General features: G+C 32.3%; 1 protein-coding gene and 1 pseudogene across 4 annotated transcripts; one reads left to right on the forward strand and one right to left on the reverse strand.

Annotated features, from left to right (window-relative positions):
- The first annotated feature begins 748 nt into the window (after positions 1 to 748).
- LOC145276809 (telomere repeats-binding bouquet formation protein 2-like) lies at positions 749 to 51,548 on the forward strand. 4 transcript variants are annotated; one of them, XM_080128133.1, is made up of 7 exons: positions 749 to 828; positions 27,071 to 27,175; positions 31,198 to 31,279; positions 38,997 to 39,136; positions 42,728 to 42,846; positions 47,448 to 47,505; positions 51,232 to 51,548. In XM_080128133.1, the coding sequence occupies exons 2-7, from the start codon at positions 27,082 to 27,084 to the stop codon at positions 51,321 to 51,323; spliced, it is 585 nt and encodes a 194-aa protein (XP_079984259.1). In that variant the 5' UTR covers positions 749 to 828; positions 27,071 to 27,081; the 3' UTR covers positions 51,324 to 51,548. The 4 variants fall into 4 exon arrangements, with proteins under 4 accessions (XP_079984259.1, XP_079984258.1, XP_079984256.1 ...); XM_080128132.1 differs by lacking the exon at positions 749 to 828 and adding an exon at positions 5,987 to 6,111; XM_080128130.1 differs by lacking the exon at positions 749 to 828 and adding an exon at positions 10,168 to 10,263.
- Positions 51,549 to 65,929: 14,381 nt separating this feature from the next.
- Positions 65,930 to 66,047, reverse strand: LOC145277359 (5S ribosomal RNA; annotated as a pseudogene).
- Between the last annotated feature and the right edge of the window lie 6,042 nt (positions 66,048 to 72,089).

Raw genomic sequence — 72,089 nt, forward strand, 5'->3', positions numbered from 1 at the left:
TGTGTAACTCTGCCCAATTGAGGAGGCAAATAAATAGGAACAAAAGATGCATCTCCATAAGACAAGCTCTTATAAAACTCTGGTAAAATGGGTCGAGAATGATGACCAAAATTCTTTGTCAATTAGTGTTAGATATTTGAGTTATGTGTGCAGAGAAGTTATTGCTTTTGCACCTGCATTATCAAATGTACCATAAGTATGCACCTAACCGTGCGTACCAAAGATTGTTTTGACATAAGCTTACATCTGTAGAATGATAATTATTAAATGTACCAAAAAGGTTATTTGAATAAAAATTATACACTTGACAGGCACCTGCGTATAAAAGAAACAAACTTGGAATTGTAAGAAAGAAAAGTTAAAAGCATGATGTTTAAATGCTTATTTTTGGCAAAAGGTTATGCAGGTGTAATTGAAGTCAGTTAGTCCAGTGAATCATAAGGGTCAAATAGAATGCCCTTGGAGTTTGGTTATAGGGCAATACCATCCCAAAAGGGGCGTTTCAGGTAGTCACGAATGTTTATATAATAACAACCAAAAAGGATATTGTTGTTGGTTGATCATTGGGCTGAGAAGAATCAACCAATTGAATTTCTATATGCGCATATCCTTCCTAACACCAACCTCCATGACCGTTATCGAGAATAAAGACATATTGTTATATTTTTATATATCAGTGTGTTGCTTGTTTTGTTTTCTTTTTACTCTTTTTTTTTTTTTTTTTTTTTTTCAAACACAGCAGAAATATAACATTACTGTTTAGACACCCTACAGGCCGGACCTATTTTGGAATATGTCTTCTAACAGAAAAGACATTATGAGAAAAATGTAAGTTTTGCCATGTGCCTAGCACATATATTCTTTATTTTCGGATGAGTAATTCATGTATTTTATTGTATGAGAACAGTGTATCTTTAATCTATGTAAACATGTGATTGCTACTGTCTTTAAAGTTTTTGTTGTAAACTAGTGTAAAATATGGATCAATCATGTTGACACCAGTTCTCACCAGATCACTGAAGTTAAGCAATGCTGAGCCTGGCCAGTTTCAGATAGGATTTGGGAAGGTGAGACGCTGTATGTACTGCAAGGTAAAATACCAGGTTGAGAAACTGACATGGTCTATCCTTCTCTTGAGGGTAGATGAGACTCTCTTAAGCCGTGGTAGGTACTCCATATAGTGGTGTCACGATAAAAAATACCCCTGATAGCCCTGGCAAAGCATCAAGTATTCAGCAACCGACAAGATTCGAATTACACTACAAACTCATGTAGTGAGTTCAATGTTATATTTCCTCTCTTTTGAAAATAGTGTACGATTATGAATATCTTCAGTATCAAATAATCCTTATACACAGTGAAATTTACTTTATGTATGGAAGCGAAAGAGGTGTGGGGGGGGAATAAAATATGGGAAATATTTGGAATCAAGTCTCCCCTTGCTGTTTTGGGGAAATATCAGATATTTCATAAAATGCAAAACTATGAAAACAAATGACTATGATTAAAATAGTGGTAAAGGTGCAGTATCTTTTCACCCACAAAAAATCCTTTAAAATTACCACTATTGCAGGTTTTCAAGGGTGCTGAAAACTAAAATAACAGTTAAAATCACAAAAAACGAGTAGTTTCCAAGATATGAAGAAATTATAGTTTTAAAAAGTGGGGGATCACTTTTCTATATTAATTTAACATAAAATGAACATCTAATTTATAGCCAAATTTTTTTTTTGGGGGGGGGCGTCTGCTATTTTTTTTAGAAGTCATGTTTAATAGGTAATTGTGGCCTAACAGATCAACACAAAACCAACCTTAAAAACTTGTTTTCTGTAGGTTTTTGGGTATGCTGAAAACGAATATAGTATTTAAAATTTTCCACAAATAAGTATTTTTCCAGGTATTAAGCAATGTAATTCTTTATTTTTTAAGTAGTGGCCATTGTTGTTTGCGCAAGTGTGCACATATTTTTGCTTAATACCTGGAAAAATACTTATTTGCAGAAAATTTAAATGCAATAATCGTTTTCAGCACACCCAAAACCCTATTGAAAACAAGTTTTTTAAGGTAAGTTTGTGTTGGTCTACCAGGCCACAATAAACACCACTTCTAAAAAAAAAAAACACACCCACCAAAAGATGGCCATACAGTGGCTGCTCATTTTACATTAAATTAATGTAGAAAAGTGATCCCCCACTTTTTGAAATAATGGTGTGCGGCCTTAAGGGCAAATGTCACATAGCCCACTACACAATTCAGGTCATTAGTTTTCCAACGAGCCTCTATTTGTTAAATTCTGATCAATAATTGCCAAGATTTTGACCTCATAAATTTGCCCAAAAAGGTGGTATATCTATACTCATAGCTAAATTTAATATTGAAATGCTCATATCTTTGGTCATATGGGGCGAAACAACATGAAAATTAGCAGACTTTCTGAAGATTATAATACTATTCTATGGTTAAAATTGTATGACAATTGGTAAAAAAGAACTTATATTTTCAAACCAATAAAATATGCCCAAATTTGTATATATATATAGTGTTTGGCTGGCAACTTTGATTTTACTGCTTCGATTGTCTCCCCTACATTTGTCAGTTTTGCTGCTTCGGTTGTCTCTCCTGTGGCTTTGCCAGGCCACTAATATATTAGTTTTATATATATATATATATATATATATATATATATATATATATATATATATATATATATAACATTTCCTCTAAAAACAAAAAAGCTATCTCCTAGCAACATATATAGCAAAAAAAAAAAAAAAATGGCTGTTATGTGATATGCTTTTAATTATGTTCACCACACTTCGATGATTAAAGTTCCCTTTCCCATGCTAAACCACCAGAACTGATAAAATGTAAATTATGCTCCGAATTCTGTAATGAAAAATAGTTGAAAAAAATCTGTATACAATTTCCACCTCATTTGAGGCTTTGGAGACTTGGGAGGTGTAGGGGACTAGGATATACAAATCTTAATCCCATTATAAAAGAAAATAATGAAACGAATGGAATGAAGGAAACAAAAACTCAAATGCTGGATAAGATAAACGTGTCGTTTATTTACTGTTGAAGGAATGAATGTTTTAGATATAACACATGTTCATGTCCGCGTGGGTGTAACCATCGTTTGTTGCGGGACTGGTAGTATAGAAAGAAAAGGGAAATGTATATTCATCTCACGTTTGGGTCATTATCGTTTGTTCGCACGTGGGAAGAGAAGTGAGTAATGTAGTGGAAATGGGAATGATAGTCCAGTGTGTAGACAAAGACATGTTAGCAGTCAGCTACACAGAGGTGTTCTCCGGCACAAGTTGTAGATAGAGAGAGAGAAAGAGTGAGAATGTCAATCCAGTTCATGGAGAGAGAAAGCATATAAAGTGTACGTACTGTTTGTTAGCTTTTTGCCCCATATAATAGCAAGTGGGGTGAGGTGCACGGGCGCGCGCCTCCCAAAGGGGAGGCGGCTAGTTCATCGAACCTCTCAGCTCGAGAGCTGGTCCGAAAAAGGAAGATGCTGCTTATCGCTCTTGCTTTTATAATTGTTTCCGGTGGTCTTTTGCATATGTGTGGATTTCCTTTGAAAGGGGAAGTGACGTTGCCCATGTGTGCGTACGTATGCGCGGGTGAGTACATGTGTCTACGTTAGCGTGTGTGTGTATACACGTGAATGTGAGTGTATATACGCGAACGTGAATATATGTGCATGTGTGGACGTGCGCGCGTATGTTTGTTTGCGCGTATGTATATGACAATTAATATAGCTTGAGATGTGAACCGTGTTTTTGTGTGAAACTAGAAAATTCATTTTCCATTCACAAGCATGCTTATGCAACTTTACAAAAATGTTCCAAAGTAGCCAACGGGCGCCATATCAATTCTGAACTTACACACACACACACACACACACACACACACACAGATGTAAGGTTATGCACTATAACACAAGACAGCACACACACACACGCACATAAACGTCTGCACTACTGCGCACAAACACTTAAACTACAGGCATAAAAACACATATCATTACTTTTCTAACTAAATATTTCAAACTAGCAAAGTTCCGACCTTAACCTTTGATCTTGCCCTTAAGAAATGATGTTCATCATGTCAGGTTTGGTTACAATCAGTCCAGTGGTGTTAGGCTGTAGGACAGTATATATATATATATATATATATATATATAGTCATCCACATACAGTACTGTTTCGCTGTTTCACAGCTCATCAGTGCGGCTAGACAGGCAACTACCTCAAGCCAGGATTGAAACCCGACTGTTTGTACGGCAGTCAAGGCTCCTAACCATTACGCTATTGGCGGCTGCTTGAACGAGTAGTGAGTTTAACGATGTTTTGACATCGTCCGAAATGCCTACGCTCGATTTGTTTACACAAAGAGCGTCGCTTATATGCTAATGGTAATTCGTGTTTCACTTCTCGATATGCTCAACTCAAGGTGAGGAGCATTATAGTCATCCACATACAGTACTGTTTCGCTGTTTCACAGCTCATATATATATATATATATATATATATATATATATGCTATGACCTTGACCTTGGCCTTTGACCTTTACCTTGAATAATGGTGTGCACCATCTCTAGATGTGGGAACCATCATCATGTCAGATTTGGTCATGATCGGTCTAATGGCATGGCTGTAGGAACGTTGTACAAATAGACACACAAACACAAACACATAAACGATACTACTTTATATATATAGATGAAAATTTCTCGCATTGTAATTTTGTATATATATAATTTTAGTTTTTTACATATAAATATTTTGTGTGGTTTATATCATGTCATATTTCAAAAATCATATAAATTGATCAAGTATTTTTTTTTTAACTAAAAAAATCAAATTTTATGATAAGTGAGACAAGAACCAGGAGCCACCATGTTGTTTTAGAATGTGCTGAAATTCAAAAGCAACAACTCAATTTGTCTGCCGAAATTTTGTATTGAAAATAATTAAAACGTTTTTTATTGTGAGAAATACCATATACAATCACCATCTTTCTTGGTTTGTTTGGCCGCCCACACAGTTTAATGGTTGGCCATCATTGGTTAATTTTTAATGTGTCAGGTGATTTGCTTGGCGCGCTTTTTGTACCATGCTTTTACTTTCAGTCCGCACAGGAACTTGGCAAGCGGATGGACTCAAAACCAAGCGGCTCCTACACTGGAGGGAGCCACGACAATTCCTTCATGTTGTATCACCAAACAGTTGGTGAACAAGGAACCACATCTCTACAAGCAGAGACAACTTTATATTGCTGAATCTATCCAAATTAAGAATGACATTAAAGAACAGGTCTTCATGTTTGTTTACCAAATATTGGATCTTATCTCAATTCATCTAGAGTCCCAAGTGACTCACATTGTGCCTAATTATAGGCACCAATATTCCGGCCGAGTCCACCATGAACATTCCTGGATCCTTTTGAGGAACAAAAAACTAACATTCCGACAATAAGAATCATACTACTTGCTCCATGCATATGGAGGTAAAACAGGCCACAGTTTTGCAAATGGACAATACCAGAACCAATAGACTTTCATTACTATTACATTTGAATAAATTTTGAGTCTGAAAGGTATAGCTTTTGTATTTGTGGATTCTTTTGCCTCTGCAGAGAGTAAATTGGATGTGAAAAATAATTTCTTACAGCATATATAAAAGTCATTTTTTTTCTTAAAAAAAAATACTTAATCAATTTATGGAATACGACACCTTAATTCCATGACGAGTATGTATATCATAAAAAAATTTCTGTATTTTTTTTTTAGTCGGGTCGAATTCTAAATAATAACCAGGGTTAGTTTTATTGCTTATCGCCTGAGGCACCCCGAATGTCGACAAGGCTCCCCGGATATATTTTTGCAAGCCAAAGTATTCTTTTTCTGGGGTGTTGCGTGCGTCTTCAAATTCCATTTTCCAACTCTTGTGTTGTTGCAGGGAGATAAATGACAATATTCAAATAACAATCATCGTGGAGGGGTCACATATAGTTTCTTTGTTTTTCACGTTTTATTTTTAATGACTAGTTTGCTGAAGAGTTATCTGCCCCTGGATGCTGACTTGACATCGAAGGTAAATTCGAACCTTGTTTATATTTTCGTTTCATGTTAAACTTTTTTTTTTTTTTTTTGACTAAGTTGACAATCAACGTCTGCTTTTATTTTTTAAAAATATTCGTTTAGAGGTTTTATTTTTCAGGTTTTTAAAAATCGCCATCCATCCATTAAACTGTTTTGATAAATTTTTTTTACACAAATTGTCCACCAGATTGTTAATTTTTTTAAGACGAGAAAAGAAAGTAATTTCCTATTTACGTTTTATTTAAAGGATTAAAATATATATATATATATAAATTAAATAATTTAAAGATATAAAAAACGTTTTCATTCAATTATTTTAGTCACGATTTAGTATAAATCCGACAAAAATCTCAAAATAATGCCATGTTTTTCTTATTTAAATCATTTACATTGTCTTTGTTCCTAGTTTCACGTTTTGTTTTGTTGGGGAGAAAGAAACGATTGTTTAAAACTTTCATATTATTATTATTATTTATTAAGAATACGAACCGTGCTATTTTACATTTTTTTTTTTTTTTTTATATAGGATTTTCAATTTAAATTCGATTTTACGGTATCTTTTGTTCATACAATTGTTAGGTGAAAGTACAGAAGTTTTTTTTTTTTTTCGAGTTACATTGACTCCATTAACACAGACTTTAAAGGCTTCTTTCATAATGTTACTGAAATATTAACAAAACAAAGCAAAAAGAAAGAAAAAAAAAACAGAATTTCGGATGCTTTATGCATCTATGTTACTGCTCTATTTTTTTTTAAATAGTATTTTCGAGTTTAATTCAATTTTTACGATAGTTTTGTTTATTAAATTATGAGATGAAAGTACAGAAAAAGTTACGGTATTTTTTTTACGACCTGCCTCAGCGTATAAACACCTCTCAACCTCCCCATGTTAAGAACGGCTTTCGAGGTGTTAATTCCGAAAGCCGTTCTTAACATGAGGTTGGAGTGTGTTTATGCTACGTTAGGGCAGGTCGTAAAAATACCAAAGTTACAATGTTACATGTTAAGAATGGCTTTAACAACGTTATTATTTCAGCGCGGTAACATATATGCATATTGCATAGGTACCGAAATGTGTTAACATCTACAATCCTTTATTTTGATTTAAAAAAAAAAAAAAGGCAAAAATGAATTCATGCGTTTTTTCTTAGTACTTTAGTCAAGGTATTTTTTTTTGTTTACATAAAATAATAATTCTATCTAAGATTTTTTAAATAATATATATATATATATATATATATATATATATATATATATATATATATATATATATATATATATATACTAGCATGGGTGCCCAGCGTTGCCCGCAATGCCCGGGTCTTTAGAGGTGTGTGTTGAGCAAAAAGAAAAAGTGGTAGTAGGAAGGCAGGCTCAAACCCGTACCACGAAGGAGGAAAAGAACGTGAAAAAAAAAACGTGACGTCTTTGCTGTTACGACCACCACCAAACTGGAAGTGACGTAGGTTTAAATTAAGGCTAGACAATCGAAAAGGGGAGGGGATGACTTTCGAAAATATCGGCGAAAAAAAGCCCATCCCCCCCGTAGAAAAGTGCCCAGTTGAGGGTGAAAAGATTAATGTTTTTAACCAATTTTTCGGTATTTGTCGTCTGAAGGGTCGAGCTTCAAAACGACAGTGATCTTGTGAAAATCCGTTGCCTCTGTCGAAAGTTTTAAGCAGACATGCAAACATACATACATACATTTATATATTGGTAGCTCAAATTTTCGACCTAAACCAATTAAAAAGCTTGCCCTATCTCTGAATACCCTTTATGTAAAATTTCAAATGTTTAGACCAGAAATTTTCTGAGTAATTTGGTAGAAACCACAGAGGTCAATTTTTTTTTTAACTTTGAACCCTATTATGACCCCTTAACATTTATTGTTTTGGGCTCAAATCAAGTTATTACGTTAGATTCATGTCCAAGGAACCTCTATCTAAATTTTCAAGTGTTTAGACCCAAAATTGGTGGGGAAGTTTGGTATAGTTCTCAAAGGTCAAATCGTTGAACTTTGACCCCTTAACCACCAAATTTCTATCCGAAAACTGCTTACAAAGATTTTCCCAAATCTCAGTATTCTGTATATCAAATTTCGAGTCTGAAAATTGACAGAGTTATTGTTTAGGAAAATAATGACGTAATTATTTCAGCACTATCTGTATTCTCCATAAATATTATTTATTATTTATTATTATTGAAAATAAAAAATGCCATACCACTAAAACGAACTTTTAAAAAATTCTAAAATTTTTATTAGAAAAAAAAAAGAAAAAATCGTAAATTCATTTTATCAGAATACATTTCAGTTTCTATCGTAAACAAGTCAGCCATATCAATATTTTGTTAATTGTTGGAAAAAAAAAAACTATTTACTTATATTAATTTTATGGAGAAACTTCATCACATTCACGACACTTAGTTTTATAAAAATTTAGTTCAATTAATAATTTAATGATACCGTAATAAATCAGCCTTATGTTCAGTACAGTTAAGTTAACTGTATTGAACATGAGGCTGATTTTTTACATCGATATTTCAAATTGAGTCGTCTCCCCTTATTTATTTCACCGGATTTCATGATGGTCGACAAAACACTACAATCTGCTTCTGTAATTTTTTGTTTTTTTTAATAAAAACAAGATATTTGATCGATATTTACGTAATTTTTGGAATATGACATCTCCGTTCTGTAACGATTACGTACATCATGCAGACTTTTCTGTACTTTCTTTACTTTTAAGTTCAGTTAATAATTTAATAACTGAACGATACCGGAATAAGTTAATTTTTAACTTTTAATATCCCATTTTTTTATGTATATTTTTTTTTTGATAAAAAAAAAATGTGTGAAACAAAATTAAAATAAAAACTGCTGGTATCTAGATTGAAGTAAATAAAAACACTAAAAAATAAAAAAAAAATAAAACTAAAAAGATATATTTGGAAAATTGAATGTGCATAATTTGTGAATAAATTGAGATTAAATTTCATTTTTATGATTGAAAAAGTGAAAAAAAAAACATGTTTAGTAAATAAATCATTTTTAAAATTTCATCGTACATATGAAAGGAAAATTGAAGTTTAAAAATATAGTCGCCATCTTTATAAAAAAAAAATTGAGAAAAGGGTTAGCTAAGGAAGAACGATAACACAAGTTTTATAATTTTCAACCCAAAGGACAGGATTATGAACTTGGGTAAACTGGAAGATGAACATCTGCTGCTGATCTCCCTCCCACTACTATTAAAAAAATATTCTTTTATTTTAAGTAATTTACCTGTGAACACTTTGAAAAAAAATGGCAGAAGAAGAAAAAACTATTTTAGAATTTGGAGAGGGGGTCAATTTCGTATCTAAATCTAAAGTAAAATTATCCCGTTTTTCAGGATGGTTAACCAATTTTTCTTACTACAAACCATAAGTACAACTAATAACGTCGTAATTCCCCCCTCCTGCCCCCCCCCCCCAAAACGTACAGAATTTAACTCCCATGGTAAATTCTACTTGTTTTTTCTGTCTGCAAAGATTTATGGGAAGTTCACACAAAATCTCAAAAAAAGTAGAAATTCATTTGGGGGTGGGTTGTAGGTTGGATTCCTGACTTGGTATGAGTACTAGTCTAACCACACTGAACAACTGTGATACAGCGAAACTGCCAGTTAGCGGATGACATTTCCTTTTTACACACTTTCTTTTCATTTTTACTTAGCACGGATCATGGTACATAAAAAAACTAATGTGTATCACAATTTATGTTACAATTTTATTCAAAGGTAAATCACATGTCAGAACGTTTTTTTATTTACTTTTATTAACTGTGTAATTCCTTCCTGTAGATTTGAACCTGAATGTTAAGTATTAAAATATAATAATAGTTTAGGTTTGAACTTCAGAATTATTTGTAGGGGGTGTAATTAAATGAACTGGTCCAATTTTGAATTTAAATTGTTTCAAGATATATATATATATATATATATATATATATATATATATATATATATATATATATATATATATATATATATATATAAAAAAATAAAAAAAAAAAACACACACACACACACACACACACACTGATGAAAGTCAGTAAAGTAAATGGATTATACTTACACATGTGAGAAATTATTCTGGTTTTATGGTAAATATTTTTGCTTGTACTTTTGTTTTTGTTCAATTTTTTAAAAATTAATCCATGTTTGGTTAGATTATTTAATATTAAAAAAAAAAACCATTGAATCAAAAAAAAATATATATATTTACACCAATAGGAAGAATCATTTTTACTTTATTATAGATAACTTTGTCCCCCCCCCCAAATAGTTTCTACATTTTTAGGTGACTATGTGTGAAAACCCCAAGGGAAGACACTAAATATTTAGAATTTAGTGTGTGATCAGTTTCATTTATAAATTTAATGGAAAATGATCATCTATTTCTGAACCATTGATTTAAGACCATATAATCCTTTTTGTGGTTGGTGCAAAAAGAAACTGGTGCAATGCAGAGAGTGATCCGCGCTCGTATTTTTACGTTTAATTAAAGTTTTATGTTTGTTTTTTGTTTATTCAGTTGTAAGGTTAAAGTACAAAATAGGTACAAAATACCCTCCCCATGTTAAGAATGGCTTTTCAAATAATAATGTTATTTCAGCACGGATCACTCTCTGCATGAGTATCAAGAAACCATGAACAAATGCTCCAACCCTTAAAAAAAGACTGTTCGAACATTAACTGGTGGAAAAGTGGGTAATAGGTTTCCAACCCATGTTCTTTTATCTTAAAAATTTTATTTTCAGCACTCGGTTATATTTTTAACCCAACACATTTCGGGTGTAAACATTATTAAATACTTGCGTGTCATGGTGAAATTCGTATAAACTCCCAAAATTATGAAAAATAATCCAGTAAAAATAGAATTTATTGAATTATCAAGTTTTATGTTTTAATGTGGAAGTGGGAAGAGTTGTGCAACCAATTCAGAACGAAAAACAAAGATTACCCTTGACTTAGATTAAGGGTCCACCATCTTTAAAATCGACATGTAGGAACATAATTGTGGATAATTTTTTTTTATTTAAAATTCTTCTACTGGATCATTTTTTTTCATAATTTTTTAAATTTATACTAATTTCATCAGGATACGTAAGTACGTAATGTTTTCACCTGAAATGTGTTGGTTTAAAAGATCACCAATCTAAACAAGCACCCAATTTTTGTTTTGTTTTATGATATTTAATTTCGTTTATGTCGATGCTTTTTTTATTGTTTACGAAGTCAGGACAAGATTACCTCCCTTATTTAATTAATTGGAATTCTTATTAAGATGAGTAATTTGTATTATTTATCCATTTTATTTATTGCAGACTATTATCCTCGTCTTCTCGTTGTTGTTTCACAATATTTCGGCCATTTATTCCTCTGGCCTTTGTCAAGTGGTTAACTGCGACTGGATAGGAACGCTGAATCTCCTAAATGCATTCTCAGCAATTACAAGATCACCCTTTGGGACCCGTGGTGCAGTGGATAGACATTAAAACTCTACAGTTCACGGTGAGCATTGTCTGAAGATAGCGGTTTCAATCCTACCCAATGCTGGCCAGAGGCTTAGTTGGCCAAAACGTGGTGAGACAACAACTATGGAAGGCAGTAATTGCTGAGAATGCAGTTAGGAGATCAGCGTTCCTATCCCATCGCAGTTAACCATCTGACGAAGTTCAGAGGAAATGTTGGCCGAAACGTCCTGAAGCAAAAACTAGAAAATGAGGATAATACTTCGCAATAAATAAATGGATAAATAAAATTACCTCCCTTATTTTTTTCGGGTTTGTATTACTGTACACAGATTCGAAAAAGGTGTCAAAAAAACATATATAACAAATAAATGTTATCAAAGGCAAGATAAGTTACTTTTGTGCCAAACTGGATATATTTTTTGTTTTTATTCAATGTAACATTTATTCAGCTCGAAAAACACAGTGTTTACTGATGTATTCGAAAATTCAAGATGGCGTCTCACACCCTCTTTAACACCGTAAGTATGGAAAAAGGTGTTATAAATAAAAAAAACTATACAAAATACTATTAAAAACCTGCCGAATATATGTCAACCTATGTCACGGTAACATATATTGAGCGAGTTTTTAACAGTATTTTATCCGGTTTTTTATTTATAACATCTTTTCCCACACTTACCGTGTTAAAGAGAGAATAAGACGCCATCTTGAATCTTCCAATACATCGCTAAACATTGTATGGTTTTCGAGCTGAATAAACATGTTACATTTAGTAAAAACACGAAAAATATATCCAGTTTGGTAGAAAAGTAACTTATCTTGCCTTTGATAACATTTATTTGTTATATATTTGTTTTTTTGACAACTTTTTCAAATCTGTGTACAGTAATACAAACCCTTTTTTTCTTAAAAATATGTCTTAAAACTACAAGTCTACTTTTTTTTTTTTTTTTTTTAGTACTTATAAATATTGTTATTTCTTTACCTATTTTGAAATTGGTTTTCCTTTCACTGCAAAATTTGATAAGAATAATTTGATATTGGCGCTTGTGCAATGTTTTGTTTGTAGCGACTGCTATATATGGCCGGAACAGAAACATTTCATAGCAATCATCATTTTCAATCGATGTGTATGAAGTATGTGCAAGCTTACTTCATAATTTGCCCATCCGCACACATACGATAAAGGAACTATGTTACGTTTCATGCGCAGTGACACAAAAAGTAGTTTGGAATGTTCTAGAACACAGGTATATAAGCTTTTAACCGCAAAAATCAAACCAGTCTCTTTTTAGATTTCTCCAGCTTTACTTGCGTTTAAGAGACTCCGTCCATGCAAGACGTTCAATTACATAAGACTTTCCACGTGTTTTACCTCTTAAATTCTAAACATAAAAAAATATTGGTGCTAATGCACTTACTGATCCGCGCTATTTTTTAAATCATATTTTCAAGTTTAATTAAAGTTTTATATGTTTGTTTTTTTTTTATTCAATTGTAAGATTAAAGTGCAGAATAGGTACAAAAAACCCTCCCCATGTTAAAAATGGCTTTTTAAATAATGTTATTATTTCAGCACGGATCAATAAGTGCATGAGTACCAAAATATATCTGAAGAGATTTATTAGTCTTGGCAACTCTGTTATTTCGAATTGCTGTTTTCATATGTAATGAACATACACACACACACACGTCACTTAAGCAATTAATGATTTTCTTTTCCCTCCAGAAAATAACTGTGTGTCTTTTTTTTCTTTTTTTTTTTTTCATGAAAATCTGTAATCCTAAACTTTTTGCCTTTTCTACAGGACACTTATTAGCAAAGACTGTCTAATGAACATTTGTGGCAAAATCCCTTAACGTTAGAATGATTTGAATTATTGTTTCTTAAACATGTAAATAAATGTTATTTCGTTCCAGTACAGCGATCTCGAGTTCTTTGTCGGATATTGTTAATTTTTCCAAAGTTATTCACGCCTTTTTAATTTATGTGGTTGTGACTCAGTAGAACCCTTTTGTAAATCCGAGATCTTGTTAAATTTATCTTTAATGGTTCCAGTGATACTCTTTCACTTTCGACTTATAGATATCTCTGTACCTGCAACAACTGATTATGAATTGGTGAAATCCGACTCCCGCCAATACCTTACATGTTCAATAAAAATTAAAATATCGTAGAAAAAAAAAAAAAAAAAAAAAAAAAATTTAGTGCCCTAAATTTTCGTACGAATGAAAAACTGAACTAATGTCTTGGTAAAATGAGGTATCTCCCTCAGCACAATGACGACTTACATAATTGTGCGATTTTTTTTTTTTTTTTTTTTTTTTTTTTTTTTTTTTTTTTTTTTATCCAAGGACTAAATTGTTATCCAAGGACTAGATTGTTTAAATTTCAAACATTACTTTTATTTAAAAAAAAAAGAAACAGGTGACAGATCGATTTAAAAAAAAAAAAAAAAAAAAAGTATTTAAATTCCATGTCGAAAATAGTAATATATCCAAAATTAGGAAAATTTATGGAGTAGTAAGTTATTTATAGTTAAAAATAATTTTGGTACTTATGCACTTATGTTACTGTGCTGAAATAATAGCGGTCTTATTTTAAAAGCCATTCTTAACATGGTAGGGAAGGGTGTTTTGTAACTATTCTATACTTCTATTTAACAATTTTATAATAAAAAAAAATATTGCGAAATTTAACTTGAAAATACTATTTAAAACATAGCACGGTAACATAAGTGCATAAGCACCACATTTTTTACGGGAAAACTGGGAAATTGCATTTTTTGTAGATGTTATAAAGTAGGTGATGAGTTCATACACAGGGTATATAATTCGGGACGCATATTTTCGATTACATGTTAATGGTGTATAATATTTGTAGCCTGTGTGGTTAAACACACTTAAAAAAAATGTATTCATTTCTTGTTTAAAAAAAAAAAAAAATATATAAAACCCAGTTACGTGTGCAAAACGAAATTAATACATTTCAGAGCCACAAAGATTTCCAAAAATACACTCCCGTAAATTCTGCGAGAAGAAAACTTAAAATGTGTTTTGTTCGGCAGACGTAGTTGAAAGCATACCATGTGACAAAGACGTGCACTTTTTAACCAATCAACACTCAAAGAAAGACTTAATTTTCAAACCCTTTTTTTCCAACTTGCCTGGGAGCCTATCAAAAAATATATAAACGATAAGTGAACTCTTCTCAACCTCACACACTTACTCTTTGCTCTTTTCTCTTGCTCTCGTCAATGTCTTCGTTGCTACTTCCTTGCTAGCATGACGAAACTCACCTATATGCACGCACACACAGAGAGAATAATGCAGACATTCAGCTGCACACACAAACATGTACTTTCTACCTCTTTTCTCTTACCAACATCGTCATTGCTACTTGTTCTTGCCAGCATGACAAAGCACATCTATTCACACGCACACATACAGAGAATAATGCAGATATTCAACCACGCACAAAGACATTTACTTTCCTCTTTCTTTTTTGTATCACACAAAAAATAAGCCCGTTTTCTTACTGAGAAAAAAAAACAACGAACTGTCTAAATAACTTTCACATTTACTAGAACTGCCTATCAAGACACTTTTTGAACACTGAAAAAGGATTCGTTTTTATTTGTTACTTTTGTGTAAATAAAGTTTATTTCACATGTTTAATTTTTTATTTATGTATTCATTTTCTATTTATTAAAGGATATAATCAGACCTGAGTACCACTATAAGCCTATAGCGATACTTTTTTTTTTTTTTTTTTACTAAAAACATAATAGCAGTTGTTCTACCTGATGAATTTTCGTGATTTTGTGATATATTACTATTTTTGACATGACAGTTAAGTACGTAATATTGTTTTTGGTTAAAATGACATATTAAAAAAAAATCAATCTGGCGCCTTTATCCCGACAAGCACAAAAAAGCATGCCTGCAGTTATGGATCGTGCTGAAATAATAACTTTATTATTTAGAAACCCATTAATTCCCCCCACTCTCGCCAGGAAAATTAAATTTATGACGTTATTTTATGTTTTAAATTGAACCTCTCCCCTAATACCACATTATTTCATGTATCAAATATAATCCCCCCACCTCAAATTTTCATGTTTGCCGCTCTCCTGTCACCCCCTCCATCACCAAATGTGAAATGTTAGGGTGACATGTCTCGTTGAACGCTAAGTGGCCAAGAAGTGGGTGATCACTTTACGTTAAATTTATATAGGAAAGTGATCCCCTACTAATTTTTTTTTTTTTTTTCCACCCAAATTTTCTCTTTTCATATTGTTTATAAAGGCCATTTAAACGTAGTAGGCACAAAAAAAGTAATTTTTTTTTTTGGGGGGGGGGGGGGTTAAACGACGCTGGGCACGTCATAAAAATTTACTCCCATTTCTAACATGAGGAGAGCAGCCAGCAGCACTCAGCAGCGACAGCGTTAACGATTCTGTATTTTCCTAATGATTTGTATAAACAAAAGATACCGTAAAAAATTGAATTTAACTTATTTTCCTCATATTTTGATTTATCTAAACTGCAAGAGAGCTGAAAATTATTCTATCTAAAAAAAAAAATAATAACACACAAACTACAGAAGAAAAAATTATTTGGTAATATCCTGTTATAAGATTACCCACTTCTTGACGGTAAACTAGTTTCATTTGTAACTAAAAAAAAAAAAAAAAAAAAAAAACTTACCTTAAAAAAAACCTGGTGGAAGGGGGATAACTAATGTTACAATTTTCTCTACAAAAGAACAATGGTAAAATTTGGAGTTATCGCTCTTTTTTTGTTTATATTTACCACCTTTTTTTTTTTATATACAAAAGCCTCGCCAGTGAGGCTCACCACTTATCAAGGCCTAAAAGTTACTCACAGATAAGGGTTAATAAGTGTAAGTTGTTCGGTGAGACAACAGCATAGAGATCGGTAGTGATGGGAGTTGGGTAGAACTTGATTATTTTAGTAGTCAGCTCAACAAGAACTTGTTTACATTTCATTAAACTATTAAACCGACGAACTTACTGCTTTTAATGTTTCTCCCTATGTATATTTTTAAGTAAACATTTTTTTTTTTAAATAAGCAATTTGTCCAATCAGATGCAGATATGATTCCCTTCACAAAATATGGTAGACTTTCTCTGCCTTTTTATTTGTATATTGCTTTTCCACTTTTGGGTGCAATTGTTGATTATTTGTGTACACTTCCTCAACTGGCACTGTAAAATACGTTACCTGCACTTTTGCAGAAGGGTAAGACACCCATTAAGGCCATCTGTAGGCCATGGGTGGTGACCACCTGATGTTGCGTGGTCCCTGATTTTTGATAAAGGCCATCTTTCTAGTGTCACACCCAAAAACCACATGTGTTCATCTAAATTTAATATGAAATCGGGATATAGATGTCATTGTTTTAACGAAGGAAGAAAATAAATGGTGTATATATATATATATATAAGTAATGTGATTGATAATTTAAAATTTAAAAATCAAATTTTAATTAAATTAAAAATCCGTTTCATAAGAAGGAACAACAACAAAATCAATTATCTGTATGATTGTTTCGGAAAACAATGCTTTTTATTGTGGTATACATCAAGTTATGTACAATAATTATATATAGTTTTTTGATAAGCAAGGTCTCCTCATCAGCAAATTTTGAAGGGTTTTTATTGAATTTAAAAGACACCATAAATAAATCTAGCATTAAAAGTAATGCTAGGTTTATTTATGGTGTCTTTTAAATTCAATAAAAACCCTTCAAAATTTGCTGATGAGGAGACCTTGCTTATCAAAAAACTATATATAATTATTGTACATAACTTGATGTATACCACAATAAAAAGCATTGTTTTCCGAAACAATCATACAGATAATTGATTTTGTTGTTGTTCCTTCTTATGAAACGGATTTTTAATTTAATTAAAATTTGATTTTTAAATTATCAATCACATTACTTAATATTGAATTAGCTCTAGGACATTTAACTATCGAGCTTATTATATATCTAAATTACAACGAGCACTTTCTATTTCCTGTATTTTAATTAAACTAGTAATTTCACTGTTACATTAAAATACACTCAGCTATTTAGACTATTGTTCTAATCTCCTTTAAATTATATATATATATATATATATATATATATACACACATCTATACAGTAGCCTCCAAAACTCCGGACAAAATTTTAAACCTAGTATTTGTTGGAAATAAAAGCTGAAATTTTGACAATTTGAATCCTTTGCGAAGGATAGAAAAAGAATTATAATATTTATTTTCAAAATAGGCACGTCCGAAAGTAAGAGACGAAATTAAGAAAAACAATGTAAACAGCCAAAAAACAAAAATACATGTACAATCAATATTTAATAAATGAGCCTTTGCTCTCAATGACAGCTGCACATCTTCGACTACAAGAATGAATCAGTTCTTGGCAATCCTCGATACTAATTTTAGACCATTCTTCTTGAAGCTTCACCCACAAATCCTCCATGTTAGTGGGATTTCTTTCCATAACTTTCACTTCTAAGTTCTTCCAAAGATTTTCTTTTGGATTTAAGTCAGGACATTGCGGTGGCCAATCCGTAATTTCTAAGTCTTGCTATCTAAGATAACTCATTACCAACTTTGCCTTGTGACATGGGGCATTATCTTGCATTAAGCTAGCCCTATCAAAACCTGAATTCTGTATGATTGGCACAACATGATCTTGAACGATGTTTTTATAGATCTGCGCGTTTACATGAATTTGTAACTGGACAAGAGGCGTTGTACCTTGGCTAGAAAACATTCCAAATACCATAACGCTTCCGCCCCCAAACTTGAGTTTTCTTAGTACACTTTGCACGTTATCTTTCACCAATACGTCTCTTTACATTAGGGGGGGGGGATCCATCTGGAAAAATCATGGATTACAATAGAAAAACGCGAGCATGAAAAGTAATATGATTAAACTTAATCATGGAAAAGTAAAGGACTAGTTGTTAAAACTTGAAAAGAAAAGGACAGAATATTCTAGTAAAAAATATAAATTTATAACTTTAAATATTGCAGCATTAAAATTTTTTTTTTTTTTTATTCAATTTAACATTATATAATTAATTCTTATCCATATTACTTTTCGTGCTCGCATTTTTCGATTGTAATAATTACGTATATAGCCACTTAATCTCAATGCAAAAATTTGTATGCCAAAAAGAAAAGGGAGAGAGACGACTGTGAAGGCAAGAGGTGATGACTGGTAAGAAAGTGTCATCAAACAGAAGAAATGATAGATACACAGCAGGCTGAACAAGGAAAACAGTAAATCATGTTCTCATCTCTAAGATGAGATGAATGAAGAAAAAATGAAGAGATAATGAAAAGAAATAAATGAAGCATATTTCTGGCGAGGTACTGCTGGAGAGGCAGATGGCAAACAAACAGGAGTTGGGCCGATGACAATCGAGGAGAAAAACGTTGAAAAAGGTTCCACTGTCTCCAGGTGAGACGATGATGATGGACATGAAAGAAGGAATAAAGAGGAAAAGAGAACAAGAAGTACCTATTTACAATGCCTCCCTACGGGACAGTGTTAGACACCAGGGCCGTTTTTTAACGTGGAGAAAAGGTACAAAAATAAAAATTGTCTCAGTTGTGAAGGATTTCTCCTCCACTGAAAGAGAACAAGAAATGGAAGTGCCGCATCTGAAGAACAGATACTACACTTTGATCAAGAAGTAAATGCAAAATATTTTTGGGGCCAGCGATTATACAACTGAAGGAACAAACAGTTAAAAACCTCACATTTGTAAAAAGGAAAGGAATTGTCATATGTCGATACTTATACACTGCTATTCTTCTTTTTTTTTTTTTTTTTACTCGAGGGAGTCACCACTTATCAAGGCCCACTTGAGGATAAGGGTTAATGAGTGCACGGTCGTCACTGGGACATCGCAGTAATTGTTACTGGTGGAAATCTGGTAAAATTTAATTATTTAAGAAAGCAACTCAACCAGTACTTGTTTACACTGGACTTGAAGACAACCATATTGTAGTTAGCTGGAAAGCAAGCCAGCTTTACAGAGTTCCACTAGTGGACAGTTTTGTTCATGGAATAGGCACAGATAGAGAGTGGGGGGAAATTGTTGATAATGATTGCAGCTAGGTGAGTGTTTTTTTGTGAAAGTTTGGCAGGAGGGAGAGACTATAGATTGAAGCTCAGACAAGCACTTGCCATGAAAATAATAATAGAGCAGAGTCTTGCAATGTCTCTTTTGTGGGAAAGAGTTTCAAAGCCGGTTTGGAACTCTGTCCAAGTAGGATAGGATACACTGAACAGCCCCTGTACAGATGTGGCAACAGTACTCTATCCTAGGACGTACTTGGCTCTTATACAGATAGAGGATTACATCGGCAGTGAGATATCTACTGGAGCGGTAGAATGATCTAACCATTTTTCTGACGACCTTCACAACAGATTTGATGTGTTTCATTTCAGATTAGGAATGAAGATCAGTTCCAGAAGCTTGTCAAAACATGGTACTTCCCAAGACGAGTTATTTCAATAGGGGGTCAGTGTTGATAATGGAATGAGAGAAGCTTGGTTTTAGATGCATTAAAATTACATCCCCACCCCCTGCATCACATGCTCAAGGTCATAAGAGAGGATCAGAGAGATCTTGGTCAGTAGCAACCTTTTGAAGTGTTGCTATACATGGTCACCTAACTTCTTTGCTCAAACACATGAACTGAAAAATAAATTCTATTATTCCTTATATAAAAAGGTTTTCTTATAGACTTCCATATTTCTTATTTTTCACCCATAGAACTGTTTTAGGTAACTGCTGCTATTTAGTGACTCTTCTATTATTTCAAGATTTCATTTTCTTATGCATGCCTGGTTATATTGTTATGCTTTGAAATCCACTGGGGACAGTGAAAAAATATGATGCAACAATATGTATCAAAAAATGAAAATATAAGAAAGGGATTTGGGATATCTATTCTCAAGATTTCTGTGAAGTATGTATGACGTTGGAACACATGGAAATAACAAGAAAAAGCCAAATGGAAAATCAATAAACTTTTATTAATAAAAAAAAAATTAGCTAAAAAAAAAAGAGTGGAAAAAAAAAAGTAAATAAGTATGCATGTTCCCCCTTGAGTGCACAGTGAACGAAGCATAAAAAAAAAACATGAGTAAGTTCAGTCTTTGCCCCCCCCCCCTCCCTTTAGCCTCAAAAATCCCCAAGTGATGTCAAATCCTGGTGAAAATGAACAAATGGTGCAGTTTTAGGCCTTAACATATGTAAATTTGAGTTCTGAACAAAGCAAAAAAAGAATTAAGTCCATCATTTGCCTTCTCACCCCATTTAGCCCCAAAAGTCCCCAAGGCCTTAACATATTTAAATTTGAGTTCAATACCATACAAAACAGCTAAATAGACATACACAGAAACTTTTGGACAAATCTGGTAAAATAGTCCTGAAAATTGAGTTTTTTTTATTAGTCCTAAAAGAGCCCCTGGGGCACACCCAAGAGTTATCACGAAGTATAGACAAACAAAATTATATAGAAATCAGTTAGTTACAACTTTTCAGAAAGTTTTATAAAATTTCCAAACTTTTTTTTTTTTTTTTTTTTTTTTTTTTTTAAGCACAAAAGTGTCAATTTTAGCCATTTTAACCCAAAAGGCACCCCTGGGGGTGGGAACCGGAATTTTCCCGGAAAATCCGTTCTTTCTTTTCTACTTGTATCATGTTTAATGTTTGTGCAAAATTTCAAAAAATTCCAAAGCATAGTTACCGAGAAAAGTGAACAGACGAATGGACAAACGGACAAGGGTGAATTTACAGGTTCACCCTCCTTTTGTTGGGGAATCAAAAAAAATATATGTCAATGAAAACTCTTATACTAATCATCTATTTATGCCAAGCGGAGAGTATATCATAGTAAACAGCAAAATAAATTAAAAAAAAAAAAAGAGCAAAACATCAACCCCGTCGACATGTGACACAATTCCTTTCCATCTTTGGCGCTTACTTGGCCTAGGCGTTAGCTCAGAGAGGTTTGATCTGACTAAATGACTGGTCAGGAATGCCCTAGTTAAAAGAAATGTATTGTGTTTAACTTGAATTTTCTTCAAACAGACATTTTTTTTTTTTTTTTTTTTTTTTTTTTTTTTTTACATAGGCATCACCACATTATCAAGGCCAAGAGGCCACTCAAGGATAAGGGTTAAAGAGTGTACAGTAGAAATTGGACATTATAGTAATCATTAGTAATGAAAATTTGGTAAAGTTGATAACTTATATGGAACGGCTCATCAAGAACTTATTTACATTAGACTTGAAGACAACCATTTTTTTTTTTTTTTTTTTTTTTTTCTAACCTCTGTAACTTTAAACATTAAATAGCAGTGGCTGAGGATTAATCATGCCAAGAAAATGCCAAGCTTTATCCTCTGAAATTTGTTTACTTTGGTCATACATTTGGAGCACAGGTGGGAGACAATGCAAATATGAAAGAAAGAGTTAGGAGACGAAATAAATTTAGGGAACTTTTACCATGACTTACCAGCAGAGATTCACCACTGTTGACCAAAGAAAGTGTCTATCAGGCATGTGTTCGTATTTAAGGTGTTGTGAGTGTCCCAGACTATGTATGCCGTGTATAAAAGTGAAATCTGGTGAGGCTTGCAGATATGTGTTGCATGGAGAGAAATGAAATGAGAATGATACCATGGATGTGTAATGTGAGTGTTAAAGGTAGGCTTAGTTCTGATGACCTCAAAAGAAGATAAATTTTGGACAGTATAGGAAAATATGTGCAGAACAGAAGACTCTGACGGTTTTATCACATTGAAAGAATGGGTAAGCTCTATTAAACTCTAAGAACTTGCTATCACTGCAGATCGAAAATGGGAAACTTGTATCCAATCTGTAGTTAAGGTTGCTGGAAAAATGTTTGGATCGTTCTACCATTTCAGAAAGTATATGACTGCTGATATAATCCTCTACTGATATATGTATAGCAGAGCGCTGATGTGTATGCGGCAGCTGTATGCAAATGAAAGAGCTATGTGCAAAGTGATATCATAGCAAGGAAGAAAAGAAACAGATTATAAAAAAGAGAAAAACGTGGACCCTTGATGTTAGTGACTGACGAGTTATACATGTGGGCCGAGAATGACGGGAAGAGACACGTCCTAAACATGGTTGGACAAAGACACAGACCACGTGTTCGACACGGCAAAGTCTTATTTAGCACATTGGTATATAAGAAGACTTTTGAACAAGAGACAAGGTGTCCTGGAAAGTACCTTTAAATGTTTGTTGGTTCACTGAAAAAAAAAAATTGAGTCGAATTCTTTCCTCGTCTTTGTTTCTGTGGGGAGAACCGTAACTTACCTGAATGAGTAAGCAATTGAATTCAAAATCTAATGGGGGTGGGGATTATATCTTGTTTTCTTACAGAGACATTGTCTTTCTCTATTTTATTATTTCCATAGAAGGTGCTTAATTTTATGGGACATTCATAATTCGTCTTCCTACCACAACTGAAAACAACTTTTGGTGCTTTTCTAGATTAACAGCAATATTTAAAAAAAAGTACATAAAATCTTTATGTACTTATATATTAGGTAAAAAAAAAAAAAAAATAGCACGCCAAAAATGACTCAACTTAATCCAGTATTTGTTTTAAGATTTAGAAAGCCATTCTTAGTATGGGAAGTAAGGCTTTGTTATTCTTGAATTTAATTTAAAGCTTGATTCATATCTCTTGACCATTGCTCTTAATGAGGACCAAAATGGCCCCCAAGCAATTTCAGATAAAGTTCATTTTTTTTTTTTTTTTTTTTTTTTTTTTTTTTATTAAACAAAAATACTGGATAAATTTGTAATTTTTGGTATATTTTTTGTTTTAACACATGAGTACATAATAAACTTTTTTTTTTATGCTATTTTGATTATTTCCTTTTTGGAAGCAGTTTTAAATATTGGATTGAAAGTGGAGAACCACTTAAAATTCTTCCTCTGTATGCTTAATATCAAATTGAATTTCTGTCAACAGAGTTTCTTTCAAAAAACTTTCCACCTTTTGAAACTTATTTCTTCTTTGAGTACTATAACATGGTTGTCTTCAAAACCAATGTTACCATGATCAATTCCTGTCATATACCATTCTCGTATGTTGTCGAATTTTGTACATTCCATTCATCATCCTCAATCCTCTAATAATATTCATCATCATTTAACTGACAATCTATCCATCTCATATCCAGGCTGAAGGCCACTTGAGGATAAGTGTTAATGAGATGGATAGATTGTCAGTTGAATGATGATGAATATTATGAGAGGATTGAAAATGAATGGATGTTGGTTGGTTGGTTGTTTTTGTTTTACGGCATATCAACCTTTTTCAGGTTATTTAATGCCGAATCTAGTTATTTTGAGGAACGATTTTTAATGGAGTATTTTTTTTTTTTATATGTCAGATTCTATTTAACCCATAGTTGGGACCCTAACAGGTACTACCACTCCGGGTCAGAATGGACCTGGGAGCAATGGCAATTAAAGGGTGGCTCCACACTCCTCAAAGCTCGCAAGTGTTATATACTGGGTGATATGGCCGTGACGTCTATTTTGTTAGCACCGTCTATATTCTAGCTATCCAAGATTTTTGAATATCTCCATAGATAGAGAGATAGTTTGTTTGGGCATATATGCATATGTTGTTGTATGTAATCACCGCTGTTCATCTATCTATGAATAACAAGACGCTTTGTTATAAAATAATTTGATTTATTTAATAACAACATATACACATCAATACGGCGGTGAAGGAAGGAGAGGGTGGCGAAAAGGGTGTGGTTGCGACCGTGACAGGCAGTTGAGCGTCGGCTGTCCTTTTCTGCTGTCACCTCTCTCTCTCTCCCTCCCTCTCCCTCTCTCTTTCTCTATTCTCTAATAGAGACACAGAGAGAGAAAATAGAAAGAGTAAGAAAGCCAGAGAGGGGGGGAGAGATGCTCTTTAACACAAGGTGGGGCCTCATAATCGGATATAGTTTAAGATCATATCCAGGACCGTAAATGAAAGGAATAAACACAATTTGATTACTTATGAGGATGGTTTATGACATGTTTAGTCCCATTCAATTTAAAGATGACCATGATGTAGCATTCAGGGAAGCAGTCTTATTGTCATATGTTCTATAGATAAGTTTTTTGAAAGAAACTTTATGCAAATACTGTTTGCTGTTAACACGCATAGAGGAAGAAAAGAAAGCTTTTTTTTTCTTTTTTTTTTGATTTTAGTTATTTTTATAAGATAAGTTCTTGCTGTGAACGTCTTAAAATGTAAGTGATTGAAACTCAATTGAGAACCCTTTCATGGAAATAATGATAGATTAAAGAAGAGATCATCCCCACAAGATTGAAGTTGAGACAAAAATGCTTGAATGTGATGGCAGTTTTTCCTATTTTTTGCACTAGTCGATGTTTAGAAGAGAAGGCTAGGTTCCTGTCTAGTCCCAAACAAAGAGATGCACAAGACAAGTGAGTTCCAGACTCCGCCAATGATGCAGATGTATATGCATCTGCTGACCCAGCATGCTTTTGTATTTCTGGCTATGCAACTCTTTCCTGGTCTCTGGCTGTTGTTTATGAAACTATGCATTGTTACATACCAATTTAGCTGGACAATTATTATTACAAGTTAGAAAAGGTATAAAATTTAATACCTTACTTTGTAAAATGTATAAAAGTGCACTTTGAAGATAAATAAATTTCAAATTGAATCTTGTACCTTTATTTTTAAAGCCTATAGTAAAAACATTTTGTTTAACAATTTTCATGCCTTGGATGAAATGCTTTTCTAACTTGTATCGTATCTTTTTAAGATTATATTTTATTTAATATATTAATTTGGATTTAAAAAAAAAAAGATGAATGTGCTTTTGTATGTATTTATAAAAACTCTCCGCCTCTCTATTTCAGATTGTATTTCTCCTCACACCACAACTCATTTTTGCAACCCCCTCTTTGTATTATTACAGGTTTAAATATTCTCTCTGTTTCAGTTCGTAATTCTCCTCACGCCACAACTCTTTTTTTGCAACTCCCTCTTTGTCATACATGTCTGAATAATGAGAAAATCTGAATTCTTTTAACAAAATCTTTAAAATAACTTTTTAGATTAAATTTTTTTAAATTTCTTTCAGAATAGAAAATCTTTACAATTTAACAAGGAACATATTTCATATAGGTTTCATTAAAAATATTCAGTAGATAACGAGAAAAATAGATGAAAATTTCAAAAGGAGTGTATAACTGGTGACGCTCAATAGTAGTCCTCACTAGCAAAAGACTTTGTTATTCTATTATTATTTAAAACATTTTGTGTCCTGCGCTTTCGTGCGAGGACTAATAATCGCTGTTGATATTTGCAAAAATAGAAATAGAATGTTATCAAGGTGAAAGGTAGTGTCAGATAAAATTATAGTAGAACTTTGGGATATGACATAAAAAATTAATAACGTAATACAGTACAGTATATAATACACATGTATATAATAAAATAACATAACACTGTAAGGCGGGGCAAATACCATAACTAAGGGCTGCAAAAACATTGTATTCCATATCGTAACCTGAAAAACACATATCCTAGGATCACCATATCCCAGGGTTCAACAGCATTTATGTTAAAGTAGTTTCCAAAAATGTTAACTTGGTGAAAAGAATGTTAACTAACATATACAAAATATGTGAAAGGTGAATCATCCGATTTGTGTCTTTGGTTACATGGAGTTAATGATGTAACTGGATAGATTGGTAATACATGTAATCGGTCAAGAGTTAGCAGTTAGAGAGGAATATCAACGATTGTTAACTAGAGCGAGAGAGACGGTCGACTGACCTTAATGGTTCCAAGCAGTGAAAACTGTTGGAAAACGTTGATAGTAAAAATTTAAGACCAGCTTTCCAATGGGGAAATATCTGAAATAAAGTTGCTGAAAAGACAACCCAAGACTTATTCATTCATTGGATGGACCAGGTATGTTTCCCCATCGATTAATGCTAACCCTTAAAGAGAACTGTTATTCGTCCCTATTTTTATGTTATATATCCTGTTCATACTCTTATCACTAGATGATCAAATATATTGACATGTAAGTATATATACACTCGACGATAATAGAAACTCAAATATATACAACCTTAGTACATTACATTATAAATAAAATTTATTTCAAATGTAAAGATGAGTCTGTCTTTATAATCAAACAGTAATCCCCTTTCTTACTAAACGAGGCCTACAGGAGCGACATCTACTGAACACTTCTTTCTTGTTACTTTTGCTCATTCTTATAAGTGGTGATATTCTCCTCTTCTCATACAATCTTTTTACTAATGTTTTGATTTTGTTTTTTTAGATGTGGAAAGAATGAGTCAAGAACTGAGTAATATAGCGAAACTTTTCACAGGGCAAACCGCATGGTTTTCAGCAAGTGTCCTCCCCAAGGCACGAGGTCTTTGGAGTAAGTTATGAATTTTTTTTTTTTTATCAATCAGTAGCAGATTATGTAGCATTACGTAACGTTCTGTGACAGTATGTAACGTCCTGTGACAGTATGTAATGTATGTTTAAATTTTTACAGATCCATATTATTATTAATGTTGCATTTAATCTGTTTAACAGTTCATCGTTTATTAATATGAAGAAAGTGTATGCATCATTAAGGGTTGATGTTCATTTACAAGGGTGTCTTTATATAAGATTAGCATGCCTACCCGGTATTGCATGAAGCAAGTGTAACATAACTTTTATCCCTCTCTCTTTTCCCTTCCCCCATTTGCACCCCCCTACCTGCTCCCTTCTTTTCTTCTCCGAGCATATTGCTTTCTCTCTCTCTCTCTCTCTCTCTCTCTCTCTCTCTCTCTCTCTCTCTCTCTCTCTCTCTCTCTCTCTCTCTCTCTCTCTCTCTCTCTCTCAACATACACACACAACTCAAATTGGCATATGGGATAATTCTGTGGGGGTAAAAAAAGTCAAGTTACTTCCCTTTAATTGCTGGAAAACAGATTACATGATAACATTAAAAGATGTTTTTATATCTTGATAGCATTAAATGATATAAATAGCTGTTTGACACCCCAAATAATAAATTTTTTTTTTTTAATTTTAGATACATCAGGGATTATGCTGATTTAAATTAAAAAAAAAAAAAATCTGGATGTTTGTATATTTTCAATTTTTAGTAGGACATAAAAACAGACATTTGTCCTTTATATAATAGACTAATAGGCCTACCTGGTATTGGCTAGAGTTCTAATTACCATAAATTATATAGATTACAGAAAAAAAAAAAAAAAAAAAAAAAACATAGTAAACAATCTGCTCCAAATTGTAATTTGGAATACTTGAATTCATTTTGGGATAAAATAAAAATAATCAAGCCAAGAGTGAGGTGTAGTAGTAATAAAGTTAATAGGAATCTTGTCATTTGCATTGTTGAACACGGCCACTTGCTTGTTTGATCCTTTGTTTCACTGTACATGGGTGTAAAACCTTTTAAGACCTGCATACACCTGTGCTGTTAACTAACTTTTGTAGATGGTATGCACATCTTAGAATACTTGCTTTGCCTTATTGTATAATGTACAGGATACGTAAGGTATTTGAGGACACTTTAATTTTTGTAATTCAAATTGAAAATATACAAAATTTTTTTTTTTTTTTTGCTTTCAAAAGATCCCATGACAGATATTACAGTACTTGTACAGTTTAGTCAAGACATTTAAAAATGAATAATATCGATAAAAATTTAAATTATATGTATCCGTTATAGAACGAAGTTCTCAAAAAAAAAAAAAAAAAATTCACTCAATTTTATCAAGTAGTTTTTTTTTTTTTTTTTTTTTTTTTTTTACAGCGGAAAAACACGTTTTTATGAGAGCGGGTTGAAGGCGGCCATATTGGATTTAAAAAAAAATTTGTTTGAATTTTATAAATGACAAAGGGAGATAACTCCAGTTAAAGTGCTGACACCCCTCCCCATCTCTAAATACTACGACCGGTTCTACGCATGCGTCAGATGACGTCATGACCTGATTTAGTTTAAATAGTTGAAGTGAAAAGAAAGTTAATAAACATCCTCATAACACCAAATCCTCTCAGATGGAAGCAATAGCCCGAGCAATGGAGAACATAAAGACCACCTGATCAAAGCTTGCAGTTGCTTTCGAACTTGAATTGAGTTGGTGATAGAAGCCGAAGGAGAATATATACAGAATAAAACTTAGATTAATATTATATTTTGTTACAAGAAATTGAAAATTTCAATGATTTAAGTTTCATTTTCTGTTTTTCTAAAAGTGTTTAAAGTGTCATCAGATAACTTACACACCCTGTACATGCTCATGATGAAAAGGAAGTATTATACACCAAAAATTACATAAAATGATCCAGTAGTTTTACTTTTCTAAAGAAAATAATTTTTAAACTAATTTGAGCTTTTTCAATGTGCCCCCTCCTCATGGCTTTTTAAAATCTCTGAAAAGTTGATTTTTAGGAATATTTGGGTTTATTTTAAACGAATATCACATTTAAAGTTGTTGCCGACAAGTAGTTTATATTTATTTATCCAATGTATTCCTTGTGGTTTTCATTGGTCACCATTTTTGTTTTTTGTCATTTAATAAAATAGAAACTGAAGCGAACATGCCCATTGAGCATGCATACAAGTCAAATTTTTTGTGCATTATGATCTTAAATGTAAAGATTTTTGGTTTGGTTATTTTGTTTTACAGCATATCAACCCTTTTTAGGTTATTTAATGCCAAATCCAGTAATTTAGATAAAGGTTTTTATACTTCAAGTTCTTTATATTTTCAAATAATTATTTATGGTGTTTGGTTGTGTTGCTTTATGGCATATCAACCCTTTTCAGGTTTTGGTTTGGATATTTTTATATCTTTTATTAATCTGTAGTGCTTGGTTTGGTTGTCTTGCAGTGGATTCTGTTGTTTTCATTCCCGGCCTTGCAAAGTATGTTTGCGCTTTGTAAAGGGATATGATATTATTGCTTGGCATGTTTTAAGCCAGGAAGCCAGTAGGAAAGTGGGGGAAGATAACGAGGTAAGGAGGAGAGAGAGATTGCTGTTTTTGTAGTGGTCTTGCAGAACATGATTGGGTTTCGCAAAGAGTTAAAAAACAAAAACAAAAGGCATTCAACATATGATGCATTTGAGCCAGGAAGCCAATATTTACAGACAGCCTAATCTGGTAGCACCCGTAAACAATAAGACGTGAAAATCATATGGAAAACATTAGATAAATAAACATTTTCATATAAAATCTATTTTTTGGCAACAATTTTAAATGTGATATTCGTTCAAAACACACCCAAATATCCCTAAAAATCAATTTTTTAAAGCTAAGTCTTTAGTTGGTACTCAGCAGCATTTTGACCAAATCTCGCAAGTTTGAATTATTTGGAGTTATCTCTTGTTTCTTCAGATTATTTTCAAGATGGTGTCGCAAGATCATCGCTTGTAGTTTTACCATAAAATTTGATTATCTTATTTAACGATGAAACTACTTAATCAATTTACATGATCTTTGGTATATGGTAGTATCTTTCTGCCACAAGTATGTACATCATACAAACTTTATTTTTGTTTTTTCATGTGAGGGAAATCTAAGCAGGCACTTTTTGTTTGCTGTCCATGTACTTGTAAGATGTGATATTTACCTAACTCTATTTAAATAGCCTTCACAATTATGGGGCAACATATTAAAAGAAATGTTTATATTATTGGTCCACCGGCTTAGTCAGATTTGGACCTTAAAATTCACCCTCGTCCATTCGTTCCCAAAATTCTCAACAACTCGTTACATTTTTCTAAAATTTTGCATGAAGTTACAACTACCCAAGGAAGGAAATGGAACATTCTCAGATTTTTGATAAAAATTCTCGTTGCGTCACAAAGGGGTCAAAAGGGGTAAAAATGGCCAAAAATAACACTTTCCGGAAGATAGAATCTTTTCTGACCATTAGATTTTGCTGAAAATTACCCAAAAGCAAGACCACATGAATATACATCTGGAAATGTAATATTTGACCCTAGGGAAAATTCTGGGGTTAGCATCCCAGGGTGTTTTATGGGTGAAAAACACCTTTTGGGGCTAATTTTTATTTTTCTCCTATAATTCAAGGGACATGATAGTTTAGATTAATCAGACAAGTGTTCTCATCTTACGTGTTGTCTGCACAACGTTTCGGTCGATGAAACCGCTGATAATCCTAAATAGTCACACCTATTTTTATTTAGAGTTATCCCCCTTTACTAGGTCTTTTTTTTTCTTCTCGCATATAAACAACTTCGATTTTTTTCCCTTCCCTTTCTTCCCCTCCTTCCTTTCCTCCCGCCTTTTTTTCTTGCTTTCCTCCTTTTTTATCACCTATCTTATGTTGTCTTAATTATCTCCATACAATAATTATAAGTGTTTACTTCATTGTTAATGGTGGCATTACTTTTTTTCATTATTTCTTTGCAGTTGCGCTCGGAGGAACTGAATGTTCTTTTGACACGGCAGATTTTGTGTTCAGTGAAGATGTCAACACTCCAGACACAGCCCGGTAGGAAATAACATTTTGCAGTAAAAACTGGTAATGTCAGTAAACCTTGTATTGAGTTGAGTGCGGGAAAAAATCTGCCCAGGTATTAAAAAATGTATTTTATGTTAAATATTATTACATGAGGAGTCATTTATAATTAATACTTATTTTATTTTGAGCATCTAAACTTGAGAAATACACAATTTAAATATGTAGTGGCTTTCATAGCGGCTTCATTTTGAAACAAAAAGGCTTGACCTTGTTGATCGAAAAAACGGAAATGCTGTGATCTGTGCGGGTAAACATACCTAAAGAAAATGCATTCTTGTTTTAAAAATAACAAATAAATAAAAACCCAATTAAGAGCACAAACAAAAGATAAATTTCAGAGGCGCAAAGATTTTTAAAAAATACGCCCACACAAATTCTGCGGGAACAAAACTTAAAATGCGCTTTATTCGGCGGACATAGTTGAAAGCATACCACGTGACAATTCACGTCAACGACTCCATTGCTACATATTTTTCCGGCAACATGACAAAACACGATTATCCACACACACACACACACACACACAGAAGTGCTCATCCACACACACACACACACCACAAATAATGCAAATATTCAGCCGCATGCAAGGACATTTACTTTCTTTGTTTCTCCTAGCACACACAAAAATTAAGCCTGTTTTCTCACTGAGAAAACAAAGGACACTCTCTGCTTTTTCTTGTCAAAACAACGAACAGTCTCAATAACTTTCACATTTGCAAGAACTGTCTATCCAGACACTAAAAAAAATGACTCATTTGTTACTTGTTATTTTTGTGTAAATAAACACCATTTATTTCACACATTTGATTTTATTTTATTTCTATTTGTGGTGGAAAAAGGGATCTTATGAGACCTGAGTACCACTACAGATCTTAAATGGAAAACGAAACGAGAAATATCTTAGTTGTTTGTTTACTTAATTGTTTTCAGATTACATAATAAATGTTTGTAAATAAAATATTTTCATGGTTGTTTCTTAAACTGTGGCTTCAGTTTTTATTTTTTGCTTTAAGTTTTCAGTTTGTATTTGTTTCGTTTTCCGTTTTGGATCACAGCGTTTTTTTTTTATTTGTTTTTTTTCTTGCAATCAACTCGATACCAGATTTAGTGAAATTACCTAAAAACTGTATCTATGTTATGTATTCTTTCCTTGTTTGTATCTCACCCAGCTGTCATAGCTGTTCATTATCTCACTCGGTTTTGTCAGTTGCTTGTATGCGTATTGAACAGTTGCATGTGCACCTTAGGAACATGCAATAAATGATTATTCAAACCTTAAATGCTCATAGTTTTTCTTGTGTTAAATCGAGTTTTTATTTCATGTTTTCTTATACTGTAATACACAAACGAAGTTATAAACTATATTAATGCTTATAGTTTTTTGTTTTAATCAGTATTCGAGAAATGTTTTAGTTTTCCCTAATTGTTTTTCAATAAAAATATATATCTTTCTGAAAGTTATGTAAGAAATGCACACATAAAAATGTGATAATAGTTTCATCATTAGAGATAACGAGTCCAATCAAAGGGAAGTCATTTTAAACATCACAATAAAAGGAAATAACTTTAGATTACTTTCTCTTAATCACATCTTGTGTTTAGACGCATCAGAATTAAAAAAAAAAAAAAAAAAAAAAAAAAAAGATAGTATTTAATTTTACTGTTTTTTTAAATTTATTTAATTCAATATCTGATTAATAACTTTTTTTTTTTTTTTTTTTTTTTTGGCAAATTGCATAAATATTTAAGAGATTGAGAAAAAAAGGGGAGATGGGAGAAGAGTGGATCAAAACTATGGCTATTATCAAGGAAGAAATATATATCTTTTATATAAAAGTTACAAATGTTTATATATTCATATATAACGTATTCATTCTTAAACTAGTTAACCAATCATTATTAATTTTAAGATGCGGCATTAAAGCGTAAAAGGTCTAAATGTGAGCTATATTTAGTTTAATTTTGTTACATGCAAAGAGGATAAAAAGAGGTTGAAGCCATTTGTAATAATTCAAATAACTAATTTTTATTAAATTTTTACAATAACTATCAAATTTCAGGGGTTTTTGTTTGTTTTTGGGGGGATTATTTTTGAGTTTTTTAAAGGGTGTATATATATATATATATATATATATATATATATACATGCACACTAGAAGTTAATTTTATGTAAACTGTACTTACTTGAAATTGCCTGAGTGGTATGTATGTATGTATGTGTGTGTGTGTGTGTATATATATATATATATATATATATTATATATATATTATATATATATACTCCTATAAATTTGTGTTTTTTGTTCATATTCATATTAAAAATCCTTTTTTTTATTTATTTAAAAAGAAAATACAACTTTGTTATATATGGATCATGGAATTGCATTCATCTTTTTTTTTTTTTTTTTTTTTTTTTTACATAGGTGTTACCACTTATCAAGGCCGATAGGCCACTCAAGGATAAGGGTTAAAGAGTGTAGAGTAGTCAAAAGGACAATATAGTAATCGATAGTAATGGAAGTTCGGTAAATTTGTCAACTTAAGTGGAACGGCTCATCAGAAACTTGTTCACGTTGGACTTGAAGACAACCATATTATAGACAGCTGGAAAGCAGGAAAACGGAAGACAATTCCACAGGCGTGTAGTTCTAAGAAAGAAGCTTTGATCATGGAATCTGTTTAGGTTTAGGCACAGATAAAGAGTGGGGAGATTATTGATAGTGTTTTCAGCTAGACGAGTGTTTCTTGTGAAAGTCTGACGAGGGGGCGGGCCATAGACTGAAGTTCAGTCGAACACTTTCCATGAAAATAACGACAAACTCGCAACATCTCTTCTGTGAGATAGAGGTTGCAGCGAAGAGAAAAGGGCATCTCCCACCAGGCCACGAAGTCTATTTTGAACCCTATCAAGGCAGGGCAAGTCTTTTCTAGCAGCTCCTGCCCATATGTGGCAACAGTATTCCATCCTTGGACGTATCTGGCTCTTATATAGATAGAGAATTGCATCAGCAGTGAGATATCTACTGGATCGATAGAAGGATCCGACCATTAAGATGTGTGTGCATGCAATTCAGTGTTACAGGAAATAGGAGTGCTTAATTACTAGTGCAAGAACATATATATTTATTAGTCAACAAATTATTCTGAACATCCATTGGTACGTTAATAAATTAGTTTTTTTTTGTTTTGTTTTTTTACAAAACTCAAAAGCCATTTCAAGAGAAGAGTTAATGAGTGTAGAATGGTCACACAGACAACAGCATAGTGATCGTTAATGATGAAGAAATTAGAAATTCACCACTTAAGGAATCTGCTCAACAAGAACCTGCTTACATTAGACCTGAAAACGGCCATGTTGTAGTCAGCTGGAACAGAGTACCACAGATGGGAAGTTCTAGGAAAAAAATCTTTGTTCATGGAATTTGTGATCTAGCTAATTTGCATATTCTTTTAAACATTCATTTTAATTAATTCCCTATCAGTTTTTTCGGTTTTCTTATGAGATGATCATCTTTAAGTATTACGTATAATTATACTCATGCAGATATTCTAAATGATTTATACTTGTGTAATATTTGCATAAAAAGGTTATAGTAAACACAAACCTTTATTTATATATTTGTTTAAAAAATTTTACCTACCTACCAAACTCCTGTCGGTATTTGATCTACAGATATGAAACTTAATATATAGGGTATTCGAACCCATGAAAAACTTTATACTTGGGTTTTAACTGGGAAATATTGGTGTAAAAGTGTGAAAATTAAAAAAGAAAAATGGAATTTTCCAGGTGACAGTTGACTGACAGCATTACGAATATGCATGCGTAATGTAATAGCTATTAGTTCATATTTAAGTTTTTAACCTTGCAGCAAACATGTCTACATAACTCAGGCATTAACGTCAAAGAAAAAAGTAAATCGTAAGCTACACGTTTTGGTTTCGATTCTCAGTGGTGGTACACGCGTCTTTTTTTTTTTTTTTTTTTTTACCTTTTAAATTATTATATATTGGGTCCAATATAATATGATAAATATGAAATCTGCATTAATTAAGATATCATATTTAAGTGTATTTTACAACCAGGCAATACTCAGCGGTCTGCTAGTGTGTATATCTATAATATAAAGCTGTGTGTGTGTGTGTGTGTGTGTGTGTGTGTGTGTGTGTGTGTGTGTGTGTGTGTCTGGTCACGAATAGACTCCTATATGGTTGACTATTTTAAAAAACTGATTACATATAATGATAGAAGATGTATCAAGACACGGGAATGGGTATGTTTGATCTGGGAGAACAGTGGTTCATTAAAATTGTGAGGTCTATGTTCGCGCCTGGTCCACAAAGTATGGAAATAAAAAAATTGAAAATAAACGTTTACAAGTGTTTTTGATATAGATGTACATAAGAATACTTTGATAAGTATGTTTTAACTAAAATAGATGGTATAATAAAATTGTGGGGTCTGCGTTCGCGCCTAGACTCCATAGAATGGAAATAGGCACAAACTTTAGTAAAGACTTTTCATATCTATCTGCATAAGTATACTTTGATAATTATGTTTCAGTTTGAAGAAATATGGTATAATAAAATGATGGAGTGTTCGTTCGCGCCTGACCTCCATAGAATGGAAATATGTCACAAAGATTAACAAGGTTTTTTAATATAGATCCACAGAATATTGTGATAAGTGTTTCAGTGTGAACAGGTATGGTATAATAAATTATGGGGTTTATCTATTTTATTTTTACTTTCATCATATTTCGTTTTGGTTTTGATACCCCCCCAAATTCGAAGCTATCTCTTTACGACCCTTCCTTTTCATAACCTATCATACTTTCATAAATCAGAGTCCATTTTCTGTAGGCTGTTTTTGAACCCAGTCAACGGTGGGTACTTTTGCTAGTGTATATATATATAATTTCAGAAAAATGATTAAAACTTGTGGGGATTCATGAAGAAAGTAATAAACTCCCAACTGGATGTTTGCTCGTCAGCTGTCACAGACAAAGTGTGTAAACTCGTCACAACACATCGGCTCGATGCACCCATTTGGTCAAAAAGAGAAAAATAAAAATTAATTAGTCAATGGGAACGGGGTATGATAATAAAATTTAACAACCAACGTGTCTATGGTAGCCAATAAGAAGAGATAAAAACTCAGGATTTTTTGTAAACAAGAGGGAAGGGAAGGGAAACCAGACATAGGTGCAGTCAAACAAGAAGTCACCAGCTGTCACTGTTAAATGCTGGCAAACACTCCTCTTTGTGACTACTATTCGACCAACAAGAAGGAACAAAGACTAAGTATTTTTTATGAACATTCTCTTTCTTTTTATCTGTTTATTCCAATACCTTACTTTCTATTATTTTGAAAGGTGACGGCACACGAAAATTAAGCTTTTTGAACAAGCACATTCAATCTAGTCTTTTGTTGATGATAAAAATTATCCAAACCTTAAATGCTCATAGTTTGTCTTGTTTTAAATGGAGTTTTTATTTCATGCTTTTTTTTATCCTGTAATACACAAATGAAGCTATAAACTATAGTAATGCTTATAGTTTTTTTCAATCAGTATTTGAGAAATGTTTTAGTTTTCCCTGATTGTTTTACAATAAAAATATATATATATTAATGTAAGAAATGCGCACATAGAAATGTGATAATAGTTTCATCATTAGGGATAACAAGTCCAGTCAAAGGGAAGTCATTTTAAACATCACAATAAAAGGAAATAACTTTAGAATACTTTCTCTTAATCATATCGTCAGAATTAAAAAAGATAGTATTTAATTTTACTGTTTGTCTCTTTTTATTTAATTTAATATCTGATTAATAATAAAGAAACAATCATAATGTTTAAGACTCACATGAACATTTTGCATGCAGTCTCTCTCTCTCTCTCTCTGAAACATAAGACGCAAAATAGTAATGTTTTTTAAGGTTTTGAAGAAATTTATAAATTGAAATCTAATGAAAACGAGATTTTTCAAGTGATTTTAGTTATTTTCTAGAATAATAATTTCTTCAAGAAATATAATTTTTCTGTTTTGTGTTACAAATTACTTTCTGTTGCATATTTTTAAGGCTTAAAAGCAGTACAACATTTGCATTTTCAGCAGTTTAGTAAGTAAACTGGAGTAAAATAGCACTGTAAACAAGTTATATAAATGAAAGCGAATTACTCATTTTCTCTTCCCTGCAACCTCTCTCCCACAGGAGAGACGTTGCGAGCCTGTCTTTGTTTTATTGTTACTTCCATGGCAAGTGCTCATCTCAGCTCCAATCCCCAGTCCCCCCTCTCGCCAATCTTTCACGAAAAACACCCGTCTAGCTGAAACCACTATCAAAAACTTTCCCCACTCTTTATCTGTGCCAAAACCAAAATGTAAATTCCATGAACAAAGCTTCTTTTTTAGAAGTGCACGCCTGTGGAACTCTGTTCCGTTTGCCTATTTTTCTTCACCTTGAATGTTATTTTCACAACGTTTTTGTTGATGTAACCTCCAACCTTCTTCAGGTGTATATTTTTAAACTCTAGAATCTCTACGGAATTATAAACAGAACCCTTTTTTTTAATCCACGGTGGTAGCATGCTCTCGTTCTGTCAGCCATGAATGAGTAGAAGTCCTAGGTCTTTCGGAGCCCATGGCACAGTTGATAGAGATGTTGAATCTCTACGGTTCCGGGTGAGAATTGTCTGAAGATAGCGGTTTCAATCCTACCCAAAGCCGGCCAGAGGATTACTTGACCAAAAAGTGGTGCGACGACAACAACTTTGGAAGGCAGTAATTGCAGTGAATGTAGTCAGGAGATTCAGAGTTCCTATCCTTCGTGGTACCACCTGACGAAGGCCAGAGGAATAGTTGGCCGAAACATCGTGAAACAACTAAGAAAAGATGAGGATAATAGTCCGCAATAAATAAAAAAATCAATAAATAATACTCATCTCAATGAATTCCAATTAAATGATATAAGTCCTAAGTACTTCGCAATTGTATTTTGAGTGTCACTCACACTGAGGAATGAACCCAGAAGAGTGTAACTTACAACTGAATTTTTCCAAATACTTTATCCACTATACCATGGGTCCTGCAGACAATGCTAGTCTGAATTTTAGAAGCCTTAACACTTAGGATGAGAACAGTAGTCTGAAAACTCCAAATAATGCAAACAATCAATCCTGATCTAAAAAAATCAGAAACTATTTTGTTTTAAATTGTTTACTTAGAAATGTGTCAATATTGTATCTAAGTATTTTATTATATTACCAATAACACAGTAAACAGAAAATAGATAAAAGTTGGCTAGTTAGAAGTGAAAGTTTGATTTGTCAGTTTAAATGTTATATGGGTTTTTTAAAATTCGGCTGACTTAATTTTATAGAGTAGATAATAAACCTTGTAATAACTTAAAAAATATGTGTTCAAATTCCACAAAAGTCAGCAAAATAAGGCACCTCGTTATGCTCTTCCAGTGTACCAAATTTCACTTGTCTGCATTTCATAGCAATTTCAAAATTTAAAAAAAATATTGACCTGCAATAAGGCGATACACAGGGTTTATATGTAACAAATACTGTATATAGTCATCTAGTTGAAGGTATTTCTTTGATTCTTAGTAAGAGACCTGAATGTTTTTTTCTTTCGAACCTTAATACGTGAAAGTGGGTTTTGCTTATATTTTCAGTATATTTATGAGCCCATTGTACTCTAAAAATGGCCTTGCTGTCATTCAACCTACCTACATCTATGACTGTATTGTGGCCGAGGATATAATGGACATTGCTGTTGGAGACTACATACTCTACCCAGAAAGCATTCAGCTTTGTAAGTAAAAACAAAACCAATAAAAAATGCTGCAATTAATGACGGTTTTAGATTAATTAAGAACTAGTTGAGGTACCTGCCTGTTTTGAAGTTTTTAAATAGTCCTCTGACTTAATTACATGGAAGTTAAAAAGGAACAAAGTATTGATGTTTCCTACTTAAAAATAAATATTGGCAATCTTGAAATGGTTAGATCCGAAAAAGGTTGCCATATTTTATCAACTCGTTTTACTTTTCTTTTCTTTTTTTCGTAACAGTGACAAATCAAATTGGTTTACCGTATAAAAGTCCATTATATAAAAAGTCCATTATATAAAAGACAATTTCTTTGGCAATATTCTATCTTATGATGTTTAATTTGTAATATATTTCAATTGAATTTGTTATAAACACTGTTTGATTTTATTTTTTACCAACAGGCTGCCCGACATTGCCCAGTCGTAAAATACGCCTAAATATGATATTTTGATTAATGCAGATTTCGTATTATATCTGACCCAATATATATAATAATGATTTAAAAAGTTTAAAAAAAAAAAAAAATGACTTGTGTATCACCACCGAGAATCGAAACCCAAACGTTTAGCTTACGATTTACTTTTTCCTTTGACGTTAATGCTTGAGCTATAAAGACCTGTTTGCTGCAGGGCTAAAAATTAAAGCATGAACCAATAGCTATTACATTAGGCATGCATATTCATAATGCTGTTGTTCGACCTTCATCTGGCAAATTTCATTTCTTTAATTTTCACACTGATTTTTTCCGGCTAAAACCCAAATATAAGTTTTGCATGGGTTCGAATACCCTATATATTAAGTTTCATGTTTGTAGACCAAATACTGACTGGAGTTTGGTAGGCAAAATTTTTTAAACAAAAATATATATGTATGCATAAATATATAAAGAAAGAGGTTTGTATTTACTATAACTTTTTTATGCAAATATTACACAAGTATAAATCATTTAGAATATCTGCATGAATATAATTACATCTAATAGTTAACTGAAGGTGATCATTCCATAAGAAAACCGAAAAAAAACAAAAAAACTGATAGGGAATTAATTAAAATGAATGTTTAAAAGAATATGCGAATTAGCTAGATCTTTTGCAGATGAATGCAATTCCATGATCCATATATAACAAAGTTGTATTTTCTTTTTAAATAAATAGAAAAAAGGATTTTTAATATGAATATATATACTAGCATATGTACCCGTCGTTGACTGGGTTCAAAAACAGCCTACAGAAAATGGACTCTGATTTATGAAAGGTTATGAAAAGGAAGAGTTGTAAATTTGGGTTGAATTTGGGTGTATCAAAACCAAAGCAAAATATGATGAAAGTAAAAATAAAATAGATAAATCCCATAATTTATTATACCATACCTGTTCACACTGAAACACTTATCACAATATTCTGTGGATCTATATTAAAAAACCTTGTTAAACTTTGTGACATATTTCCATTCTATGGAGGTCAGGCGCGAATGAACACCCCATAATTTTATTATACCATATTTCTTCAAACTGAAACATAATTATCAAAGTATACTTACGCAGATAGATATGAAAAGTCTTTATTAAAGTTTGTGCCTATTTTCATTCTATGGAGGCCAGGCGCAAACACAGACCCCCACAATTTTATTACACCATCTCTATTTAAGTTAAAACATACTTATCAAAGTATTCTTATGTACATCTATATCAAAAAAACTTGTAAACGTTTATTTTTAAATTTTTTATTTCCATACTTTGTGGACCATGCGCGAACGTAGACCCCGCAATTTTAATGAACCACCGTTCTGCCAGATCAAACATACCCATTCCTGTGTATTGATACATCTATCATTATATGTAATCAGTTTTTTAAAATAGTCGACCATATAGGAGCCTATTCGTGACCACACACACACACACACATTCAGCTTTATATTAAATATATATATATATATATAAAAATTACAATAAGTTTACCAAGGTAATCAAAATGGTAAACTTAAAATATATTATAAATATTAAAGAGTTAATATTTACAGGTAAAGTAATCTAAACCAGATGTAAAAGCTCAATAAAACCGAAAAGGAAATAGAGCTTATAATATGAACAAATGATTAATAAAACATGTTAAAAGACATCTTGAAAAAGAGTTAAAAAGATATTTAATTTTAAAAAAGGAAGCACAAGATAAGTGGATAGTCCTTAATCCGCGGAGTTTTGAAGAAATACTCTCCTTCTCATCAGAGGGCAGGAATTAGCAAAATGCAGGATCGGATTTTGCATATAAAAGTATTTAATGAAACTACAAGTAAGTCACAGATCTTACTTGGTTAAAAAAAAGGGTGACGTAAGGGGAATAGGAGGTAAAAGAAAAATGATAAAAAGATTTCACATGAATGGATAGTCCGGTGAAGGGTAAAAAATCCAAGAATGGTAAAATCCAAAACGGTCGAATTAAAAATTTCCAATCCAATGGGTAAATTCCAAATGGTCCAAAATGATCCAAAAGGCAGAGTTCCTTGGAAAAAATCGCAAATGGAATGAATTCCAAATCACTAAAATATATATATATATATATATATATATATATCCATACCACTCGGGCAATTTCAGGTAAATACAGTTTACATAAAATCAGAAAAGGTTTTAATGTTTCGTCTTTTTTTTTTTTTTTTTTTTTTTTTTACAATATCATGAATCACATCACATGGTAACAGCGCAGATTAATAATTTTCAAATTGTTATATTCAATGTAGAATAATTTGGAAAAAGATTTGAAAGATAAGTATTAAATAAAATTTTGAAAAATACGAAAATATGTACATTGTAGTTACAAAAGTGATGGGCTTGTAGCAGTTACGAAAAACTATTTTTTTCTGGTGAATCAATGCCCCCCCCCCCTCTGAGTTCTTCGGCCACAGGCTGACCTCTTATCTAACAGGGTGCATTGATTCATCTGCTCCCTAAAAAGTCTTGAGGGAACGTCAAGCAGTCAAGACTGGATCTTCAGCCAAGCAACACCTCTTCTCTCGTCCACTGGACATCCTGCTATAGCATCAATGGCCTCCACTGGAGACAACTGCTATTAGATGAGGACGACACAGTACTGACTTAATGACGATGACCACAAAAAGAACTTTTTGTTTCTTCTTCCTTTTTTGCAGTCTGATCTACCAGTTCCTGCTACGAATAAATATTTCAAATTATTATTGTTAAAGAGAAGTTTGTTATTTTGTGCTGTGTTCTTTGAATATATTTTACCTTCCTAAAGTTTATTACAAGTGTGGATGGAGCATTATATATTGGTCAGTCTTTGGGCGTGTTTTCAAGCTATTAGACTTCAGTTATGCAAATAGATCATCTTGGGAGGTTTTCATTGAAGAAAGGTAAGAAGGATGATCACCAAGAGATGGACCAACCAGATAAGGCTGGAAGACTGGCCCCAGACTGTGATAAGATGAAAGTTTGGTGTCAAGCATGTGGCAAAGCTTTTTGGAGTATACACATAAGCCAAGTAAAACCTTCCCGTCTACTCCATTAACTTTAACAATTATTATTCTTATTATAAAGAAACTTGTTTTTTTTATTTTCAGCCATCAATCAGCAGAATTTGAAAGACAAATGTCCTATGAAGACTCGGTTGAAAGCTTCAGCTATTGGGAACAAAACGAGAAGTAAATTGCTCGATTCCAGTCAGAAAACAGAAGCAAAGGTGAAATTTTTCTTTACATTCAACAATTACATTTTGACTCTGATATATATATATATATTTTTACTGGGAAATCACCACTTATCAAGGCCCAGAGGCGATTCAAGGATAAGGGTTAAAGAGTGTACAGTGGTCAGAAGGACAATATCGTAGTAATCATTAGAAGTGTAAATTTGGTAAATTGGATTACTTAAGGGGAACTACTCATCAAGAACTTGTTTACATTGGACTTGAAGACGGCCATATTGTAGTTACATTTTGACTCTGATATTATATATTCATAAATATTAGATACTAGCAGGGGGCAGAAGGCACCCGGCCTTGTCCAGTCATAAAATATGCTTAAATATATTTTAATTCATGCATATTTTGTATTTATTATTACAGAGCCAATTCTCTATTGAATATTATATTGTACCTAATATATAGTACTGATTTCAAAAGATTTTTTAAAAAAATGACTTGGGTTCCATTAAAACCAAATCAAAACATTTAGCTCTCCAACCATGTTCCGTACTGTTTGAGCTGTCAACAGATAAATAAGAAAGTTATAAAATTAAATCACTTCAAGCAATGAATGAATTTGTGCATGCACAAAAGTAATAGAAATATGTCGGCTAGTTGAAATGAACATTTTGCATTCCATTTTGTCAACATATTTCTGTACGTGTTATTCATCCATCCAAACAAAGATTTTAATCGTTATAAACCATCCTTGGTGTATGATTACTATTTCCTGTTAATTTCAATGTTATGTGACCAGTACTTTAAGAGTTTATCGGTTAAATGTTTTCACACACATACATACATAAATATACTGTTTTATTTATATGGATGAAAACAATTTGAATTTGAGCAACTTTTTATTGTGTAAAGCATTTAAAACATTAATAAATCAACTCTAATCTGCAGGATTAAAAAGCTAAATTTGAAATAAACAGATTGCACAGGTTAATTTGTCATTATCATTCATCATACTTGGTTTAACTGACGTTTTAGATGCCTGCATGCATTGTTTGGCTGTAAGAAATTGAAATTTTATTTACAATTACATCATACGATTTGGAAAAATACAAATATACAATTTTCTCCCAGATTTAGGAAAAATAAGAAACTTAAGTTCATTTAATTCATCATCATATACGGTTTAATGCCAGTTTTATATGCAAGAAATTGACTTTTAATAATTTTAGAGATGTTCATTCTTGATTTTGAAGACGTATCTCTGGCCAGGTCTTTATTTATCCCTCTTAAATTTATATTTATCACTTCCTCCAATGTTGGTCCTGGATATGACCTAAAACTATATTCAATGGTGAGGCCCCACCTTGCAGGCCTTGGGGAGTGTGGAGCCACCCTTTAATTGCCATTGCTCCCAGGTCCACTCTGACCCGGAGTGGTAGTACTTGTTAGGGTCCCAACCATGGGTTAAATAGAATCCGACTTAAAAAATAAATATACTCCATTAAAAATCGTTCCTCAAAATAACTAGATTCGGCATTAAATAACCTGAAAAAGGTTGATATGCCGTAAAACAACCAACCAATCCCCCAATGTTTTCTTGGTCTTCCCCTGTGAACTGGACTTGGCACCTTAATTGTTCTACATTCTTTCAACATTTGTCATTCTACGCACCTCTCCATATATCATCCAGATTTAATCTTCTTCTGAGCTCATCAGAACTCACCCATATTAAACATCCATCATATTATTTCTCTCCACACAATGCATGGTTTCACTTCCATACATACTCACTGTGTACACATGCCTGATAGACACTTCCCTTACGCGACAGTGGTAACACTCTGCTAGTTAGTTATGACGGAAGTTCCCTGAACTTATTCTATCCACTCCTAACAGTTGATCATCGTAATCTCCTATTCTGCACATATCTCTTTATATTTTCAAGATTGAATCTCATCCTTTGAGGTCATCAGAAATAAGCCTGTCTGTAATAAATAACTAATTAAGGAAATAGGAAATGACTAATTACTAAAGAAAAAAAAAATTGAGAATTTGGATAAATCCCTGCCTTTTGGTGTGGGGTAGGGTATTTTTTTTAAATAAAGATTTTATTTTTATATTCAAGGTCATTGACTGCAACAATATTTTATATACCTAATAAATATCATCTTAATATACATTTTTAAGAGAAAAATGTGACATTTTGAAAAATTCTTACATCTTTATGTAATGTGATTTCTATAACATTTAATATATTTGTGATGATACTGTAATTGTTATATTTTCACTTACCGATGCATGTGTTATCTGTTATACACTCATGTTGTAGTTGTGAACCTGTCTGTGGATACAATCACTCGGATGCCGATGTTTGGTTTTTAATAAAAATTTATTACAAAGAGAAGTCATAGGAAAAAATCAGAGACACAGGTTACTTTTGCACGCATTTGAGTTGAGTAAAAGAGAGACCTATAGATGGATAGCTCATCTCACTAGACTCGACCATACTGTACACATTGCCACTCATGGGGGACAGTATCATAGATGTCTTTCTTGCTTGAAATATCGTCAGCCATGAGACAGGAATCACATGGTTTTGTGACTTCCATCTGGGGTAACCTTTGACACTGACCCTTTAAAATGTCACTCAGACTTTTCCCATTAAAACATATCTCTCATTATGTAACCTTATTATATAGCAACACATTATGCCCAATATACTGTGATATGCAGCAAAGTAGTGTACCTATTTACAATGCCTCCCCACGGGACAGAGTTAGACACCAAGGTCGATTTTTAACGTGGAGAAAAGGTACAAAAATAAAAATTGTCTCAGTCGTGAAGGATTTCTCCTCCACCGAAAGAGAACAAGAAAATGAAGTGCAGCATCTGAAGAACAGATACTACACTTTGATCTTGACCAGAAAGTAGTGTATTATGTTCTAGGAGGATGTTAGTGTATTGGAAGAGTTTTTCTCCATTTTTGCAATATTACAAAGCAAAAAACAAACTTTAACAATTTTAGTTTTCCCATCTAAAAACTTTGGAGTTGCTTCATAGTTCTAGACCTTTACTAAATCTGTTGAGCAAATTTATTCAAACATTTTTGTTTGCTCTTTTTTTTTTTTTTTTTGCATACATATTTTTAGTGTTTTGTTTTTAGATTTTAATTTTTTTTTAATAGTTATTTTTTATTTTTTTAACTTGTTGGTGTCTTAAAATTCTTCCGTATGGAATTTCAAACAGAAATCTTTATTTAATTCACGAGGATAGCATGCCCTCGTTCTGTTAACTATGACCAGGTAGAAGTCTTGAGTAATTTGCAATTGTATTCGTAGACAGTTTAAAATGGGCAAACAAGTAACTTTTACTGATTTTTTTTTTTTTTTTTTTTCTTTTTTTTATGTTTTTAAACTACAATATACAATTTTATTTCATCCATATTTGGATTCTTCGGACTACTGTTCTCATCTTCAGTGTAATTTTCACAACATTTTGGTCTATATAACTTCCAATCTTCTTCAGATATCTTGTCGGACTCAGGAATCTGCATAAATTTGAAACAGAACTGTTTATTTAATTTATGGGGATAGCATGCTCTTGTTCTATCAGCCATAATTGAGATCCTAAGTAATTCGCAGTTGTATTTTCGGTTGGCTACATTAAGGATGGAACCTTCAAACTTCATTAGAATGTCACTTTTGCAACTGAATTCTTCCAAGTACTCTAACAGGGCTCTACGGACAAATTTATCTTTTGTTGACCTTTGGCAACTAAATATTTTCATTTACTGGCCAAATACAAAAGTTACTAGCCAAACCCATGATTTTTAGAATATGACATCTTCGTTCTGTGACGAGTATGTACATCATAAAGATTTTTGTGTGTTTTTTTAATAAGTGTAATTCTAAATATACAACAAATTTTATGTTGATACTTGAAGGTATTAGCATTCTGTTTTCTTTAAATATTTTTTTAAACAGCCTTTGTTAAAAAAAAAAAAATTATTTATTTAAACAATAAAAGTTGAATAAATTGAAAATGCAACTGCAAATTATTTAGGACCTTTATCCAGTCATGGCTGACGAAACAAGAGTATGCTACCCCTGTGAATTAAATAAAGGGTTCCATTTGAAATTCTGTGCAGATTCCCGAGTTCAACAGAAAGTGGTCCTGGATATGACCTTAAACTATATTCAGTGGTGAGGCCCCAGCTTGCGGGCTTTGGGGAGTGTGGAGCCATCCTTTAATTGCCATTGCTCCCAGGTCCACTTTGACCCGGAGTGGTAGTACCTGTTAGGATCCCAACTGTGGGTTAAATAGGAACCGACTTGAAAACAACAAATAAATTCTATTAAAAAAAATTTTCTTCAAAATCTTGGGATTGGCATTAAATAACCTGAAAAGGGTTGATATGCTGTAAAACAACCAATCAACAGAAAGATTCTCAAGTTCGACAAGATACACCTGAAGAAAGCTGAAGGTTACATTATCCGAAACGTTGTGAAAATGATATTCCAGATGAAAACAGTAGTTTGAAGATTCGAAATAATATAAATAACCAATCCTCATGTGAAAAGTTCATGAATGTAATTTTATTTCGTATTCATCTTTTTTGTTTTGTTTTTGTTTTCTTGTAGAACAAAGCTGATGTTGAGAAGATGAAAGCAATCCCTTCGCAGCAACAGGAAAGAGAAGGTAGATAAACCTATAAACCATACGACAACACCAGAAGTTTATAACGCTGGGGCAATCTTTTTTTTTTTTCTTTAATTTAATGTCACTTTTCCCTTGTTCAGGAATCGGGCATTTTCTGATATTTTGCAAACTTGTTCTCACGGCTTTTGGCAGGTCAGCCATGGTTTTTACCTCAACAACAAAATCAGCAGTCTATACTATTATTGAAATGGCTTTTTCCCTGTTGACAGCACATGTTGCTAGTCTTGTGCAGTTCTAGGAGATCCACCCTTTCAGGCTTTGCTTTCTCCCTTTAAGAAGGAATTAGTTTATTGCTAATAGCCTGAGGAGCTGTCCCAAACATGTTTTGCAGGCCAAAGTAGGATTGAAGAGAGTGCTTGCTGTCTCTTCAATCCCATTTTACAACTCTTGTGTCACCTCTTCTTGCTATGGGAGGGAGATAAATAAATCAACTATCTCTGAATCATACTCTGTATAGATTTGTTTAATCATTTATTTCCAAGTTTTCCTTGGATGGCTAACCTTCTTGCAATTCAAGATAACCATGTTTCTGCAGAGGTTTATCTAGGCTGATGAACGCTCTGCATAACTGATTACTCTTTAGAATAACTCCTAAACTGGACAAATGTATTTTCAGCAAATCCTCTGACCTAATGTGTTCGGTTTGGTTAGGTATTGTGTTGCAGATTCATCATGGATTTGTCATTTACTGCAAAAAATTGAACACTCAAGTACTTGAAAGCAATCAACTAAACTAAATAGTTGCTTTCATGAAAATTTGTGGGTCAAAATTATGGGTCAAAAAATGATTATATACCTCCAAAGTTAAATGACATTGAGCCAGGTCAGTACTAAATGGGTGACTTTTTGGAATACCGGGTGGTTTGTTTCTGACAAAGGGAAAAGAAGTGCTGTTTTCTGGGTTAGCATCCATCCATCTAATACTTATCTGTGGCTCTTTTCTTACTTCTAAGTGTTCTTTTGCTTTTAACTCTTTACATCTAGACAAAGCTTCATGCCTTGTCTAGATGTAATTTTCATAAAAAATGTATGTGCTCTTTGCTTATCTCAGGATCTTTTTCCAGTCATCCTGGACTTCTCCTTGCCACTAGTTTCAAGTGGTAACGATTCAGAAGTATGGTTGGAGAGTATACAACCCTTGCTTCACAATTACACATACAGCCATTTTTACAGGAGGTATCCATTGTCTCTTGAGACTGAATGGAGGCCATGATACATCCAAAGTTTATAAATATATATAATTTTGCATTTTCTTATTTTATAAATGTCTTTAAAATACATTTTTTTTTTAAATATCCGTACCAGGACGAATAAAACGAATTCCCTGAACAGAACAATTTTGTACCATTTTCATGTTCTCTAACAAAGATTTAAACTCAAGATATAATTATACTAAATCTGAAATGCTTGAGTTTATAAATGTGATTTTGTGTAGATATTATGCCCCTAAAATCCTTTAAAATATTCAAATGAAAAATAAATTTTCATAAGAATCATACTGAACTTTCAAAGAGTTTCTACCTCTTTTTTTATTCCTTTTGCATAAAACTTAAACTAAATATAGTCCACATAATGCCTAGCAACCGTGTTACAAAATTCACATACATAAAAGTTCACATGTATAAAAGTGAACAAAAAATAAATTCAGCTCATACTTTTAACTTTTTTTTTTCTTTTATTTCTGCTCTGCTATCCAGTGAACTTTCCCATTAAGATTTCCACAGAAATTGCTCTATTTTTTATGGATATAACATTCCATAACTTGTGTGTGTATATATATATATATATATATATATATGTGTGTGTGTCCAAAAAGTCACTGAAGGCTTTTGAACTTAAATATATTCTTTATTTTTTTATATCTTTCTGTAATTTTAACATAGTCTAAGACATTGGGAAATTTAAAAAAAAAAAATGCAAAATTCAAACAATATTTATTTATGAAAAATAATGTGTTTTAAATGTTGCCCATTTTCAGCTTCGCATATTTGTGCTTTTTCCAAAACATTATTCATGACAAGATTGCGATTTAACTTCCATTTTTCGTTCCTGATGTTTTCCTTCAATTCTTGCAGTGACTTTTTATACACCCTAAACCCTACAAGAATTGAAGGAAAACATCAGAAATGAAATAAAAATGAAAACGTGCAACATTTAAAAGACATTATTTTTCATAAATAAAGATAGTTTGAATTTTGCTTTCTTTTTTACATTTCCCAATGTCTTAGTCAGATTGTGTTAAAATTACAGAAAAATATCATCAAAAATAATAAATCTATTTAAGTTAAAAATCCTTCAGTGACGTTTTGGACACCCTATGTATATGTGTGTGTGTATGTATGTGTATATATATATATATATATATATATATACACTTCATTATCTTCTAACTCCTATTATATAGATTTTTTTTTTTAAATTAAATTGTTTTTAAGAAATTTAAGTTTATAGAGGCAGAACAATGCAAAGGTGTGACAAATAGACTTAAACTGACACAACTTAAGATATTATTGCGTGCAGTTTCACTTTTATTGATCCAATTCATATGTCCTGGCGTGCATGTTTGAAAGTTGAACACATGCCTAATGAAGGGAAGACATCCTGAAATATAGCATCACAGACACACCATCTGACGCAAGTAAGAACATTATACATGTAAAATATTCTATAAACAATACACATGTACATGTGTGTGTGTGTGTGTATATATATATATATATATATATATATATATATATATATATATATACTAGCATTTCAGCCCTAGGTTACGACCACCGCCAAACCGAAAGCAACATTTTTTAAAATTAAGGCTAGACAATCTAAAGGAGAGGATAAGTTTCAAAAATATCGGCGAAAAAAGTGACCCCTCCCTGTAGAAAAGTGCCTAGTTGAAGGGGAAGATATTAATGTTTTTAGCCAATTTTTCGATATTTTCCGTCTGAAAGGTCGAACTTTAAAACGATACTTATCTTGGTAAAATCCGTCGCCTCTATTGAAAGTTTAAGGCAGACATGCAAACAGACATACATACATACATTTATATATTGGTAACTAAAAATTTTCGACCCAAACTGATGAAAAAGCTTGCCCTATCTCTGAATACCCTTTATGTAAAATTTCAAATATTTAGACCAGAAATTGTCTGAGTAATTTGGAAGAGATCGCAGACGTCAATTTTTTTTTAAACTTTGACCCCTATTACGACCCCTTAAAATTTATTGTTTTGGGCTCAAATCAAGTTATTAAGTTAGATCCATGTCCAAGGAACCTATATCTAAAATTTCAAGTGCGTAGACCCAAAATTGTCGGAGTTTGGTAGAGTTCTCAAAGGTCAAATTGTTGAAGTTTGACCCCTTAATCGCCAAATTTCTGGCCAAAAACCGATCACATCGATTTTCCCAAATCTCGGTACCCTGTATGTCAAATTTCGAGTCTGCAGACTAAAAATTAAGTTATTGCATCGGGAAATGTACACAGACACTTTTACTTATATATATATATATATATATATATATATATATATAAGTAAAAGATAGATATATCACATGAATTGGATTAATAAAAGTAAAACTGCATAACATCAGTTTAACATAAACAGCTTTGTATTGTTTTGCCTTTTATAAACTTAAATCTCTTCTTATATACACGTGAAACAATGCTTCAAACAAACTGCTTTAACTTTTTTTTTTTTTTTTTTTTCAGATGCTGTTCATATTTCAGACATGCAATTAGTGTCTGGTGACTTAGAAGATTTTATACCTGGAGAAAATGGATGCCTGGTCTATCGTTTATGACACTTTTAAATTAACTCACCAAAGACTATTCTATTAACACCAAACCCCATTTGTCAAGCTGTCCCATCACCGTCTCTCTTGTTTTGTTGCAAGAAATTTCTCATTCCATTCATCTTCAAAAGAGATTTTGTGATCTTGTCCAATTTTATGTTTTGCATTCTTTTTTGTAATGCATATCTTCAAATATTTTTGCATATTTAAATAAAATGACTGCAGTTTTCTTGATAATTTTTCTGTCTTTTTTATTTTCAGCTTAAAAAACATTTTTTGAATTATTAGAAATACATATAAACAGTTTATCTTGGCCAATAAATGATATATTCTTGAAATTCAAACTGCTTATCTTAGAGGATCTTTTTTTTTTTTATTGCATTTTTATCTCAAACAAGGCACAGTACCACTTTGATGTAGTGCGCTATTATCTGGCTCATAATTTGCAGGGATACTATGTAGGGAGTTGAGCAACAAGATATCTGTTTACATTACACTTGAACTTCCGCATGTTAATATAGTAAGGAAAGCAGGAACCCAGAAGGGAATTCTAAAGTCTATCAGTCCTAGGGATGAAACTATTAGAGTAGAAGGCTTTCTTACATCTAGGATTTCTACTGTGTAGGGGTGTGATTTTGCTGCTTGTTGGGAGTATGTACGTCAAGGGGGTGCAAGGGCTTATAGTTCATCGGAGCACCTACTATAAAATTATTTGTAAAACAGGCAGAATGATGCAACATATTGCCGATGGGACAGCGGCTGAAGCCTAGCTGATAGCGTGGAACCTAGCAAGTTGATGATTCTCTTTTGAACCCTGTCTAAGAGGGAGAGACTAATAGCAGATGCACACACCCAAATCGTATAGAGGTACAGGATCCTCTCAGGCGTAAGTAACTTTCTAAGCACAGTAGAGAGTCCACCTTCTTTGCAGCAGTCTGTTCCAATTCATGTTCCCTATGAACGTTAAGCCGAAGAATTTGAATGAAGTACTTTCAGGTAATGTATTATTAGTCATGGCTATTAGTGGTTAAGGTTTCTTATAGTTATTAAAGGAAAGGAGCTTAGTCGGCAGCATAGAATGCGGCCATCCATATTTATCCCCATTCCACTATAGACTGAAGACAATTTTATTAGGGAGTCATTTATAAATATCAGGAATGATAAAGGTCCAAGGATCAATCCCTAACGTCCACTTACATTTATACCATATTGTTTTGATGTACGACTATTGAGGACAACCTGGATTCTTCCTTTATTTAAGAAAGATTTAATTATTTTAAGTATTTGTCCAGTAATGCTATAGGATTAGATTTTTCACAAGACCATTGTGCCATACCCTGTCAAAGCTACTGGAAAACACCAGAAAGATAATCGAAGATTAGCATAAATTCATGATAATTGATGATTATTATTAATTCAGAAATTGTATTTTAGGAATGTTGAAATCTTGGTTATTGTCGAAGTCAGGGATATTGTTTATAGTTAGAGTAGTTAACACAAAAAATTCTGTAAGGAATTTGGAAATCTATGGACTAAGTCAGCTGGCAACAACGTGAATCGATATTCACATGCTTGCGAGCGTGATGAGTGACGTCATAGGAATTAAGAGTTAAGTTTTCGGGAGTTGAGATCGAAGAGAGAGGATCACTTTAAGATGCTAGAAGCAGTGTCAAGGGAAATCTTCATGATGTAGTAATACTGTGCAGTGGCATTTGTAGTTCTAAAAAAAGTATTGCAGCCGTGAATAATAATAAATGTATGTTTGTGTTTTAAACCCAGGTATGTAATTTTGTCTTGTTATCACCAACACAAAGAACATTGCCCTCCCCTCATATATGTGCTCCCCATCATAAACACCCACTGTTAAGTATAAAATGTAATGACACGAACAGCCTTCATCCAACGCATATTGGTCTTATACATTATCTTGGTCTTCCCTTCTGTGCTTCTTCTGCCACATAACATCTAGTCTCTCTTCTGTGCTACTGCCCTAGCCTCACCTGCTTTATCTAGTGCATGGTATATATGTTCAAAGATTAGTTAGGATATCTGCAGTAGAACAGGTTTGTCTAAACCCATACTGTTAGTCGGACAGAAGTTTAGCAGCTGTGAGGTGGTGGACTATAGCCTGATTAATTATTGACTCAAATATTTTGGCAAAAAGACGAAGGAGGCTAATGATGCGATAAGTTAATGGTTAAGTTCTTGTACAGTGGTACCACAGAAGCAGTTTTCCAGCAGTCAGGAAAGCAAGATACATTAAGGCATTTGTTGAAAAGTTTGGCGAGAATTGGAGCAATCTCGGTGGAGAATTTTTTTAATAGTACAGTCAGGATGAGATCAGGTCCACGTGCTTTTGAGGTGTCTATGTTTTTTATGATATTTTGTATATGACAAGGGGTGATTTTCAGATCATCTGGTGTGGTTTCTGTCCACATAGGAAAATCTGGGAGGAAGTGGTTTGCTGGATCCAAAGTAGAGTTGGAGGCAAACCAATGGGCAAGCAGATTAACCTTCTAGGTTGCCGTGCAAACAATTTCAAGATTGTTGGATAGTTGGGAAATTGTTGATTGCCCGTTATAGATTTTCCAGAAGTTATGTTCTTAATTTCTGTGTTTCAATGCATTTTCTAGTGGTTTCTGTATATTCTCTATTGGCTGTGGCTATTTCCTTCTTACAATTACTTCTAGCTTCTATAAACTTTTGTCTATTCGTACTGGATTTATGTCAGATAAGCCTGTGGTATGCATGCTGCCTTTGAGCAATGGCAGCTGCACAAGTAGAAGTAAATCATTGGGGAAAGTGGAATTTTCTATAGAACTTACATGTAGGAGCATATACTTTAATTGCCGCTTTTGAACCATTCAGTGGTCTTGTTTGCACTCTGATCAGCAGGAAGAGAAAAGATATTTCCCTATAGAGCATCTCTGATGCGATCCCTGATGGCATCCCAGTCAGTCTTGTAGTAATATCTTGTAGTTTTAAGCAGTGGCTCTTCAACTTCAGGTCGAGAGTTTAGGACGATGTCTATCATTATCACAGTGTGATCAGCATTCCCGAGAGGGCAATGGGCATTTGTTACACAAGCCTCAGGAACTGTAGTCAGGAATAGGTCCAGAAGTGAGGCTTGCTAGTCCTGACAATCTGGGAGATGGGTCAGATACATTACTCTGTGTCAAGGAATGGGATATATAAAAGTTTTGCGTGATGCGACCAGCTGTATCAGTGTAGTTAGAGAAGCCAAGCCAATTACTGTGATGGATATTAGTCACCAAATACATGTATTTGGGTGCTAGTGTCTAGGGAGAGTGCTAATTCAACACTGTCAGCGACTTGATTGATTAGAGTACAGTCTTGGATTGAGGGAGAGACCGATGTAATTTTTGACCATCACAGGTCACTGAATTAGAGCTTTTTATTTTGTGAATAATTCTGGGCAACCCCGGTTGTCTTGCTGATCCAAACTGTTTGGTTTGTGATGCAAACCACAATAAGGAAAAATAACTTTGGCTGAATGAGGAGATTGATAATAACATTAATAATATTGTTTTGTGAAGGAATTCATTGCATAGTGTTGAATAGTAGGCACTATTGTTTTGTCTTGGATGTGACCCTGGGTACAAGGTCCCAATGTTGCCCGTGTGGGAAAATTTGTGGTGGAAAATTACTTGATTAATATGTACAGGTAATTTTACCAATCTAGGCACTCAGAGCGAATTTAATTTTGTTGTTTTTGAAGATGGATTGGCTGAATGAAACCCCAGACCTCGTCTGAACCCAAATGTTACTTTCCTATAAGAATATGTGCTGAGTGGATTTTAGCCAGTTCAAAGTTGAAGTTTTGAGAGTTGAGTCTAGACGCCGCTACACCCCACCCACCCCCATTTACTGACCGCCAGATAGAGAGAAGGAAGAAGAGACAATTGGTCATCAAAAAAAAGGTTTTTTGAGTAACTACAGACATTGCGTTGTTGAAAAAAAAAAAAGAGAGAAATTGCATATTTTATTTTTTTCCTTTTTCATATCTGTAACATTTTGTATCCAGAATTTATTGAATAATTAGTCTTTATAAAAGAAAAACCAAAGACTTACGACTGGAGCCGTTTATTTGTTGTGTACAGAATTTATGAGTAAATCACAAACGAATGCTATCCATTGGAATGAATTTCTTTCAGGAGACAGCAACCAGGAAAAGGCCAGCCAACCCAACGCCCTGCAGACCGTGGCCTGCGGCACATGTATTTCCTCAAGACTTTGAGTTATTCACTTTTTTTCTTTTTTTTTTTTTTGTATTCTTTGTATTTAAAATTTTTTTTTCTTTTTTCTGCGGATCACTGTTGAGGCAAGGAATAAAGAAATACATCAACCCCATCATTGTATAAGCGACCAAGAGCATGCTATTGAACTTCCTTGGGTGTTCTGAAATTGGAACCACCTAGGACTACACTTATGTACCAGTAAACACATTGGTCTTCACTGTGTTATATTGGTCCTGTTTGATTGGGATAGGACAGGCGTGTTCACCATGTTATACTAGGAGAAATGATTCTACCTCGACTAAATTAGTTCTAAGTCCATGGATATTTATTACATAAAGTGTGAATTGATTTAAAAAAACTCAGATTGTTCAAAATATTTTAAACAATAACAAGAGTTGAAGGGAGGAGGTGAAGCGTCGTTCAAGTGTGTATCTGATTTGATGGTTATTTTGGATTAAGCTGTCATTTTTATAGTTTGAATTTAGGGTGAGTGCATGATTAGTATGTACAGGTAATTTTACCAATCTAGCCAATCAGGGCGAATTTAATTTTGTCATTTTTGAAAATGGATTGGCTGAATGAAACTGTTACCTTCCTAGAAGAATATGTGCGAAACGGATTTTTGTTAGTTGAGGATTGAGAGTTGAAGTTTTGAGCAGTTGAGAGTTGGGTCTTGCCACCCCACCCCCGCTCACTGACCACCAGACAGAGAGAGGGAAGAGGAGACAAGAGGCAAAGTGGATGTGCATTGCCACCATCTTGCAACCCAAGTAGACTATCAGTCGACTCCTACTCAACATGGAGATAAGTGCAGAGTCCCTTTCTATGTGCGGCATAGCACTACAATCATGTCAGACTCGAAGATGTTGCTGGGTCTATAGCTTCTATCTCAATCCAGAGAACATGTTACATATTAATGATCTACAAATGAAAGACTCAGAGATGTTAACTAAAATAAATTTTGTAAATAATACAAAATATTTCGTAAGCAGAAAGAATGTTATTAAATAAATTATGAAAAAACAATAACAAGAGTTGAATGTTACAATAACAGATTAGGAATTTGTGATGGGTCAGATATTTTAAAAACTAAATTCAAGTCTTATATCATAAATATTTTAAAGGCAGTTAGAATAAATATGTACATTTAACATTAAACAATAGGATTGACCTTTTTACATAAAGTGTTTATATAACAAAGAAACAGTTTTAAACAGACTCCACAAAAATGTCGTTTCTCCCCAATGTGTTTGCATGTCTACGTTTATATGTAATTTTTTGACACGGAATTGAGGATACTTTTGCTTGACAGGAGCAAAGTTCTTTTTTTTTTTTACCCTTTATTATGACCTGGTTGGACTAATTCATTGTCGTAAATAAATGAATATAACGGCATAAATAAAGTGGGAATTGATTCAAACATGCCTTGTACGTACTTGTTTAGTATCTGGGTAGATGCCAAATATTTCCAGATCGCAACTGTCCATTGCTTACGTTCAGTATGCCCATCTGTCTCAGAGAGTGGAGGGTTTCGTTTGTCATAAACACACTTTTTCAAGCACTATGAATAATAATTCAGGTAAGTTTATAAAATGCGAAAATCCTCAGTGGTAATTTAACTATAGAACTTCATAATTTTTCTAGTTTGAAGACACTCAATTACCCTTTAACTAATTAATTTAACTAACTAAAATTAACAATAAATATTTTTTAATCATCTACATCATAATTCAGGACATAAAGGGTTAACAGTGCTTTATTGTGGCACCTATAATAACTGGTATGATTGTTATCTCTCTAAGAATCCAGTTTCTTTTCATATCATACATGAGACCCTGATATTTGGTCTGTTTCCCACTTTCAGCTCTGTTCAGACCGCCATCATTAGGAACACTCACTTCAACCAAGGTCGCAACTCTCTCTATGTTATTCCATATAACTATGTCAGGTTTCACAGCAGCATTTTCAAGGTATATTGCTGTAGGGATTACATGGTCGTAATGGTTTTTTTTTTTTTTTTTTTTGAGTTCACCACTTATCAAGGCCCAATGGCCACTCGGGGATAAGGGTTATTGTGTGTACAGTAATCAAAGGGATAGTGTAGCAATAGTATTGGAGAATTGGTAAGGTGCATTACTTAGGGGGGGGGATTCATCAGGAATTTGTTTGTGTTGGACTTGAAGACATCCAGGTTGAAGTCGGGAGGGAAACAGGCAAGCGGAACAGCGTCCCACAGGCGTGCAGTTCTAAGAAAGAAGCTTTGTTCATGGAATCTACATTTTGATTTAGGCACAGATAAGAAGTGGGGAAAATTATTGACGGTGGTTTCAGCTAGTCGGGTGTTTTTTGAAAAAGATTAGCGAGTGGGGACCATAGAATGGAGCTCAGGCGAGCACCTGGTTAGACTGGTATAACAGGTAGGATGATTATGGGCTGTGTTGTGAACGCACAAGCGCATGTTCATATAAATACATATGTAGATATACAGGCTAGATACATATGTAGCTAGCCTGTATACAGCATAATATAAGCAGAAATATACAGATTTTATACAACACGATACAAAAAACACAACAAAAATCATTGATATGAATATTTTTATGACTTGATTGAAAAAAAAAGAAAGCAGCAATTTTTTTCATTTTTTTTTTTTACAATTTTACAGTTCATTTTAATTTAATTTTTTAATTTTTTTTCGTATTAGTTTCCATCTTCCCCAAAACGTCCTGTTAACATATTTAGATCTTTATAAACATCATCATCGTCATCATCATCATCATCATCATCATCATTTTTATTAATAATAATATTCTTTTTTATCTATCATAGAAGGCAAAGTCAACAGTTTTTACAAAAAAAAAAAAAAAATTAGTAAATTTTATTTTTTTCTTTTGTACAATAAATGCTTGTGGCCAAAAGTGTTCAAAATGTTGGTTCTTGCTTTGGAAACAGAAGTTAAGCAACACTGAACCTGTCCAGCATTTGGATGGGTAGGAAAAAATAAGAACAACCATTTTTTTTTTTTTTGTTTTGTTTTGATTTTTAATAAATACCAGGTGCTTGTAAGAAATAAAGTCATTAAAATTCTTCAACATTTCCTTTGCCTATTCTCTGGGAATAGCAGAAAACAAGCCAGAAATTTTAAAAAAAAAAAAAAAAAAAAAAATGAACAATGTATAAAATACAGAAAAAAAAAAAAATAAAATGAAAAAAAAAAGTATATACAGTTTTTGTTGTGTGTGAATACGTGTTTCATCTTTCATATTCAGCAACCAATAACGAGAAGAAATAAGCGCAGAAAGAAACACGGAATCAGTTTACAGAGAAATTTGCCCATTTCATTATATATACATTTACACACATACTTCTTTCAACGCTCATATATGATTATAATTCTTTCATTGATTGAGGGCGTGACATTCGTTAAAAAATAAAACTGCTTACAATTAAAATTTAATAACAAAAATGCTAGCCGGAGATACAAGCTTGTGTCTGAAGCTGGGTAACCTTGCACAGTCATCATAATATGCCTAGAAATCAATTTATATAATAAGAACAACCGTCTTATCCGCAACAGAAAAGTGTTATTTTGTTTACATTTATTTATTTTTTTAAACACTTATTCAACCCTAACAAGGTATATTGCCACTTGGATGTAAGGGGCTACTATTTGAGACCATGTCTGATGGAGGCTATGCGAGGAGATAAGCAAGATGTCTGTTTGCGTTACATTTAAACTTCTGCCTGTCAGTACAGTCAGGGAAGCAGGGAGGAAAATCCTAAGTCTAGCAGTCTGAAAGAAGACACACAAAGTTAAAGGCTTTCCTGCATCTAGGGGCCTCAATATGAAGGGGTAGGATTTTGCTGCTTGTCCAGTTAGTCGGAAGTATGTATCATGAGGGAACAGAAGTGTTATGAATTTCTCAAAGCATTTTCCATTAAAGAACACGAAAGAGATATAAAAAATGAAATATAAAACAAAACAAACCCTGAACGCTCTTTTCATCCGCGTTTCACACCAAAAGCACTCCTATAGTTTCACAAAGGTCAAAACAGTTAAATTTGCTCATGATAAACCACTACGAGGATCCTTGAATTGGCGCTAATTATGAATTCCGATACAATCAAACAAAGAAACGGTTTTTACAATTTATCCCATAACATAAGCAATTTGGTGATTAAAAAAACATACCATGGTTTTGAAACCTGATTAGTTTCGTTTCCACACGTTTTTCAATCACTTTTTTTCCTTGTACAATATGCAATTGCATATATATATATATATATATATATATATATATATATATATATATATATATATATAAATTACATATATATAAATATATATATATATATATATATATATATAAATTACATATATATAAATATATATAAATTACATATATATATATATATAAATATATATATAAATTACACATATATATATAAATATATATATATAAATTACATATATATAAATATATATAAATTACATATATATATATAAATATATATAAATTACATATATATATATAAATATATATAAATTACATATATATATATATAAATTACATATATATATACATATAAATATATATAAATTACATATATATATATAAATATATATAAATTACATATATATATAAAAATTACATATATATATATAAATTACATATATATATATAAATTACATATATATATAAATTACATATATATATAAATTACATATATATATAAATTACATATATATATAAATTACATATATATATATATATATATATATATATATATATATATATATATATATATATTACACACACACACATATATATAGTACACACACATATATATATTACACACACCCACACATATATTACACACACACGCACATATATATATTACACACTCACACACACATATATATATATATCACTTTTCAGAGGAGAAGACATGAAGGCGTTTCTGTTCATCATGATAGATTTTATTTCATTCCTCAATCATTTCGATCATTTCCTAAAGAAATCCCCTGAAAGTGGGGACGAAACATTGAAAATTTACTTAAAAGGCTACAGGTTTTTCTTTCTCTTTCCATTAATGTACTTGTAAATAGGCACAAGAGTGCAATATTGCAGCGATGGGGCAGGGGTTGGAGCATGGTTGATAGTGCGGGACCTTTTAGATTGAAGACTCTTCTTTGGACTTTGTCTAAGAGGAAGAGACTAGTGATAGATACATCAGTCCAGACAGCAACAATACTCCATACGTGGACAAATAGTGGCTTTGTAGAGATATAAGATACTTTCTGGTTATGGCTTGCAATTGCAATTTGACGGAGTAATCCCATTTTGGAGTGAACGAGTGAGTTTGTTTTGTTTAACGGGATTTCAAACCTGGAGGTCATTTTATGCCAAGGTTTCATTATTTTTATTATCAAATTCTTTGAAAAGTTTTTTTTTTTCTAAAGTAAAATGTTTTTAAATTCTTGAAAAGTCTGTTACTTTCTGTTGAATCTTATGTTATTATACAGCGTATTGTTATTTCTATTTTATCGAATGTATTTGTTTGCAAACAGGATTGTTATAGTCAAGATTGTCTGCTCTTTTTGACTTCCGGTTTTTGCTGTCCATTTGGCTGAATGAACATAAGTAAACAATTTTTACATGGTAAAACTCACGGCTTTCACGGTATCCGAGGGAAAGATAATCATTAATCAGTAGGGAAAATATCTTGCTTGTCACTGTCGTTCCGTCTGAGAAGCAGAAACAGGAAGTCAAAATGAGTAAACAATCTTGACTATAACCAACATGATTTTAATAAAACAAAAAAACTCAGATTGTTCAAAATATTTTAAAATATAGTGGAGTGAGCCATATTAATTAAGTGAATTCACTATTTTCCAGTGCATATCAAATTATTTGATTGTTTTTTCACTGGTGAACTTTAGTGGCATGGGAGGACATGTCAGATAGTACATCTCTATCTTCTTCTGAATCTGACTAAAACAAATCAAATAAATAATGACCAGGATCAAATATAATCATTTTAATAATCTTGAAAATGACCCTTCTAAAAAATGTTTTCATTATTTAAAAATTTTATTTTCTAAAAAAAAACAAAAAAACATTTTTTTTTTAACTATACACGATGTTAAATAAATTGTTTGGTTTTAAATCTTGCATTTCAGTTGTTTTTTGTGATATCATCAAAAAATTTTTAAAAATTGAAATGAAAGCCGGTTGTCTGCCTTTGATTCTGCTATGGTTACTATTTTTTTTCTCCTCATTGACACAGAGTAAAAATTTGATTTTCTTGAATTAAAAAAAAACAACAAAAATCTATTTGATTAAATGACGTGATTTTTGGAATATTTCATCTTTGTTCTATGACTGGTACTTACATCATACAGACTTTTCTATAGTTTCTTTAATTTAAATTGCTACCACAAGTGCCAATCTGAATAAGCACGTATGAGTCGTGATAAAAATGTGTGCATATGTATGAAGGAGTGACATCAGATGTAGTGTGGTCGAATTTCGAAAAGCATGAGGGCGTTAAAGAATGCAGTGTCTCATCAGCTAGCAATTGATGGGGGCAGTTTGCATCATGCTTCAGCAATTGTGAGCGTGAAAAAATGTTTCCAAAAGTTATGAGAGCTGTGCATGCATTTTTAATAATAGACATGTCCACGTGGAGATCAAAAAAAGGTGCTCAGGGTTGTTGTTGTTGTTGTTGTTGGTGGTGGTGGTGGTGGTGGTGGTGAGATGGTTAATAAGTTGGCGTGTGTTTACATACAAAGTCAGTTGTTAGATGTCGGAGCTTCGATGAATCCAAGCCCAATCAAAGCAAAGGAAAACATGAATTCTTTCCCCTTTCCCAAATATATATAAAAAAAACCCAACAAAATCCAGTATTTTTCAGTTTGCAGTTAAAGCATGCACAAAACTGAACAAAAGTGCAAAAAAAAAAAAAAAAGAAAAGGCCAGATGTTTTTTTCTCACAAAAGTGTAGATCAAACAATTGTTGTATCTTGAGCTGAAACTCAATCATCATTTTTTTTTCTGTTTTTACAAAAGGCAAAAATTGAAGACATTAGCTATCACAGGTGTGTAGAGATTTTTAAAAGAATGTGATACCAGGCACTGGCTATAAAAATGGATACACATGGATATATAGAGTGGTGCAGAAGTCTAAACCTGTAGACAACTTACTATGGAAACTCGTTTTTATTTTTACTTTCCTTGACAAGACGATACTTATGCAGTATAAGGACCATGCTGAAATAATTATTTAGAGACCCATTCTTAACACAAGGAGGGCGTTTTGTAACTATTTTGTACTTTCATCTCCCAATTTAATAAACAAAAGATACTTAAAAAAAATTGAATTTAACTTTAAAATCCTATCTAAAAAAAGCACGGTCTGTATTGTGTGGAAGTACCCATAAGACTAAATATAAAAATCGAACAAATCGATTTTTTTTCTCTCTAACAACATTCCGTATTATGATTATTTTAAAAGAAATTAGTAAACTAAATTAATTGCATAATCTTCAAAGGATCTTTGCACACTTTCTGGATATGTTATCCTTTTATATTGTTTGGTGTTTTTCTCATCTTTCTACAATTAGCAAAAGAAACTCTACATTGCTGTGGATCTGGTCAATCCATTGCTTTGAAGGCCTACCATCATTTTAAAGAAATTAAAATTACTTTTAAATTAAAGTAAACCAAATTAATTGTATGATCCACAGAGAATCTTTTCACTCTTTCTGAATACACTATCTGTAACATAGCGCAGACGTCTATATGCAACTGCATGCGAAATGACGTCACCGATAAAGAAAAAAAGTACATAAAAAGGAAAAAGAGTACGATCAAGGGAGAGACGTGGAGCACGGAATGAGAGACATGAATAATGTTCGCGATCTCGTGAGAGGTGTGGAAACATTTGAGATCATGTGAGTGACGTCACGGCCGTAAAAATGAGGAAATAAATGCCGTTACAAAGAAAAAGCGAGTTGAAGTTGTTTTTTTTTTTTATTCCTGGTCTTCTTTGCGACTGAGCATACAACATGTTATGTAAAAATATACGTTACATATCCTTCCATATTGTTTGGTGCTTTTCTAATCTTTGTACCATTTGCAAAAGTAGCTCTACCGTATTGTGGATCTGATCAATCTATGCATTGAAGGCCTACATGTGGATCTGGTTAATCCATTGCGTTGAAGGTCTACCTGTCTTATACCGAAAATTTCTTCCTTGTATGCTCACAAGTCCATTCTTATTTTCTAAATAATTTTGATGATATCATTTTTTTGAACAAGAGTTTCTTTATTTAGATTTTCTTAGTTTTTTATGTTTCGACCTTCGTCATCAAACAGTCATTTTTGAAAACACATTTATTCTCTACCTTTATTGCCAAGTCTCAGAAGTGCATTTTTGTTTTTAACAAATTTTTAATCATTTATAATTTATCAGTTATAATTTGATTTATTAAATGTTTCTGACAGTCATGGCATCCCATGTACAATTTTGCAAGATATAAGGCTTCAGCAAGATTGAGACTTCATCACATTTTATGGATAATGTGTTAAGATATTTGGATAACATTTTCGGGGAAATGGATTGAGGACGAACCCTAGTGTGTATGTAGTATAATAGTGACTAAGAACTCTAGTTAGGATTAACGTAAACAAATGAAAGATACAGTGACAAGGATAACCATAGACCCTTCCTACTTTTTTCATTGGCTGTGTGCCTATTTTTGTGTTTTTAAACTTGTTTGGCGAAATAAAATATATAAATCAAAGGCCAATTGAATGCCCCCCCCCTCGCCATCTGAATTTGTCTTTTGTTTTTTTCAATTCTTTTTTTTAGGAAAATCTTAAATGGCTTGTGTTAAGACCTTTTTAAACACTAAAAGATAACATAACACAAAAAATTAAAATGTTTGGGAATTTTGACAGAGTCTGAATAAGGTTGCAAGAACTATCCAAACTGGCCATGCTCTTCCAACGTCGTTACATCACTGTCAAAATTTCCCCAAAACAGCATATTTTCTTAGCTGTCCAAAATCCAACTCTCCATCTGCATTTAATATTTTTTGAAGTCACTTGGTTTTTACACACGTAAATTATTGATTGGTAATTTGGATTACAAATGGAACTTTTTATTTAACCTACGGGGGATAATATGCTCTCGTTCCCTCAGCCATGACTGGATAAAAGTTTTAAGTAGTTTTTAATTTTATTCTTAATATTACTCGCACTAAGGATTGAACCTTCAACTTCTGGAAGACTGTCACTTAGAACTGATTATACTAAGCGCTTTTATCCATTAAGCTGCAAAGACTTGTGGTGAACATTTGAATTTCCATACAGATTTCTGAGTTCAACAAGATGCACCTGAAGAAAGTTGAAGGTCCCTTAAGCTAAAACATTGTGAGGATAACATCTACGATGGGAATTGCTGTCCGAATAAGAAATGAAAAATTTATTAAATCAACTAGGAAAGGGGTGGGCCCGACCTTGCCAGTCGTAATATATGCTTAAAGATATTTTAATTCATGCAAATTTCGTACTTATTATTACAGAGCCAATTATCTATTCATTATATTGTACCTATTATATCGTGTTGATTTCAAAAGTAAAAAAATAAAATTACTTGGGTGCCATAAGCTAGAATTGAAACCAAAACATTTAGCGCTCCAGCCGTATTTCCTCATTTAGCGCTCCAACCACATTCCCTACTGTTTGAGCTAACCTGACAGTTTTAAAATTAAACCACTTTTAACTACGATTAGTTTTATGTATGCATAAACTAATATAAATATGTCAGCAAGTTGAAATGAACAACTTGCCGAGATATTCTTGTATATTCATCCATTCAAATAACGGTTTTATTCGTTATAAACCATCCTTGGTGTATGATTTCTATTTTCTGTTAATTTCAGTGTTATGTGACCAGTTGTTTAAGAGTTTATTGGTTAAATATTCGCACACGCACAGACATGTATGCATACATTTACTGTTTTATTTATATAGGAAATAAAATGATAAGAAAATAAAACTCGGTGCTCAAAAATGTACAAACATCATTTGTCTCTGAATTATTTAGATTCTTTGAACAATGGTTCTTATCTTGATCATAATTTTCATCTGTGAAAATAACAATCAAGATGATGATAATGCCTCCGTTCATTCTCAAGAGACAATGGATACCCCCTGTAAGGGTAGCTGTGCGTGAAATTGTGTGGCAAGGGCTGCACAATCCCCAACTACACCTCTCCTGAATCGGCATTGCTTGAGTCCAGTGAAGTGCTAAAGAACTGGAAACAATGCCGAGATAAGCAGAGAGCACATACAGCACCTGGAATTCCCAAATGGTCACCCATTTTAGTACTTACCAGGCTCAACGTTGCTTAACATCAGTGATCTAACAAGAACCGATGTGTCAACGTGATTATGCCGCATTTCAAGATGAGAACCATAGTCGGAAGAATCCAAATAATACAATTAATCAATCCTTACCTCAAAAATTCAAAAACATTGCACGTTTTTTTTAGTAAAATGCATTCGGAAGAAGGTGAGTTATCAATTCAAACACGTTTGGTAAATTTTGTATAGTGTTGGGACGATTGAACGAAATCAGAATCAGGAATCAAAAACATTGAAACTTTATACGGTATTGGAATTGGAAAAAAGTTTGTATCGATTTTCCAATGCCCAAAACAATTCTTTTTATAGTTTTAACTTTTTGTTTTCTGTTTAAAACTTCATTTTACAAGGCTCGTATTAATGATGAAATGATAAACATTTATTGATTTTAAACTATAAGTAAAAACTAAAATTTATAGATCACAACCCACCCCACCACACCTCTCATGTGGATTTGTACGTTTAGAAAGATTTATATGCAAATACTTCGTGGCCTTTGCAGTAATCCGCCCCCCTGCAAAAAAAAAAAAAAAAAATTTTTTTAATCACCCAACTCTATATTAAGTCACTAAAAAAGAACTGGAATTTAAATCGGTAATTATATCAGAATCAGAAAATATATTGGAATCGTCCCATCACTAATTTTATATAGTAAATTATTTATAGCTCTAGAATTTTGCACCGCTCTATATGTGTAAGTGTGGGCAGTAGACAGATGTGCATTAATCGCTTGTGCTTAAGCTATAAGCACTAATGACCAATGGTCAGTGAGCAAGGTTTTGAAGGCGGTGTTTGTGGTGGAAAAAAAAGATACAAAGGTGATCTGAGTTTTTTTTTTTTTTTTTTTGTATGGTGGTTATTTTTACAACTTTATTTTTTCACTTGGAACATCATCAGAATGAATTTATTCTCATTGAAATTACGTCCATTACATTCATCTCTCTCTCATATATATATATATATATATATATATATATATATATATATATATATGTATGTATGTATGCATGTGTGTGTGTACATAAATGATGCATCTATACATGTGTATATAAATGTGTGCATACATATATATATACATAAATAAATGTGTATATACAAATATATATATATATATATATATATATATATATATATATATATATATATATATATATAGGTCTCCTATATATGTATATTAATTTATGTGATTAAATGAAGTAGTCATTATATATATATATATGTGTGTGTGTGTGTGTGTGTATATAATCCACATACAGACTGTTTCATTGTATCACAACTCATCAGTGCGGCTACTCTAGCACCCATCTTTAGCAAGAGATTGAACCTACAACCATCTAGTTGATAGTCGGCAGTTCTAACCGTCCATGAGATCAGTGCCCATAAACGACCCCATTAAATTCCCACTTATATAGTTACTTTCCCATTTTTATGGTGCTTGACCTGCTTGTTTGTTTACAAATAATCAATAATATATATGTATAAATACATATGAATATATATATATAAATATGTATAAATAAATATATATATATGAATAAATATGTATGTGTATATATATATATATATATGTATAAATATATATTTATGTATAAACGTAAATACGTATATATATATATATATATATATATATATATATGTTCAACACTAGTAATACATATATTATTTAGCTATTAACTCAACTTTTGTGTGAATTTAAAGAAATTCACAGACACACAGACACACACACACATATATATTAGGTATAAGAAATTTAAATCAACAAATAAAAATAAGTGTAGATTAAAACAACAGTTGTCTAAATCATTAAAAATCAATGCTGTACACAAAACAAAAGCAAATAATTTCGCATTTAACAATTAAAATAAAAGTAATCAATAAAAGATCTATTCCTCTTTATTCACTAAAATAGAAGCAAATGAAAAGGGAAATAATCCAACAAAAATATACAAATAGCTGTTAACTAGAGTCTAACTATTAATATAGTTGATAAGTAAAGTCAAACTGTTATAGATGTCAACTGGAGTCAAACTGTTAATATCCATATCAACTGGAGTCAAACTTAATATCCATGTCAACTGGAGTCAAACTATTAATATCTATGTCAACGGGAGTCAAACTATTAATATATATGTCAACTGGAGTCAAACTATTAATATCTATGTCATCTGGTGTCAAACTATTAATATCTATGTCAACTGGAAGCAAAATATTAATATAGATGTCAAAAAAATACAAAAATATTTACAGAATTTTATTTTTTATTTTACAAATATTGATCGAAGTTAAATGTTTAAAATTTACAAATTAAAATCAATGAAATTAGTTTGCATCTTTTGATTCTTTCAGTTTGAGTGACAAAAGTGAAAGATAAAGAATTCTAAAAGGCATTGCTTGTTAAATGGAAGGTTCGGTTGATTCTGGAGGATAAAACAAAACTATGACGACAACACATTTGTTATTTAATGGTCAGCAGTTTCAAAGGAAATGGACAAACCAGCAAAAAGTTTGGCTTGTGAATATATAAATAAAATAAAATAAATGAATAAAAACAAAACATTTCAGTTTTATGATTCAGTTTGGTTAACATTTTGGTTCTCAGAAATTTTCCTAAAGTTATTTAAAAAAAAAAAAAAATCAGGCATCCAAGCATCTCTATATGAAGCGCTATTTGTCCACTTGTTGGTCAGACTAAAGTTTAAAATAGCATTTTTAGATACAACTGTCTATAAGGGAAATACTTTTAATTGTTTTGTTACCGTTATTTTTCTGGGCTCATAAATCATTTTATATTGTTATAACATTATTTCGCTTCACTATTAATTAATATGCTTTCTCTTATTATGTATTTTTTTTATTTTACACAAAAGCATGCTATTTTCATTAAATCATCATCATCATCATAGGCTTTTTTTAAACATTAATATACTTACTAAATGAGCCGCTGATAGTTAAATTATTATTTAAAATCTCATTGAAATTCTGACTTAAATACTTCCACTTTTTCACAGAAATTTGATAAATCCTCATTGATTTTTTTTTTATTGTTTTTCAATAAAATATTCTGTTCTGAATGTCAAATTTCATTGAAATATTAATATGTCATTTGATCATTATGCGGAATTCAAATCAAATGAATTGTTCAGGCATTTTAGTTTTTGATTTAGTTTGGCTAGCATTTTGGTTAAAAGATATTTTCTTGGATTTAATTTTTTTTTAGGTGTCCAAGCATTTCTGAAAAAAAGGTTCTGTCCATCCATTCTTTGATTTAAGTTTAAAATAGCATTTTTAGATTCATACATTTTGATAAGAGGCTTCATCCGTCAGTTATGCTTCAGTTTGACATAGCCTTTTTATTTTCTCATACATATTGAATGGATGCACCTTAAGAATATTTATTCTCGTTCTAGTTCTTGTCACTTTTGATATTTTTGTCAATTTTGCTAAAAAGTTGATGAGAATCTGCATTGGTCGAAAAGTTTGTTAAACAATGAAATAGAAAAAACAATGTTAGGGTTCCATTAAATACCTTAAAAATTGAATTTAACTTGAAAATACTAAAGAAAATATTTTTTTAATTTATTTAATCAAGTAAAAAATAGAATTTTTACTTGATTAAATAATTCGAAATATGAAAAAAATGATTTTGTTTTAATTTAATTATTTTTACTGTGCAATAATTTACATCAGTTTGAAATAGGTTAAACTAAAAAAAAACAAAAAAAAAAACATTGTTAATAACCGTTTTCATTAAAAAAAAAACAAAAAAAAAAACATTGTTAATAACCGTTTCCATTAAAAAAAACAACAAAAAAACATTGTTAATAACCGTTTCCATTAAAAAAAAAAAAACATTGTTAATAACCGTTTCCATTAAAAAAAAAGAAAAAAAGAAGTCCACTGATGTTGATCCACTTTTTATCAAGCCAGGATCTTTCAATTTCTGTGTATGGGCTCCAGTGTTAGGATTCGAAAGATTTTCTTGGCCACTTGTCGACTACCATGCATCGGATGTGGCCAGACATTCCTACTGAATTGAGGTCAAGCTTGGATCTCAGCTCATTGAGAGGGGTTCTATCAACAAGTTTTGAGGAGCACATCCACCATGATTGCTGCGAGTTAGTCCAAGAATAAATATCTTTGTGTATGTGTGCATGTGTAACACACACACACACACACACACACACACACACACACACACACACACACACACACACACACACACACATACACACACACACATATTTAGGAAAAGTTACCGAATTCAAAAGTTATCCTGATTTAAATTAATTCTTGAAGATTCTTCAGAAACAAACACAAAATATTAAGTTTCCATGGTATAGTTCAAAGCTGCAATTAAGATTAACCTCAATAATCAATACGGATCAATATCTTACATTCATTAACCTTTATCCTTCAGTGGTCTTCGGACCTTGATAAGTGGTGCCTCCCTTGTAATTAAAAAAAAAAAAAAACTTTGGTGATGATTTACAAAAAGATGATGAAAATTAATTTAAATTAGCATAAACTCTCCATTTATCTGAATACATTACTGGACTTTTAGCTTTATTGTATCATTGGCAGGCCGCCCAGCATTGCCCGGTCGCAAAATACACATAAATATTATATTTTAATTCATACAGAAACTGAGACGTGCGCATGCGAGTATTTTCTATTTTTAAACAGTTCCCTTCTTGTAAGTAAAAAAAAACAAAAAAACTTGAGCTGAAACCGAAACCAAAACCTAAAGACAGTGAGTCAAGTACGATAACCATTAGGCCAGCTTGATATGATCTTTAAAATGTATTTTTAAACCTAGTTATTCTTAACTTATTCAGAACGATTCACGCATGCACATTCCTGAAACAGTTGACAAACATAAAAATCTGATGACCTTCCATATACCAATTTTTCCATGTTTACCTCTCAGCAGCCCTTTTTTCCGGGTGAAAACTGATTAAAAAGCTTTCCACATGTCTGAATACCCTTTATACCAAGTTTCAAGTTTGTAAATCAAAAATTCGTTGAGTATATAGTTTGAGAAGTGTCCTCACACACACACACACATTCTAAAAAAAATTACAAGTTGAACAGAAAAGAAAAATAAACCAAATAATAAATAAAAAGGAGATATAAAAATATATTTACAGAGAGAGAGAGAGAGAGAGAGAGAGAGAGAGAGAGAGAGAGAGAGGGAGAGAGAGAGAAAAGAAAAAATGAATATATATAAAAAGAAAGAGAGGGATATAACGAGCAGAAAGAGACTAATTTAGGATTTTGTCTTTTTACTTTTTTATATTTAACTGGCCCTGTAGATTCACTTTTTTCCTGATTCAAACAAACAAGCTCAATGGTCACTCCTATGGCAAGAAGTTGTGATACAAGGTCGGGATAGTGGGACGTGAAAAGTGAGTGCCCTAGAGGGAAAGCATTCTGGCCTGCAAAAATTGGTTAGATAACCTGATTAGCATTCCTTGGTAGAAGTGCCTCAAGCAATTAGCAATAAACTACCCCCTTCTCAATGGGTGAGAAGACAAAGCCCGGGAGGCTCGACCTCCTAGAACTGCACAGGACCAGGACCACACCTCAGCAAGCTGACAACAAGTTATGTCAACAATGACCTAGAATCTGGTGGTTTTAGCGCTGAGGGAAATCCTTGGCTCAGTGGGTGACTAAACTCATATTTATCTTGAATACATGTTTAAACACATATAAACACACAAGTAACCACTTTGATGAGTCGTAGACGACAAAACACGTGTCAGTAGATAATTATATTTTTAAAATAATATTAATATATATATATATATATATATATATATATATATATATATATATATAAAAGTGCACAAGGAGCAGATAAATTTTACCACCATTCAGGAAAGTTTTGCACACCATCTATGCAGGAAATAAACGGCTATTATTGAAATAGTTGTATTCCAATGGATACTGAGTACTAAATTCAGTAAGATGACCTTTTTTGTCATCTCATAAAAGGCAATGATCCAGTTAAAACTTGAAAACTACACAAAAAAACCCCACACTGTTGATATATTTCTAATTGATGTAACTCCGGATCTATA

This window comes from Euprymna scolopes, chromosome 5 (genome assembly GCF_053919585.1).
Source record: "Euprymna scolopes isolate OS-2025 chromosome 5, ASM5391958v1, whole genome shotgun sequence".
Lineage (NCBI taxonomy): Eukaryota > Metazoa > Mollusca > Cephalopoda > Sepiida > Sepiolidae > Euprymna > Euprymna scolopes.

Excerpts from the sequence above, each read along its gene's own strand:
- LOC145276809 (XM_080128130.1), top strand. The coding sequence starts at position 10,221 with ATGGATTATACTTACACATGTGAGAAATTATTCTGGTTTTATG. Across the intron at positions 27,176-31,197 it reads CAAGGCACGAGGTCTTTGGA|TTGCGCTCGGAGGAACTGAA; the intron begins GTAAGTTATGAA and ends ATTTCTTTGCAG. Across the intron at positions 42,847-47,447 it reads GTCAGAAAACAGAAGCAAAG|AACAAAGCTGATGTTGAGAA; the intron begins GTGAAATTTTTC and ends GTTTTCTTGTAG.